This window comes from Arachis hypogaea, chromosome 13 (genome assembly GCF_003086295.3).
Source record: "Arachis hypogaea cultivar Tifrunner chromosome 13, arahy.Tifrunner.gnm2.J5K5, whole genome shotgun sequence".
Lineage (NCBI taxonomy): Eukaryota > Viridiplantae > Streptophyta > Magnoliopsida > Fabales > Fabaceae > Arachis > Arachis hypogaea.
The window spans coordinates 14,741,140-14,813,228 of NC_092048.1; the positions used below are offsets into that span (position 1 = coordinate 14,741,140).

Here is a 72,089-nt window from a genome sequence, read left to right on the forward strand (position 1 = left end):
CTTGTGCTTGTACTGATTCAGGAATCTCCACCAATGTTTGTTAATCCAATGGCCACCAGGATTCCAAACTAGGCGCATAACTCCTTTGCGCAAGTTGAAGCAAGTGATAAGGCTCCAATAGTGTTGATTGTGAGAATGAATTCCAGGGTCCCAAACCTTGCTTTTATACCCGTCTTCTTGTGGATCACCATTGTTCTCACCGGGTGGCAATTGATTTGAATTCTCACAGAGATATCCAAACAACCTTCTAGACCCATTCAATTGAGCTCCACACCAATCCTTGCACTTCAATTTGGAGTATGCAACCATATTGAACCTTGCTTGACAACTCTTACCACTAACCATCTTCCTCTTACTCTTAATGCCACAAAGAGCTCTAAGTTGATCATCCGTCTCCAGTAGCCCATATTCAAGTGGAAAAGTAAGGATTAAGGATAGGAATTTTACCCACTTGAATGTTGTATTGGATGGTGATGGCTTTGGAAGAGGTCTTGCAAGCTCCACTCCCTTGTGTTCTTCTTTGAATTCTTCCACTTCTTTGCAGGCTTCCTCAATTTCAACCTCTTCCTCTTGGTAGCTGTCTTCTAATTCAATCTCTTCTTCATTACTTACCAAGGGTATGGGAGGTTGTGCATCTTCCTCTTCCTCCATGTGTGAGGATGGAAAGTTCTCTAGTTCACTGGAGTATGAACTCTTTTGATTGATTTCCTCACTTTCTTCTATAGGATCTTGTATTATATTTCTTGGGAAGGAATTTTCTTGCTCCTCTTCCTGTGACTTGATAATCGACTGCACATGCTTCTCTATATTTTTGACACTTGTCTTTGTATCCTGTAAGAATTCTTTCATGAGAAGCTCAAGATCTGATGGTATTTGAAATGAATAAGGAGGAGGTAATGGTTCTTGATAAGTGTAAAAAGAGGATGGTTCTTGATATGGATAGAGAGGTGGTGGTTCTTGGTATGGATATGAAGATGGTGGTTCTTGATATGAATATGGAGATGGTGGTTCTTGATAGTTGGAACATGGAGCATTGAAGTTTCTTTGGTTTTGACCTTGCCAACCAAAATTCGGGTAGTTCCCCCATTCATAATGATATGAATTACTACTCGGGTGTGAGTAGTAACCCATATGATCTCTCTCCATTATTTTTTTTCTTAGCACAAAACACAAAAAAAGATTAAACGCACCATGTGGTAAACAGGAAAGCAAAGAAGAAAGAACAGAATTCTAAAAATTAAAATAAAAAAAATTAAAATAAAATTAACTAGGAAACACCAAACTTAATTTCAGAAATTAAAAAAAAATATTAGTGCTATTTATTTATTTAAATTTTTTTATATATATATATTAAAACTAAACAACAAAATAAAAGAAGAAAGAAACAAAACGTAAAGGAAAAAATTGACCTAAAAAAAAAGAAGAAAAAAAGAAAAAAATGAAAAATAAAAGAAAAACAAACAACAACAAAATAAAAAGGGGGAAGGGGTTATGCTAACGAACAAAAAATTTTTTTTTTGAAAAATAATAAAACAATTTTTTTAATAAAATTAAAATTAAAACGCCTAATCTAAACAATCAAACAACTAATAGTTGTTAATCACAGTCAATTTCTGGCAACGGCGCCAAAAATTTGGTGCGGAATTTATAACCCACTAACTTACCGGCAAGTGCACCGGGTTGTACCAAGTAATACCTTACGTGAGTAAGGGTCGATCCCACGAGGATTGATGGATTAAGCAACAATAGTGTTTGATAGGATTAGTTAGACAAACAGAAAATAGTGTTTGGAAGTTCAAAAGCATTAAAAAGTTAAAGAAGAGTTTGAAGACAGGCAGGTGAATAGGTGAGGAATAAAATATGAAGAAACAGTTAAGGTTTTAGAGTTATCTTTTTTTCCGGATTGACTTTTCTTATTATTTTATTTTAATCATGTAAGATCTAATTTATGGCAACTATATGTAACTAGACCCTAATTCCTTAGACCTTTCTAGTCTCCTCTAAAATTCATCAACAGCCAATTCCTTGGTCAATTAATTCCAATTAGGGGGTGAAGTTTAATTCTAGTTATATGCCACAGAAATCCTAATTACCCAAACATAAAAGGATTATATGTCACGTATCCTATTAAATCCAGATAAATTAGAAATTTAGGAGAATATGTTTTCAAGCTGTTGTTCAAGTAAAGAGCTTTTCCGAGTTATACAAGAACGCATTTAGAAAGAGGGTCATACTTCCGTTCCACCCAAATTCATAAAATAAAGAACGAAAACAATTCTTAAATATAAATCAAAACATGAATTAAAATAGAAAAATAATAGTATCAATCCATACAATAGACAAAGCTCCTAACCTTAACAGTGGATGATTAGTTGCTCATGGTAGAATGTTATGGAATATGGAATGTAAATTTGGAATAGGATGGGATCCTCTCCAGGACCTCTCTAAAGGAAGGAAAGCTTCTTCCTTTTATAACTAATCCTAATAAATTTAAAATCTAATATCTAAAACTAAAAATTAAAATAATATCTTTTCCTAATTTAAGATTTGAATTTAAATTTGAATTAATTAACAGATCTTCAGTTGATGGGTGGGGACCACTTGTTCTATCCATTCTGCAGCTTCTAATTTGTGTTTTCTGGGCTGAAAATTGAGTTAAAATAGCTCAGAAATCGCCCCCAGCGTTTTTCTGCATTTTCTGCACGTGGCGCATGTGACGCGTAATTTGTGCAGATTCCAGTCCACGCGTTCGTGTTAGGCACGCGATTGCATCATTGCGATCTCCTCCATTCCGCGCGGTCGCGTGAGCCATGCGTCCGCGTCGGTATTCGCTGGTCATCTCCTTGGTTTCTTCTCTTTCTCTGCAGAAACTTCATCAAATCCATCCGAATGCTACCTAAAATAAATAAAATTGCACAAAACTCAAAATAGCATCCATAGTGGCTAAAATATAATTAATTCTTAATTAAACTCAACAAATTAGATGCAAATTCACTAGGAAAAGATAGAAAAGATGCTCACGCATCAAGTGACACACAAAACAACATCATAGCATAACCAAAGCTAACCAATAAGCAAGTAATCGTCCACCAAAAATTAAAAACACAACCACAAGCCCTGAACCACAGAGCATAAAAAGTAAAAAACAAAAAAAAAACTAAGAACAAAGTCAAGAACAAGCGACTAAGCCACTGACTTTCGAAGACGACGCCGATAGACCGTTGATTGACGGACGACGCTGACCAGACGCCGGTGAGAAGATGAAGACGACGGACGGGCCGAGAGTATGTAACACCCTAATTAGCCTAACCCTTACCTCGCGTCGTAAAGCAAAGGTTATCCAAAGGTTACGACAGTTCTGAGCTTGTAGATACATTATATAGAAGGAATTAATAATATCTAGAAGTCCGATGAAGAATATAACTCAAATACAGGATTTGAAAAGTGCAAAAGTACTAACGAAGCGTCTAACTTAAAGCACAAGGAACAAATGTGATATAAACAAAAATAATAGTATAATAGTGTAATATCATAGGAAACTAGTCACGGCTCGCGGAGTTTAAGCCGGCTAGCCAAATATACAGATAAGAGGAAACTGAAGTTTAAAAATGGCTTATACAAGTTTTGTTCTCTCTCAAATATAAGCCTCTAGGCTAAAATAAAAATACAAGAGTGAGATATATATATATATATATAAACAAAAATAAATCAAAGAGACTCAAGAGGTATCCGGATCCTCCACTTCTGTCACCAACCAAACAACTCACCGAGGTGGGTTGCGACCTGCATCTGAAAAACACAACATAAATATGGTATGAGAACCGGAGGTTCTTCGTATGGTAACAGTGCCTAGTGATGTAGGATATAAGACCCCGGGATGCCAAAGACAATCCTAGACTCCATATCCATCACAAGAATTCAAGCTTAAAGCATTCTAGACCAAATAAGCATAATTATATAAAGCCTTAATGAAACTTAAACCATAGCACCAAAGAGGGTAATCTATCTTAAGGAATTTCTAATCTAATCAAACACCGTTGTCCCACAGCCTTCACCGACTGATCCTCCATGCGATCCCATCGCCACCGCCTTCCGAACCTCCTCAGTCCCAGTAGAAAGCACAAGTATATATACAATACAAGTAAAATACAAGTAGGAACATATCTAGCAATTATTACAAGTAGCGATTAGACATGTTATCCAAATAGGCAAACAATCTCAAGTCGGCACAGCATACAAACAGATAGAAAATGCACATGATGATTGCTTGTCCTACTGGCTGTGATATCACATTGTCGGTTCAACTACCAACCCGACACATCTCCATGGAGATGTTGCCCTTCGGAATCATGGTGTGGGAGTCCCCGAGATATAGTGCTCGGATCACTATCCAGGATTTTGCGCCTGTATGCTCTGATAATCCGAAGGGATGCGAGCGGGATCTATTGCCACCGACCTCACATCTAAGCGCAAGCGGGATGTACCACCGTCCTTACGCCGCCGCCGCTACCTCGACATGCGGGATCCAACCTCGGCTCTTGCTGGGCGCATTGTGTTTCATAAAGTCAATGAAAGTAGTGCAGTGGTTTTTCAAAAATATTTTTAATACAAGATGGATCCATCACTTCATCTGGAGCCCTCAACGCTGTTCAACCACTGTTCCTTAATTCACATCTCATCTATCAACTATTCATCACACATCATCAAGCCTTTCTCAGTACACCAGAAACCTAATACTCCTTTTGCTAACTTTTCCAAATAATAGCGTCTAAAACCCTTCAACCATTTCCCATGTTTGAGTGTCCAAAAATACGTCCAAAAGTCTTAAAAATATGTTATAAAAGCTTACAACCTTGTTGGGGAGGTAGAATAGTTGAAAACAAAGCAAAATTTGAGAAACAGGACGTGTGCATCCGCATAAAGGTGTGCGTGCGCACGCCCAGGAAAATTTTTAAAAATGTGGTACGCACAGGTGTCAAAACTAAAAACAATCTGTTCACTCGCACAACCTGTGCCAGCGCCCCCAACAGACTGGCCTTCCCATCGTGTGCGTGCGCACAGGTCTGTGTGTACGCACAGGTTGCAATTTCCCATTGGTGTGCGCGCGCACAAGCTGTGCCAGCGCTGCAAGCAGACTGCCTGCCTCTGCGTGTGCGGACGCACAGGTTACCATTTTCGCAGAGTGTGCGTGCGCACATACCAGAAAACATAAAATTCTGTAACTTTGCAAAATTTCAGATTTTCAACACCAACTTTAAATGATCATAACTTCCTCTACAAAATTCTAAATTCCACAAACTTTATATCAATTTAAAGGGTTTTCAAAGATATTTAATTCTAAATAAGTTTCAACCAATTTTGAAAACCAAGGCAAAAGTTATGATCAGACAAAGTTCATCAAAAATCAACTTTTACCCAAAATCACAATTTCCTCCATCTTTCATAAAACACAACCAAATCCACCCCAAATTCCATTTTTCACCACCATTAGCACTATATGTCATATTACACCAAGATTACTACATTTTCTTTTACCATTCCTCATCATCAACCTCAACCTCAATATATTACATTAAAGTCAATCCTCATTAACACTCTCCCAACAACATTACCAAATCATCAACATCAATATCATAAATATAAATCAACACAATTTACCTCTTAACTTCACAAGTCATTCATCCTCATGATATCACTATCAATTATCATAATCCAACTCATCAATCAACAATTCATCATAAATCACCACAAACCATTATTCAACAACTCAACAACCATTCAAATTCAAACTTATCCTATGGGTCACTAGCCTAAGTGTCTATAAATATTATATCCTACATAGAAAAAACCGAAACCATACCTTGGCCGATTTCCAATATGAACCAAATGAGCTTCCAACCAAAATCCAACCACCAATGTAGCTCCAACAAGCACCAACAAGCACCAAACTCACAATAATCAAACTATATATGCATAAACCATCACAAATCAACCTAGGGTTCCACTTAATCATAAAATCACAAGGGTTTAGTGGCTTTTACCTTTTCCAACAAATTTGGTAGCAAAAAAATCCAATGCTAAGCAAGGATTAGAGCAAACCTAAACATCCAAAATCATAAAAATTCACTTAATCCAAAACCCTAAAAACCCAAAATTTAGAGGAGAAAAACTGGGAATATTTCGAACTTTTCTTACCAGTTTCTTACATGAATTTTGTAGAACTCTTCACAAAGAACGCGTAGCCGCTGACGGCACGCAAATCGGAGTATTGTAGCTCAAGATATAAGCTTGGGAAGAAGAAGATGAATAGTGGAAATGGAGGTTCTCTTCTTCTCCTTCTCAGCTGTGTGGGTGTGTTTGTTTGTGTGTTATGATGAAATGGGTTCACTTATGAACCTTTTATATGTGGGCTTGGGCCCAACTTGGGTCCGGTCCAACCCGTTAGCGTTTTTAATCCGTTCGACCCAACTTTGGGCCAAACCTTTAACACCAACGCCCAATTTTTCATCTCTAATATTTTTCTAAGGTTTTCGGCTGTTTTCACTGTTTTTCGTGCAGCACCGAGCAGACTTGAATCGGTTCAACCAGTTCAACTGTCGGTTCGTAGTTTTTCACGGTTTTTCACAGAAAACACGTTTTCTGACTCAGAAAGACCTACTGAGTCCAAAAATCATATTTAAATCCCCAAATTCTCATCCTAACTTTTCAGAATTTAATTCGGGTATTTAAATAGTTTTATCCGTGAAAAATTTGGTTCTTACAGAGTTCGCGGATGAAGAGAGCAGGGGTTGGAGACTTGGGGGGCAGTGGCTACACAGACAGACAACGGCAGTGGATCGACAAACCGGCAGCGACAGTAGCTAGGGTTGGAGGAGGGGGAGTGATTCAGAGGTCTACAGCTTGAGTGAGAGAGTGAGATGTGAAGACTAAAGTGAGACGTGCAACTAGGGTTGGATTGTTTAACCGTTTAAGCAAAAAACAACGCTGTTTTTACTGAACCAATAGGTTCCCAGCCAATTGCCGGTTTTCATTTTGACGTTTTTGTATGTTGACTGGACTGTTAATACTGTCAGTTCGTGGTTGGATTGGTCTGACCGGCCAGTCCAATCTAATTTTCAGAACCATACGGTTAATTCATTAGTCCGCTTAAACAAATGACGGGAATTTGTGTAATACCCTACCAAAGGTGGTGGGGCATTACGACACATAAAAGTAAAAATACATACATAACATTCGAAAGATAATAATATAACTAAAAGCTTGTGAAAAAAGGATAAATAAAACAACGACCGTTATCACACTCAAAACGTTAAAGGTAAGAAAATAATAGCCTAATGATATTATGGAATAAAAGCCAATTCTTAATCTGGAGCACCATCAGAATTTTGTTTAAACAATCAATTATTCCTACTTAATTTGAGGAAAAATTCCATTGTTCTAGTACCGTGCAAATGGGCTAGTCGGCTTTCTCCCACTCAGTCTAGTGAGCTGGTTTCGAATTTTTCTCCTGTTCTGTCTAACGTTGGGTTGGCATACTTAGCCCGTCAATTTTTTTTTATTAATAAATTATTGAATATTAAACAATATATATAATTTCACAACTATTTCAATAAATTTATAATTTTTAAAGACATAAAAAATTTATAAAGTCACAAGCATTAAAGTTTTTATAATTTTAAATATATAATAAACATAAGAGTGAACTATCAACTCGGTCCCTGTCCATTTCTCAGAATGACAACGCGATCTCTCACAATAAAAACGATCCACTTCGGTTTCTATCCTTTACTTCCGTGACACAATGCAATCCCTGTGGGTGTTTCTCCATCAACTCTGAACAGAAAATGCTGACGTGTCAGGTTCAGAAATGGATAGAGACCTAATTGTTTCTAAATTCAAATTGGTTATGGATTTATTTGTCCTTATTATTTAAACAATATCTTTTTCAAATTATTTTTTATTATTATATTAATATTCTTTTTCAATATTTTATTGAATATATAGTATAATAAGTACAAACTAATTAATAAATTATTCAAATTTAAAAATATCATTTATTATGAAACTAAACAAAAAAATTCTCAAATATAATTTTCAAATATATAAATAACAAATATTAAAATACGGTTAATACATTAATAATAATAACCCTATGATATAATATTAGTATTATAATCTAAATAATTTTCACAATAAAATAAAAACTAATAAACATATTATTTGATATATAGTAAATTTTTTTTTAGTAATAACAAATTTAATTTTTTCTCTCTTTAAACTAAATTAATAATTTTATTTGATATTTTTACACTAAAATACACTATGAATAGGTTACTAATACTAAATGAAATAAAATATTATATATATATATATATTATGAAGATCATTTATAAACTCAACAAACTTAAAGTATCAATAATATTGTTAATTTATTAATTTAAAAAGATAAAAAAAATAAATTTGTTATTACTCAAAATTTTTTTACTATATATCAAATAATGTGTTTATTAATTTTTATTTTATTGTAAAAATTATCTAGATCATAATATTAATAATATATCATAGGTTTATTATTATTAATGTATTAACCAAAATTTAATATTTATTATTTATATATATTTAAAAATTATATTTGAGAATTATTCATAATAAATGATATTTTTAAATTTGAATAATTTATTAATTGATTTGTATTTATTATACTATATATTCAATAATTTATTAAAAAAAGAATATTAATATAATGAATAATTTTTTTTTGAAAAATATTATTTAAAAAATAAAGACAAATAATCCCCTAACCAATTTGAATTAGGCCCCTATCCATTTCTGAACCTGACACGTCAGTATTTTTCATTCAGAGTTGACGAAAAAACACGCACAGAGACTGCGTTGTCATTCTGAAAAATGAACGGAAATCGAGTTGGTAATTCACTCTAAACATAATTATCAACTAAATTTTTTGAAATAAAATAATAAAACAAACATTGTAAAAAATAAAACAAACATTATCCAAAACATATAATAAAACATTTTTAAGTCTCTAATCAATTAAACATACATCATAATTCAAATTATAATGTACAACATCTTCAATTAAAAAAACGACGAGCTCGTCGAACAAGTTTACCCCGTCCCGCCAAAATCCACAAATCAACGATGCGAATTAGACAAATTTTTTAGTTATGGAAATTTCAAATTTTCAATCCAACCTGTCATTTTTTACAAGTTAAACAGGCCGACCCGATTAATTTTAGTCCGTTTACCACCCTGCGTGTGCTGCATTTGATACCTGAAAGGTTGAGTTACAAAGGTTCAGTTTTCCTTGTCCTTTTAACCATGTTATGCAAACTTAGCTTATCGTCTATTACTTGTTCTTTCCAAGAATGGTAAATTTGGTTTCAACCATTTTTACTCTCTTCTTTTTTTGTTCAAATAATTTTTACTCGTTTTAATGCAGGCTCCAATAATATCACTCGAATCGGATCAGGTATTTAATTCATAACAGTAATGGGAATTAATATATGTTCATGTATTTTCCTTTTTTAAATTTTCTTTAAAACGGTGCCAACATATGTAAAATGAAAATAAAGCTCTATAGAGCAACTTTTTATTTTAATTCAGTTCAATAATTATTGGAAAAAAGTAATAATAGATGGTTTAATAACATAGTTATTCTCCACGTACAAGCGATTTTTTATACAAGTTATTTATATTTACGCGTTTTTCACGTTTTTTTCTGTGCTTTTTTTTTCTTCTTCTTTTTTCTCCGTGCCTCCTTTTTTTCTTCTCCTCCTTCTTCTTCTTTTTCCGTGCCTCTTCTTCTTCTTTTTCGTAATTTTTCTCTCTCGTTATCGTCGTCATCAATACCACCTCTTCCTCCTTTTTTTCATTGAAATTTCATCTCCTCTTTTCGTTTTCTCTTTCTCCTTCATCATCAGTTATCTCGTTGAAAATAATAAATAATTCAGGTTCAGATTGTCAATTTGATTATTGTTTTGAATCCAAGACTAAGGTGTGGTTCAATTTAGAAGAAAAAATATAGCATTAGAGGAAACATTTTTCTGCAGCAAATTTGGGTGTAGTACAAAGATATTTGGATGTAATACGAAGATATTTGGGTGTATTTTAAGAATTTTTTGGTATATTTTTATTCTGATAAGTTTTGTATAGTTCAAAACTCTTCCTCTTCCTCCTTCTCATCTTCTACTGTTCTCTTTTTTTTTTTTTTATCATCATCACCATCTTCTTCTTCTTCTTTTTTTTATTCATCTTTTTTTTACCTTCTCAAGTTTCTTCTTGTTTTACTCTCTTAACAAGAATAAAAATAAAAAAATCAAACAAAGAAGAAGAAGAAATACATAATGCTGCAAAATTACTTGAAAGATGATGAACTTACATTTATTTAACTAAAAGAAAGAAAGAAATAAGGAAAAAAAAGAAGAAGAAAAAAACGTAGCATTAGAGAAAATATTTTTCTATATTTGCAGCAAATTTGGGTGTATCACGAAGATATTTGGGTGTATTTTAAGAATTTTTGGATGTATTTTTATTCTGATAAGTTCTGCATAATTCAAAACTCTTTCTCTTCCTCCTTCTCATCTTCTACTGTTTCTTCTTTTTCTTATCATCATCACAATCTTTTTCTTTTTTTTATTCATTTTTTCTTTTTTATTTTACCTTCTCAAGTTTCTTCTTGTTTTACTCTCTTAACAAAAATAAAAACAAAAAAATCTATAATGCTGCAAAATTACTTGAAAGATGATGAACTTACATTCATTAACTAAAAGAAAGAAAGAAATAAGAAAAAAAATGTAGCATTAGAGAAAATATTTTTCTGTATTTGCAGCAAATTTGGGTATAACACGAAGATATTTTGGTGTAATACGAAGATATTTGGGTGTATTTTAAAAATTTTTAGGTGTATTTTTATTCTGATAAGTTCTGCATAATTCAAAACTCTTCCTCTTCCTCCCTTCATCTTCTACTGCCTCTCCTTTCTCATCTTCTTATTTCGTTTTTTTATAATTCTTCTTAGGAGAAAAAATCAAACAAAGAAGGAAAAAATACATAATATTGCAAAATCAATAGAAAGAGGAGGAGGGAAAAAAAATGCAGTAACAATAACAACAATAGAAAACGACAATGAGGATGAAACACGTGAAGAAGAAGGGGGAGAAACGCAAAGAAGAAGGAGAATAAGAAGGAGAAGTAGAAGGAAGAGGAGGAGGAAAAAGAGGAACGCGAAACACGTCATGGAAATCGTTGAGTAGCGCGTGTGTTAACACGCTGATATAGGTGAGCATATTTTTTTCTGTTAACTTTATCCCAACTTATATGACTTGTAAACCAAAATGACTTGTATGTGTAGTTCTCCTTTTAATAATAATAACGATAACAATAATAATATGCATAGGAACATAATTCCCTCATAAAAAAGAAAATTGTCATACAGTATAAAAAAAATTAAATGGTAGCTGAATATGTGTGAAATTATACGAGTTAAATCTTAAGGTAGTTCGTGAGATTGATCGCTTGTACTAAAAAGGCCTTCATTAATCTAATTGTGCCATACAAATTTTGAAGATGGAAAAAATTGTATCACGTTGATCTTCATTCTTTTTTTATCGAGTTATTCAAAATGAGTGACATGACGCATACCTTTTTAAACTGGACTAGACAAAATAACCGTTATGACCATTAAAGTTAAGGGGTTAAATATTATTCCATTAAATATTTAATTCTAAAGATGAGTGTTAGGGGTCAGCAACTTTTGTTATTTGTAGTCATCAAATAGTCATTAATGATAGTTTTAATGGTGTGAGATTTCATCCAATGGCTCACCTGGCCAGAATTTGGAAAAATTGCTGGCCCTATATTTTTCCAATTCTAAAAACTAAAACGATATTGTTTCATCCAGTCATCATCATAAGAAAAAAAAAATACATCAAGTCACTCACTCACAGCGTGTGGAGTAATTCGACCAAAAATGAGTGAAAGATTAATGAACAATTTTTCAATTTCAATAATGTTTATAGTGTAATTTCAAAAATGAGTGAAAGACTAATGAACAAGCTATCAATTTCAGAGTTTACTTAAGGGAATTGTCTACAATGGGAGAGTAAAAAGTGGACCTTTAAAAAGTAAGCTCATGGATTTCGTACTAGTGGGGAAAAATGATGCCGTACCATTAGTTATGGTATTTGAAAATTGAAAATTTTTCCTAAGAAATATACTGAATTAAAAACATTCAATGCCTGTTTGAAAGTTTAATATATTTTTTTGTTAAATATTTTGCAATAATTATTAATAATATAATTTTTTTGTGACTTATTTAATAATATAATTATGAATAGAATGACTAACATGCATAGAGATATTGTAAATTAAGTTAGACAAATATATTATTATTATTATTATTATTATTATTATTATTATTATTATTATTATTGAATAAATTAAAAAATTTAATTAAAAAATATTGTTAATTTTGCATCTAACTCTATCTATTATGCAAAATCTCTGTTTATATGATTTATTTCTCATTATATCTAGATTAGATCTCATTAATAATTCTTCTTATAGATAAATTTTTTTTATTAATTGCATTTTAAGTTTTCAATTATATGTCAGAACTAATTTTTTTTTATCTAAAGTTAATGTAAAAAAAATATATATTCACATCAAGTTATCTAGACTCTAGAGTTATTATAATAAGGTTTTTGGCCAATAACATGTTATTAATAATCTCTTCTGAAAATTTAAGTTGTATAAATATAATTAGATAATTTTAATAAAAATAATACTACATATTAAAATTTTTCTTAATCAACTTTAATTAAGTTAGTCTACATAATAAAAATAAATTATGACTAGTATTATTCTTAATTTTATTGTTTAATTTGGTTAAACTTGATTCATAAAAAAAGTTGGATATATAGCATTACTTTTTTTAAAATTAATAAAATTATATAATAGTCTTAGATGAACATTAATAAATTTTATTTATGAAATTATATATATATAAATAATATATATAAAAATATGATTATTGAAGTAGATAATTTAGTATTTTTACTTGAATGCTTAAAGAATATTTTATCATTTTGTAGTAAAATTAAAATTTTAGCCTTTTTAAAACTCAAATTAAAATTATAATGTATAATATAATCAAACATGATTAAATATGCATTTGAAGTTGTTGTTCTTTTTGTTTGTTTGACGCTGTTTGCTCCACCTAGTGTGTTGAGCTCTTTAGTTTTCAAAAAAAAAATGAAATAATAATAAATAATAGTGAATAATAAATTAATAATTAATTTTGTTTTGAAACAAAATACTAATTATAAAAAGAAAACTAATCCTTTAAGAATCTTAATTAAAAGCCGTTCTAAATATATTGGTTAAATAGATAAATATATAACAATCAAGGAAATAATAATCATATTCTAATAAAATTAACAACTTTTTTATTAAAAAAATTTAAATACATGTCTTTAAATTACGGCTTAAAATACAGTTTTTTATTTTAATTTTTTAGGATTATTTTTAGAGGAGTATTAGAGGGACAACAGATTTTGTGAGTTGTAGCCATCAATTAGTCATCAATAATGTATTTAATGGCGTGAAATTTCATCTAATGATAAAAAATCACTCATTTTCTTTTGCTGGCTAAGTGCTGGCCGCTGGCCCCTAAATTTTTTCTTATTTTTATTAGGCCTATAATCTGCCCTATTATTATTATTATTATTATTATTGTCAATGTTACAACATTATTAATAATAATAATAATAATAATAATAATAATAGACAAAAAAAAAAAAAGAACAGTATAAAAGGTAAGGTTGCAAGAAGGATATATCCAAATTTGTCCCATTTACTAAATTTTACTATTTGTAAATTGGCCCTTAAATTTTTTACTATTTTCATTTATTCCTTAGTCTATCAAGATTCAAATTATACTTTTTTCACCTAAGAAAGCTCCTTACTTAAGACTTAAGTTGAAATTGTACAAATGTGAATGTGAATTTCCTCTTCCCTGTATATATGCGTGAAAAATAGTAACACCACCGTTTTATTCCATATTCCGATTCCCATGCAAACTCAATAGAGAGTTAGATGTTTTCACTTTAGCATTCAATCATAACTTGTGAGATTCAATACAATAATGTTGAGGGTCCCACTAAAAAATAAAAATCCAAAACGGTGGAGGTGGAAGGGTACCTCGGAAGAGATTTTATTATGTAAAAATGGTCTGAATGAACATCATACATTACATTACCATATATGTATATGATTGCATGTACATAATATTGATGTGTATGCATGGGCTATTAAAAAGTCACATAAACCAACAAGTGTGAATGTGGCAGAGGGCCCCAGAGCCCAGGAGAGTCCGGGCCCTCCCTATGCTACTCTGCGTGTCCCCTTTTTCAAAATTTTTCAACTTATTATAAAATAATTAAATAAATAAATAAATAAAACAAAAAAATATAAAAAAAAGAAAAAAAAAGTGTTTTATTATTTTTGTGTGTATAATCAACAAAGACTTAACTTTCTATTTATACATATATAAAGTTTCTTTTGTAAATTCTATTAAATACATTTTTGTTTGAGAATATTCAATTGCCCATCATAAATGGGCATCCACCTAATTGATCTTATCACAACACTCTCCTTGGATGTCCATTTAGAGATATGCCTCGTTAAAACCTTACTAAAAAAAATCCAATGGAAAAAAAATCTTTAATGAAGGAAAAAGAGTACAATATTTTTTTATGGAGACTGCCTCATTAAAAACCTTGTCAGGAAAAATCCAATAAGAAAAAATCTTACCAAGGAAAAAAGAGTACAGTCTCCCCCTCTTGTCGACATCATTTAATGTCTCGAAATCGACGCATCCCAATCTCATGTACCAATCTTTTAAAGGAGGATTTTGGGAGTAACTTTGTAAATAAATCTGCCAGATTGTCACTTGAGCGGATCTGTTGGACATCAATTGTTCCTTGATTTTGAAGATCATGAGTGAAGAAGAATTTGGGAGAAATATGCTTTGTTCTATCACCTTTGATGTATCCGCCTTTAAGTTGAGCAATGCATGCTGTATTATCTTCAAACAGGACAGTTGGAGCTATCTTATGATCAATCAGTCCACATGATGACAGAATATATTGGATCAAACTCCTGAGCCAAAAACACTCGCGACTAGCTTCATGTATCGCTAGTATTTCAGCATGATTAGAGGATGTTGCTGCAATTGTCTGTTTTGTGGACCTCCATGATATAGCTGTACCACCATATGTGAATAAGTATCCTATTTGAGATCTCCCTTTATGTGGATCAGACAAATATCCTGCTTCTGCATAGCCAACTAATTGTGACTTAGATTCATAGGGATAAAACAATCTCATATCAACCGTTCCATGAAGATTTGCTTGATTCCACTCCAATGTCTTCTGGTTGGAAAGGAACTATACCTTGCTAGTAAATTCAACATGAATGATATGTCAGTCACGTATTATTAGCAAGATACATTAGCGCTCCAATGGCACTAAGATATGGTACTTCAGGACCAATGATATCTTCATTCTCTTCTTTAGGACGGAATTGATCATTTTTCACATCCAAAGATCTTACGATCATTGGAGTACTTAATGGATGCAACTTATCCATATAAAATCTCTTCAAGATCTTCTATGTGTATGTTATTTGATGAATAAAGATCCCATTTTTTATATGCTCGATCTGCAGGCCGAGACAAAATTTAGTCTTTCCAAGATCTTTCATCTCAAACTCTTCTTTTAGAGTTTTTATAATTGTTAGAATCTCTTCAGGAGTTCCAATTATATTTAAATCATCAACGTACACAGCAATTATAATGAATCCAGATGCAGTTTTCTTTATAAAAATACACGGGTAGATATCATCATTCTTGAATCTGTTTTTCGCCAGATACTCAGTAAGACGATTATACCACATTCGTCTAGATTGCTTTAGACCATATAAAGATCTTTGCAATTTAACTGAGTATAATCCCTGTGAATATTCATTGGATGGTTTGGATATCTTTAGTCCTTCAAGGACTTTCATATAAATATCCCGATCTAATGAGCCATATAAGTAGGCTGTTACCACATCCATTAAATGCATATGCAGTTTATGATATGCAAATAAACTGACCAAATAACGCAATGTTATCGCATCCACTACAGGAGAATACGTTTTTTCATAATCTATACCGGGCCTTTGTGAAAAACATTGCACCACAAGTCGGGCTTTATAGCGCAAAACTTCATTTTTCTCATTTCGTTTTCTCACAAATACCCATCGGTATCCAACAGGTTTTACATCTTCAGGTGTACGGACTACAGGTCCAAAGACTTCACGTTTTGCAAGTGAGTCTAATTCAGCCTTCATGGCTTCTTCCCATTTTGGCCAATCATTTCTCTGTCGACATTCTTCGACTGATCTTGGCTCAAGATCCTTACTTTCATGTATGATATTTAATGCCACATTATATGCAAATATTTCATTGACAATTGTCTTATTTCGGTCTCATTTCTCTCCTGTAAAGACATCATTTATCGAGATCTCGTCATTTTCACAATTTTCAGGTACCTGAATGTCTTTTGGCGTTAAAACTATATCAGAATTTTGGACAACTGCAGGTGTCTTTACTATGTCTTTTTTAACAGGAATCATATTTACCTCTTTTCTTTTTCGAGGATTTTTGTCTTTAGAACCAACAGACCTGCAATGCTTCTGGCATGTATTTGCTTTGGTGGCAATTTGTCCAACTGGGACATCAATTCGAATTGGGGCATTTTTCGCTGGTATATACGACTTCGTTATCCTCTTTGTATTGGAAAATGCATCAGACAATTCATTTGCTATTCTTTGCAAATGTATAATCTTTTGAACTTCTAGTTCACATTGCCCTGATTGAGGATCTAAATGCATCAACGATGATGCATTCCAATTAAGTTCCTTTTCAGGAAGCTTATTCTCTCCCCCTAATGTTGGAAATTTTGATTCATCAAAATAACAATCCGTAAACCGGGATTTAAATACATCTCCAGTTTGTATCTCAAGATACGTCACTATAGAGGGAGAATCATATCCAACATATATTCCCAATTTTCTTTGGGGTCCCATTTTGGTGCGATTAGGTGGTGCAATGGGAACATATATCGCACACCCAAATATTCTTAAATGGGAAACATTTGGCTGCTGGCCAAATGCTAATTGCATATGAGAGAACTGATGGTAACTCATTGGTCTCAAACGAATAAGTGTTGCGGCATGTCAAATAGCATGCCCCCAAACCGAGATTGGAATATTTGTTCTCATAAGTAAGGGTTTAGCAATTAATTGGAGACGTTTAATAAGGGATTCTGCTAACCCATTTTGTGTGTGAACATGAGCTACTGGATGTTCAACACTTATAACATTAGCCATAAAATAAGCATCAAAGGCTTGGGAAGTAAATTCACCAGCATTATCAAGACGAATTGCTTTGATTGGACTTTCTGAAAATTGTGCTTTTAATCGAATAATTTGAACCAGTAATCTCGCAAACGCCAGGTTGCGAGAAGACAATAAACACACATGTGACCATCTCGAAGATGCGTCTATTAGGACCATAAAATATCTAAAAGATCCACATGGTGGATGAATAGGTCCACATATATTACCTTGAATCCTTTCTAGAAATTCAGGGGACTCAAATCCAATCTTTACTGGTGATGGCCTTAAAATTAACTTCCCTTGAAAACATGCAACACAACAAAATTCACTAGATTTAAGAATCTTCTGGTTCTTTAGTGAATGTCCATGGGAGTTTTCAATAATTCTTCGTATCATGGTTGTTCCCGGATGACCCAATCTGTCATGCCAAGTTATGAATTCATTTGGGTTAGTAAACTTCTGGTTTACAAAGGCATGTGATTCAATTGCACTAATCTTGGTATAATACAACCCAGATGAAAGTGAGAGTAACTTTTCTAATATAACCTTTTTATTTAAATCATGATTTGTGATACATAAATACTCATGATTTCCCTTATTCATTATTTCAATATGATATCCATTTCGGCGAATATCTTTGAAACTCAACAAGTTTCTCAAAGACTTGGTAGATAATAGTGCATTATTTATTACAAATTTTGTTCCTTCAGGAAACAAAATTATAGCTCTTCTGAAGCCTTCTATCACATTACCCGAGCCAATAATAGTATTAACATACTCCTCTTTTGGCACAAGATGGATAAAATATATAATACTTTTAAGAATGGTGTGCGAACTCGCACTATCCGCAAGGCATACATTTTCATTATATGTCCTTGCCATTTTGCTTCAAAGACAAATAATAATTAAATATGTAGAAATATATGTGCAATAATTTATAAATATTTTATCAAACATTATTCAAATGCATAGAAAATAACACTTAATAAGAAGTTTCTTATATTATTTATTTACATGAATACTTAACAATCTCACGTATTAAATTATTCTATCATTGATCAAATGACTAATATTTCCTTCAGGATTCTCAAAAAAATCAGATACATTATAATGAGTGGTGGAATTCTCAACATCATTTGAAACAAAATTTATTTCCTTTTCTTTGTCGTCTTTTTTCAAAGATACTTGATAAAGATCGACTAGGTGCCTTGTGGTACGACAAGTACGTGACCAATAGCCCTTTCCACCACAATGGAAATATTTATCCTCTGTTTATTTTGCCCAAAGTTTCTTTCTTTGTCCCACTTCTGGTGAGATCCTTTCTTGTGAACATAATTTCTTTTTCTTTCATAATTTTTCTTGCTACTAAAACCTTGCCATTTACCTCTTCTGAGGTTATAATTTGCTGCATTTATTTCAGGAAATGGGGAAGCACCAACTGGGCGCGCTTCATGATTTCTCAAAAGTATCTCATTGTTGCGTTCAGCAACAAGAAGGCAATAAATTAACTCAGAATATTTTTAAATTCTTTTTCTCGATACTGCTGCTACAGGAGCACATTCGATGTATGGAAGGTCGAGAAAATTTTCTCTAACATATCGGACTTGAGGAAGTATCACTGTCTTTTGATTATTGTACATTTCTTCAAGGTCTTTTCACAGATCTACAGGATCTTTTAATGTGAGATATTCATTTTTCAATCATACGTCAAGATGACGACGAAGGAAAATCATGGCTTTGGCTTTATCCTTCTGGGATACATTATTTTCAGCCTTAATGGTATCTCCAAGATCCATTGAATCAAGATGGATTTTAGCATCTACTATCCATGATAAATAATTGTTTTCAGATATATCAAGAGCATTAAATTCAAGATGAGAGAGTTTCGACATAATGAAAATTTGTTACCTGGAGTCTTCCTAAAATTTCGTTAGAGCTTCGTGCTAATAACGTGTTATAAAATAACTAAATAAATAAATAAGGAATAGGCAACAAATATAAAATAAAGAGAGAAAGAGAGAGAAGGGTGTTTTATTACTTTTGTGTGTATAATCAACGGAGGCTTAACCTCCTATTTATACATGTATAAGGTTTCCTTTTTCTAACCCTATTAAATATATTTTTCTTTGAGAATATTCAACTGTCCATTATAAACGGGCATCCACCTAATTAGATCCCGTTTGGGAAGTAGCAGAAGCTACTTTTTTTAACTTTTGGATTATGAAAAGTCATAATCTATGTGTTTGGCACTATTTAAAAAAAAGCTTCTAACTTCCCGAAAAGTTAATTTGCAACTTTTTGGCACTATTTACTTTCCTTCTTGATTCTATGAAAAATACTGACACTTCATCACCATTTTCACACAAGGTCTGCTAGAAGCACTGGCCTTCCACTATCATTCTCACACAATGTTCCAAGTCTCACCATTTTTACGTAATGAAACATCTGATGGAAGTATTGATCCTCCACCACATTTTCAGACAATATTACATCTGAACAACTTACTGCATATATTCCTTCTAAATATTTTTTTATTATTTTATCACTATTTTTTATTATTAAATTTGTATTCAAGTGTGGTATGAAATTTCAGTTTTAATTTTATTTTTTTCATATGTAATTTTATAGCTTATTATTATTTTCATAGTTAATTATAACAAGTTCTTGACCTCAATAAAGGAGAAGAGAGTTCTAATAGGAATAAAAATAAAAAATAAAAAACAGCAATAAAATATACATTGACACACATTTTATTTTTATTTTTTATTTTCACCTACCATATCATACACAATATTAGTGATTAGGTTATGTAAAATCAACATTCAATATTGAAAAGTATTTGTTATCATCGTTATTTTAATATTCATTCTCTTTTGTAAAAAAAAATTTATCTTTTGAGTTATTTATCCAAACGCTACAACTTTAAAATAAGTACTTTTATAACTAAAAATCCAAACACAAAATAACTTATTTATAAGCTGCTATTAATAAAAGTCCTTATGTTTTAAGCTCTTTTTCCAAAAGAACTTATTTAAGTTATTTACCCAAACTGGCCTTAATCTTATCACAACACAACTTAATAACTTTTTGGGAATTTGTGAGGACCGACGAGAGGCTTAGAGCATCTCCAATGGAGAAGCCCAGTTACTATTTAGTTAGAGAAAAAAGGAATTGGACCGTTGGAGGGAACTAAAGTGAGTTCTTTCACTTTTTTCAAGAAGAGAGAGAGAAGAGGGAATCCTTCTGAATGGGGACTCCCATTGACCAATATATAATTGCCAAGTGACAAGTAAAATAAAAAATAAATAATTATATAAAATATTAATTAATTAAATAATTATATTATATAATCAAATAATAAATAATTTAATAATAATTATAATGACTAATTAAATTAAATATTAATATTTTTATTTAATTAATAATTTATATTAATTAATTAACTAATAACTAATTAAGTAATTAAGTTATAATTAATTTATTAATAATTATAATAATTAAATAATTAAATTTTTATTTAATTAATAATTTATATTATTATATTAATTTAACCGTTGCAAAACTAGCTGTTGTAAAAATAGCCGTTAGAAACTAGCCGTTACTATGTTACCGTTATTGTTAAAAAATTAATATTTTGTTACTCTATATATACCACTTGGATACACTTCTATTCTCACACTATCTACTACTCTTCTTTATCTTCTTCCAAGTTTACGAAATCAAAGTTCTGCTACTATTATTTTTTGTTCGAAAAAATGGATCCAAACCAACTCAACTCTTTCTTCAATTACTTACAAAACTTTCCTCAAATTCCAAATACCCAACAATCTCAAATCTCAAACTTTCAAGTTCCAAATCAAAACTTCACACAACCAAATTCATTTCAAAATCCAAATCCACAAAATATTTCTAATTTCAATTTTCAAGCTCTTTATAATAATCAGTTTCCTATATTCCAACCGCAAAATCAAAATTCACAAACACCCCCATTTTCTATTTTCGTCCATATTTAACCCCTCTATCGGAAATATTACTCCAACTTTCTTGCCGTTTCCAACTCGATTCAGTGCATCAAGACATAACTCATCTGGTGTTAAATTACATTATTAAAAAAAATTAATTACATTAATTACAAGTATTTTAATTAATTAATTAAGTGGAACCATAACATGAACTAAAGTTAGTTCCTCCTAATGGAGAAGAGAGAGATGTTTTGAGTTCCTATTTACTGTTTATGACGCAAAAGTTAATGTGGAGTTACTTTTTATGACAGGTGGGCCATAAACAGGAACGGGGATGAGTTCCCTATTGGAGATGGTCTTATGGATCAATTTTCTTTTTTTTTTTTTTTCTCTTATTTATTTAACTTTTTAAAATAATCAATAATATAATAATATTTTTATTTTCAAATGAATTAAACAGTTTTAATTTTAAACAATACAATATTAAAAACTCACATATATTTTACATTTATACATAGAATTAAACAGTTTTAATTTTAAGACAAAGTTTATGGTGTAGACACCATAAATTATCTACATATACATAAACAACTTGTTATAATTTTTTTAGTGTTACAGAGTTTTATTTTTTCTTTTTTCATCTTCATGATAGCAGTTATATCAATAACACACTACAAATTTTAGATTTTTATCTCCTTAAAAATATATCATTAGTAGTACTATTAAATTAGTAATAAAAATTTTTTTAATTTAATATAATGTGCCAACTTTTAAATTAGATCTCATATAATTAAGTCCGTTGTTATAATCTAATTTCTTTTTCATTTTTTTAATAATGCAATATATTTTTATAAGTTACGTAGCATAGTTTTTTTTTGTATTGTTTATTTTTTTTCTTTTACAACATTGCTTCTTTTTTCTTTAACGTTTTTAATTATGGTAAATAAATTACAGAAAATTTTTATGTGATAGATCTTAACATAATTAATATTTATAGCTTTTTGGTCTTTAAATTTTTTGTTGAGTATAGTCTATAGATATTTTTAAATAATTTATTTTTAAATTAAAATTTTATAAAAAATAATTAATATTCATGATTTAAATCATATAAACAATTTTACCAAAATAATATTTTAAGAATACAAATTTAGTATTTATTCATAAATATGTATTTTTTTTCATTTATTTTATATCTTAATAATAGTATATTCAAATAATATTTTAATATTTAGTTACAATTATGTATTTTTCTTTTTTTTTTGTTTATAGTATGTGTATAATAATGTGTTCAAATAATATTTAATAATATAAACAATTTACAATTCTATAAGAGAAGAAATAATTTTTTTGCAAATCTTATATACTTGGGTATTTTTAAATCCAAATAAATATAAAAGAAATCAAATTTCATTATTTGATTTATTATTATAGAATTCTTATTTTGTTTTAAAATGATTTATTAAATTAATATAACTAAAATTAATTATAAATTATTTTATATAACACATGCAGAATCAATTAAATGTTGCTTAAAATTATTTCTAATTATTATTATTATTATTATTATTATTATTATTATTATTATTATTAATTTTCTGCATATTGATGATGATGAGTGTATGAACAAAAAAATGATACGCTTAGTAGTAGGAGTGATGTTTTTCTTTTTTCTTTTGGATAATTATAATAGCAGTGATATTTTTGTATTTTGGGTATTGAGTAGTAATAATATTAATTTATGATATTCTTTCTATATATTTTTCAATCTTACACATAAAAATATTTTTTTGTCCGAAAACTTAGAAAGTCCAAGATACATACTCGTAATCAACTTAACTTAATTAATCATAATAAAATATAATTATCAAACCAAAACATTAACCTCGTGTGAATGTCATTGAACTTTTTCTACCTAAATTTCAAATCTTGTCTCTCCTATAACATTTGTTGTAATTATAGATTGTCTGTAGAATATGGTCTATTGACTTGTACAGGTGTAGATTTGTAGTGGCAGCCTATGATTACAACAAATATCATAGGAAGAGACAAGATCTGAAATTTGGCAAGAACATGTAGAAAAAACTATTCACGTGAGGAGGTTAATGTTTTAGTTTGATAATTATATTTTATTATGATTAATTAAGTTAAGTTGATTACTGGGATCTGTATCTTGGACTTTTTACATTTTCTAGACAAAAAGATGTTTTTGTGTTTAAAGCTGAAAAATATATAAGAAGAATATCATAAATTAATATTATTACTACTCAATACTCAAAAAATAAAAATATCACTACTACTAGAATTATCCCAAAAAAAAAATCACTACTTCTGCAGCGTACCATTTTTTTATTCATACACTCATCATCATCTATATGCAGAAAATTGATATTAAAATAAATAATTATATAATTTTAATAATAATAAAATATAAATAACTAAAAATAATTTTAAACAACATTTAATTAAATCTGTATGTGTTATATAAAATAATTTATAATTAATTTTAATTATATTAATTTAATGAATTATTTTAAATTAAAATAAAAATTCTATAATAGTAAAACAAATAATAAAATTTGATTTCTTTTATATTTATTTGGATCTAAAAACACCCAAATATATGACTTCCAAAAAAAATTGATTTTTCTCTTATAGAATTATAAATTGTTTATATTATTAAATATTATTTAAACACATTATTATACACATAGTATAAGCAAAAGAAAAAAAAAATACATAATTATGAATAAATACTAAAATATTATTTGAACATACTATTATTAAGATAAATATAAATAAAAAATATATATTTATGAATAAATACTAAATTGTATGCTTAAAATATTATTTTGATAAAATTATTTATATGATTTAAATCACAAATATTAATTTTTTTTATAAAATTTTAATTCATAAATAAATTATTTAAAAATATCTATAGCCTATACTCAACAAAAAATTTAAAGACCAAAAAACCATGAATATTAATTATGTTAAGATCTATCACATAAAAATTTTCTGTAATTTATTTACCATCATTAAAAAAGTTAAAGAAGAAAGAAGCAATGTTGTAAAAGAAAAAAATAAATAACGGTAAAAAAAGAAACCATGTTGCGTAACTTATAAAAATATATTGCATTATTTAAAAAATAAAAAAAATTAAATCATAACGACGGGCTTAACTATAATTAAAAAGTTGGCCCAGTATATTAGGTCAAAAATTCCTTGATTACTAATTTAATAATACTACTAATGATACATTTTTAAAGGGACAAAAATATGAAATTTGCAATATTACTGTCATGGAGAAGATAAAAGAAAAAATAGAACTATGTGTCACTAAAAAAATTATAACACGTTTCTATACGTGTAGATAATTTATGGTATCTACACCATAGATTTTGCCTAATTTTAAACAATACAATATTAAAAACTCACATATATTTTACATTTACACATATATTTCACATATATATTTTTTGGGTGAAGTTGATTGTTGTGGAATTGGAGCTTGACTTGCTTGTGGAACTTTTGGTTGAGGTTTGGGTCCATTTTGAGGAGAAAATTCAAAGATTGAAAACTGTCGTCAATAAGGTACGAATTTTTGTTTCAGATAAGCATTATGTAAATTATGTGAAAACATAAGTTAAATGCCCTAGGATAGGATTGAATGAAAATAACTATTGTTGTGAATTATTGATAGTTTAGTATGATTAATTGGTTGGATGATGGTTTGAATAATGATATGTATATATATGAATGAGTTTGGATGCAAATTTGTGGTTTGATTGCCTATTATGACGATTGATATGAAAATTAGTCCGGAAGCCATGATTGGAAGCATTTCAGTAAGTCTATTGATGATTTGTTGAGTGAGATTGTGGCCGAAAGCTTTAATTAGATGAATTATGCGTTGGCATGCTTGATGTTGGGTGATGTATGTTGGCTAGGATATGATTGAGCTAAGTATAGAAAGTGTCAAAGATTGGTTTATGTTGAGTTTTGAAAATGAAATAAATTGGGAATCGGTAAAGTTACACTTAAGCAGAAAATTGTGTAAAAATATATTTTTGACCAACTTCAACGGGTCATAATTTAGTGTTCGGAGTTCGAATTTGGATAAAATTTATCCTAAATTAAATATAACAATGAGAGCTTTAAAACCGTCTAAGAAAAAAAAATGAAATTTTGTAACAAAAGTTATGTGCGTTTGAAAATTGGTGCAAAAAACTGAAATTGCATAGTTTGCAAAAAAAACCAAAAAAATTGGCCTGTGTGCGTGTGTACTACACAGAACAAGTGTTTCAGCTCATGCGTACGCACACCAAGAGACATTGTGCGTATTGTGCGTACGCATAGGTTGGTGCATAGGTATAGGGTGGTGCGTACACACCCGACAAGAATTGCAATCTGATCCATGCGTGTGCATAGGGGTGGTGCGTACACACCCGACAAGAATTGCAATCTGATCCATGCGTGTGCACAGGGGTGTGCGTGCGCATACACCCTGTTTTGTTAAATAACCCTATTTTTGTGGCTGTTCTGCCTTTTCGGCGTGGTTGTAACCCCCTTTAACCTCCATATGGAGTTGAATAACTGATAATTAAGCTTTGAATACACTGGGAAATGATATGACGAATTAAATTAATTTATTTCCGAATAAACACTTAGTTAACCGGAGAAAATTGTTGCGGGGATGGAGGTCTTGTCTCGCCCGCGGTAAGGAAGGTGGTGCTATCCCATTCATGAGAAAACGAATTTTAGTAATTCATACGTAATTGGGGTTAACGAATTTAATAACTTATGAAATTTATTAAAGACAATGATTACGACTAATTGTGGTTTGAATGGTTAATTTGGTAAGGATGGTGGTCTTATCCCTCCTGCGTATTGACCTGCACCGGACAAGGACGGTGGTTCCATCCCGATTGTTTCGTGGTTGTGGTATTATGTGGGGATGGTGGTTTCATCCCGTCCACATTATCTCGGTGTGTGAAATGTGGCGGGCACTATATCCCACGAGTGTGTCGGGCACTATATCCCTAAAGTGTGGCGGGCACTATATCCCAAGAGTGTGTTGGACACTATATCTCAGAAATGTGCCAGGCAATATATCTCAACTAACACAAGAGAGACGATATCTAGGTTAGCTACTGGATGTGTCAGATTCTGGCAGTTTAACCGACATGTGAGCTCACGACTAGTAGAATAGATATACATCATATTACATTTAATTGTCATTGTTTGAATGTGCTTAATTGTCTTTGGTTTGCCTAACTACTTATTCTAATTAACTGTTATTTGTATTACTTGCTTTGCAATTGTGTTTAACTTGCATTGATTACTAAATGTGTTTGATACTACTAAATTGGATACTAAATTACTGAGTTGGTCAATTGTGATATTGGATATTAAAGATGCCAAGAAGTGTTGGAAAGAGTTGTCTTAGTGAATACACCCTATTTGGATTAGAAAGAATCCTAGATTTGAACTTTGTGAGTTTGGAGACTAGGATTGTCTAGTGGGTTCATGTAATTTTTATATAGTCTTTATTTGGAATTATTATCCTACTAGAAACTTTCGAGTTCTCACCCGATGTGAAAATTTTTGTTTTACAAATATAGGAAATGACGCACCTCGCTGAATGTGCAGAATTTCTTTTTGGCAAAGCGAAAAAGACTAAGCTTTTGGAGTTTATTATGTTTTATATAGTACATTTCTCCACTTTTGAATAGTGTATTATATACTCCTCTTAGAAGTTTTATTTTGGAGAAACAAGATGTCTTTTGTACTCTTCTAGTTTGTACTATGTTCTAGCTGGCTTTTTTTTTTTCTTCGCAGGTCGAGACTAGTTCTTATTATGTATCTATTCTGGATCTTTTATATATATATATATATCTTTGGTTTTCTGTATACGTTTTCTTACTTTAACACTTCGAGTGTGATAACGGTCATCGTTTTGTTTATCCTTTTTTCACAGGCTTCTAGTGATATTATTATTTTTCAAATACTATGTATGTATTTTTGCTTTTATGTGTCATAATGTCCTACCACATCTTATTTACGACTTATGATGCATGGACACTGACACGGACACAGGACACGCCGACACGCAAATTTTAAAATCTTATAAGACACGGGACACACATACATATAAAATATAAAAATTTTTTTAGATAAATTGTAATTATATTTTGATATTTTATTGATATTAAAATACAAATTAATTTTTTAATTATTTTTAATATCTTATTTTAATTATATCAAATATTTAAAATAATTTTTTATTTTAATAAATAATAATATATATTATATTTAAATTTATTTCAAGAATATATATTAAGAATAAGATTGGACACGCTGATACATGATGGTATTTAGGTGTGTCCAAGCGTGTCCAGAAAAAATTTTTTTACTTTTTATTAAAATACAGTTGGACACAGTAGACACGCGTGCCGGTAAGTGTCGTATCCAAAATGTGTCTGCCACACAAACACGGCAACTCAACGAAGTGTCTGTACTTCTTAGAATTACGACTATAGCATAAGGCTGTGGTAGGATGTTACTGTTTGAATTCCGCCTTATGCATGCAACAATTCATTGATACCGTTTGAATTCCGCCTTATGCATGCAACAACTTATTGGTTAACGACAAACCCTTAAATAGACTTGTGATCAACAACAGATTAGTTCTTAACCTATCGGACTGGAAAATACCCGTGGGAAGCCAAAAAAGCTAGCTTTGCCTAATGAAATGCTGCTTGAAATTATCCAGTAGGATTTAGGTGACTAAACATCTAGTCTCTTTTCTTTCTCTTTTGTTATCTTAATGTCTATAAAAGATTTCATCATAGAACTTACATTCTTTGCTGGGAGATAAAGCTAATCCACGTTGATATTAGATCAAAATTGAATATATGATGAATAAGACACATACCATTTAGTTATCTTATTTGGATTGCCCCTCCACGCCATGTAGCGGTAAACAGTACCTATTATACCTGTAATCAAGCAACCTTACCTCAACCCTCATTCCAATTTTCCAAATCCAATAATGATCAATGAGTTCGTGTCAACAAATATTAACTCAGAAAATATATTGGGGAAAATAAATATAATCTACAGATTCAATTTATAATCTTCAAGGGGATTGATGCAAAATTCTGAGATATTGCTAACCAATGAACATCTATTTAAGGAAAGCATATATGTGATCAATCACATGCCTTAAAACCCGAAATTGCTCTAGAATGTAAAAAGTCCTCCCCGACCCCATTTTCCCTGTTCCTCATCCTATTTCTCTTCACTTCTCACTTTGCCTACTAACAAAAAAGAAGTAAAATAAAACTGGGGACCTAGCATCCTGCAGATGAAAATAAAGTCAGCAAAAAATGAAGTCTGTGCAGAAGCTCAGGCATCAAAAGTTGATTACTTTAAGATTTCTTAGGCCTCTTTGAAGTGCCTTCTCTCTTATCAGCCTCCGCGGATTTCTTCTTTTCCTTCCTTTCTCTCTTCTTCAGGGAAGTCATGTGAGCCTTCAATATAGTTGCATATGAAGCTTGAAAGCGCTGGTGATCCTTTGCTCCAACCTATTTAATGAATGGTGGGAAATTTTGAATATTGAGTAAAGGAAACAACATCTGTGCACATGAAAATAAGTTGACATAAAAGTTAGCAAAAACCGTTCTTTTTCTCTGGGTGTTTGGGTGGCACATGCTGTTTAAGTGATATCCAACTAAAAGTTCTCCAAAAATTAGCCCTTTTCAGGGTTAGAGAATAGGGCTTAAAAGTCTAACGGAAGACAAAACACCAAGATGAATACCAAATAAAATCCCCCCAAAATCCTCTGTCTAGTATTAGATGCTCAGTTCCTCTGTTCCAGCGCAGTTGAATACCGTAGAAAATTTGCCAAAATAATTCAATAAGCCTCACAAATCCTCACCTTTGCAATCTCATTACCCACTTTCCAGCAGAGTCACTCGTAATGCCCCCACAGGCAGCTGTTCCTGGACACCCTATAGATGCTCCATCAGTGTTTAATTTTAACTAATTACATGGGATTGGGTTCTAGGCAATGTGAAGAGTGTGTGTGCTTGTGCTGTAACTTGAATGAAGTATCTTGTGTTTAGCATTGTTGAATTGGTTGGTTAACAACAACAACAACAACAACAACAACAAAGCCTTATCCCACTAAGTGGAGTCGGTTACATGGATCAAACGACACCATTAAATCTTATAATGTTAGTGTGTAAGTGAGGAGGCCTAGTGTGATTAGCCTACTAACTATAACACAGCATCACTTATAAATATGTTCCTAACTTGATTCTACAGCCATTTCAACATAAAGGAATATAACTTATAATGCTACAAAAATGTTATATGTATGCCAAAAATCAGCCACTATGTATTTGTGTATAAATACATGTATTGTTTAATTCATTTTCAAGGTGTATTTTGTATTCCAATATGCATTTTATATGAGTGACTGATTTGGTGGCTAATTTTTTTTTACACCTAGCATGGTTCATAGTCCTAATATAACTTATAATTCGAAATCATTAGGCATTACAATTTGTAGTTGTTGTTGATGCTTTTATCTCAATATTTCAATTACTATATGATATTCCTGACCTGAGTGCATAAAACTTGGTCCCTGGAATTTCGCAGAGCAACTTGTTTCTAGTTAAAAAAACAAGCAAGCAGTAATGCAATAAATAAAACAAGTTTCAGAACTAAGAAATTTCCGGCACAACAGCACCTCCGACTCATTTTTCCAATTGAAAAAAATAAGTTATTAATAGTGAAAAGAACTGATGGAAGAAACATTGACATATTTATAACAAATGTGTCAGATAATTTTCATAAGTCCATATACAACTGAGTTGGTTTAGATCAATTCATGCTGAATACTATTTTGTTCTTGGGAGTCAATTTGGCATCAAATATTGTTTAGTATCTCTTGAGAGACTTGTTATTTCTATAAATTTACAGGTTTAAAATCAATTACGGTAGATGAAATTTGAGATCTCTGTGACTGTAAATATGATCAAACAAGAATTGGGTTTTAAAATTTGAGTAATTCCTAAAGACACGAGACTGTAAACCATGCCCATCAAGAGATCATGAAAAGAAAGAGTAAAAGAGAATAACTGAATGAAGAAACACTAGTAGTGTGATGCTTCAACTATCTTCCTTTCACTTTCCCCATTTCAGAATCAGTATGATCTAACTGAGAGCCCTTAATCATTACAAGTGGGGGAGACGAATATCATGCCACAACTAGTCACAAGATTATCTATGATATAAGTTTGCACTACCCAAAAATTGCCAATTAACATGAATCTCCTAAAAGCACACTGAGAAATGAGAATTATAAGCTCATAATATATAAGATACACACGTACCGAAGTAGAGATTGTTTTTTTCCCATTGGTGGCACGGATAAGGCATCTATACTCAATTGCTTCACCAGCAGTTGCCATTTTATTCCTAACCGCTTTAGACTTCAAGGATGCTAAAAGGCGCACCAAGAACATAAACAAGAAGACTAAGGAGTTAGAACTCACTTTGCAAAAAAATAAAACCTAAAGCATTTGATCAGGCCATAAAGTCAACACTAATACACACATACACACATCGTTTAAGTGTAACCCAAACAGAGCCCGCCTCAGTGCTTCGCTCGAACATGCTGGTGAGTTCATTGAGAAACGGATCTAGCTGTAGAAGAACCTAGAAAAAACATGCAAAATAGCAGGGCTTAGAATGAAACAACAACACAACACAATAATACCATGCCGATTTTGTAATCAGAATCCTACTTCATACTTTGGAAGAGAAGGTTAAAAATTAAATAAATAATAATAATAATCATAATAGTAACAATTTCAATTACGGTAGTAGTAAAAGTGCACAATTGTGGAATAGGAACAGAAATGGGAATGGTTAACGGATCACAAGGAATGCGTTAAAATCCGAAGAATCGAATTGAATTACCATGGCAGATGGTTGCAAAGTTGCAGTGCAGCTGAGAGCTTCTGATGTGGGAGATGAAAACGCAGTCGCTGCCTTCAGAATCAGAGCAAGTCGTCCTTTTTTATTTTTTTTATTTACGTTAGGATTTATATTGGGCCTAAGGCCCACTAGTTCAAGCAAACAAAAAAAAAGGAAGCGTTAAGGAAGGTGGAAGAGAGAGCATGTGGATATGGTTACTTGATCTGAGCATCACACTCAAACAGCGTCCAACGAACAAAAAGGGGGAAAATGGCGCTACAATCCCAGTTTTTATGTTCCTTCTTCAGCGGCAAAGTTGGAGATGCACACAATGTTCCATTGTTTCCCAGTCCCAGCCAGTACACCTTCAGAATCAGATCGCAGAAAGCTTCTGATTCTGAGGATCCGTCTCCGTCCAGCAAGAAAGGATTCGGGTCATCGAATTCCAATGAGAGTGCCGCAGCAGTATCAACAAGCAGCAGTAAGAAGAAGCAGAAGAAGGGTCGAAGAGAAAGAGCCTCCATAATTCGAAGGACTCCACTGGAAAAGCCGGCGTTTGTGTCTCAAGAGGATAAAGCTGAGGCGAAGGAGCAGAGCAAGAACGAAAGCGCTTTCATCCTAGCCTGGCTTGGTTTTGGTCTTGTCATTCTTGTTGAGGGCATCTCTCTTGCTGCTTCCGGTACCTTTCTTTTTTTTTTTCTTTGTCAATTCTAACTCTAATATGGAATCAGAATCAATATTGTTAGACAATTGAAACATAGTATGTCTAATAATTATGTGATCTCAATGTTGATGTACAGGGTTCCTGCCAGAAGAGTGGGACAAGTTGTTTGTGAAGTATCTTTATCCGTCCTTCACGCCTACGGTTTTCTTGTTTGTTGCGGGAGCAGTTGCATATGGAGTGTTTAAATATCTGCAGAATGAGAATATCACACAACAGAAATAAATGACAAGAAGGAAATTGCAGTAAGAGCCACTCATCTTTGATCCCTATGCAACAATCCAAGCTTCCATCCTCACCAAGTTTTAATGAGGTTTTTGAAAGCCACTCATACTATGTTGTAATTAATTTCATCACCCTTTTTAGCCGCAATTGGTTCCCTTTTTTAACTTGGTGCTGTTTGGATGTTGAATATTCTTAACTTAGATCTCTTCATTTATTAGAATTCTGGTTTGTTTTGCTCCTTATTCTGTATAAAGCAACAACTAGACCATGACTTCCACCATGGCCTAGATTAAATTCATCTTTGCTGCAGTGTTGAATTTTGAGCCATCGGTTTATTCTCTGCAGTAAATTGAGCTGAGAGCTGCAACTCTAACTGACTCAGTCGGCTGTTAGGAATTAATTAAAGTGGTTACAGTTAGTCAGTTAATTTGTTAGGTGCTTGGTTGGTGATGTAAGGAGTTAAGAGTTTGCTGCAAGTTAACTAGATGATGATGGTGTTGGTGTAGTTGGCATCGCTTTTCCTCACTTAAAATATGAACTTTTGGCATCCATTTTTACTTAAATGATCTTTCAGTTCTGATTTATGGTTCCCTAATACGTTGAATCACATGGGTTCACCATGGTTCCTAAACTTCAATATTTGAAATTGTGCTAACTGCTAGATCAAAATATCCATGGCAGATCGACTAAGCCATGGAGTGTTTTTCATTCCCAAGATGGGATTTGAACTTCCAACCTTAAAGGCTTCGTTTGATTTCTATTCCAAGACAGAAATGTTGAAACATAAATAGAAACACAGAGCAGAAAAATGTTTGGAAAGAGAGGGAGAGAATACAACATAAATAAAGAGATGAAAAGTTTTATTAGTCAAGAATGGTGTTGGAAGAATGTAAATGGTGGTTTGATGTAGTCATGTAGATGATAAAAAGAAGATGGAAACAAAAATGACTTTTTAATTTTTTTTCCTTTGTATCTTTAATTTTTGTCAAACAAGTATAGGGCAATTTTTTTTATGTTTCTGTCTCTAATATTTCTCTCTGTCTCCATATTTATGTCTTAGAACAATATTTCATAACAGAGTCCTAAAGAACTAGAGATTGCCATCAGGTAAAAAAAAAAATTTTTTTTGGTTTAAAAACGGGGTAAAGAAACCAAAAAAAAAGGAGAGCCCTAGTTACAAACTAATCTAAATTTTTATGCGCCAGTCAGCACATCTATTGTCTTCTCTGTAAATATTTACAAAAGGAATGTTCCATTCCTTAGTTTTCCAGTTGTAAATGTTTCTGATCAAGACACTTGGGTGATTTTTTTCTGTTTTTTAGGGTTGTTGATGCTCTCTATGACAGTCTTTGAGTCACACTTCACTCTAACTTTCCTCAAATCCATAGTCCAAGCCAATTTGAGGCCTTGATCTATTCCCCACAATTCTGCTTTGAAAGCAGTGCATCTGTCTATGTTGAACAAAAATCTCTTTATTCATTTACTATTCTCATTTCTTAATAAACTCTCGCAGGTAGTCTTTTTGGTGAACCCATTCATGGACCCATCAGTGTTGAGACTTGAGAGTGATCCAATCACAAGGAATGGGGTGCCATCTAATGAGTTGGTCTATTGCCATTTGATAGTAGACGTGCATATTTATCTAGATTGACGGGCTTGTTTGTACTTATTGGTCTTTTCCTCTAGAAGCCCAAGAAATTGGGTTTTACCAAAAACAAAAAGTCAAAGTGCACTTCTTATGTAAGAAATTATAATGTCCCAACCCCCCCCCCCAACCGCACAAAAAAAACACCAAAAAAAAGTACGGTATTAAGAATTCATAAAATATTTATATGAAATTAAAAATGAATTGAAGACCAAAAAAAAATGAATTGTGAAATACTTCAATTCTTACTATTGCAGATAAAGTAGTGTAATTTTTTTGGTGACTCTAAAGTAGTGTAATTTGTTCTAAACTTTGCTCTGTTTATTACATTTACAATTGGTGAATATTATGGTATCTATGATATTGTGCTTAACTTATTAAAAAAAATAAATAAATAATATTTAATAAATTTTAAATATTTTATTTTTATTTTATATATTTTATTTTTTACTTATAAAAATAAATTAAACAATTTAAGTACCATAATAAAAGACACCATAGAACTCAGCTTTACAATTATACTTTGCATGATCTCATGCCTTTCTACATTCGCATTTCAAGTTTCAATTGATTCGTTAATAAGAACAATAAATGGTCAACAGGAATTGACTAACCCAATTAAAGCTATGAAAGAAAGTGAACCAAGAAGTAGTTAATGAGTGACTAATCTGTTGCGCATGTTAGTAACACAGCTGAAGGTTCGTTAGAAACCTCAGAATATGTCTACAAATAATGTTTACAGTTCTTCACATGCAATGCACAGTTTCTCCCCTTTTTTAAAGATGATTAAAGGTACCTGAGGCTAGAGTCTTGGTGTGGCCAACAGAATAGGAAGAACAAACAAGAAGAAAGAAACAAATCGGTTTTGTAAGATGCATCTAGCACGAGGTAGGACATAGGAGATATTGTTGCTTTACCATAACACTTCTATAGTCCTATGGAAGCCCTTTAATTTCTTATAGCCACTAGCTTATGGATTATGGAAGATTCATGTGGTCCACATCCAATATATTTGTCCTTGTTAAGGTTATATGGATAATGCTGCCTGCATATCTCTCATTCCTTAATTATATCATTATATGTTCTTATATATTATACATATAGATTCACACGAAATTTGAGGGAAAAAATAAAAAACAATATGCAATTTGTATAACTTCCAATGTGGGTATCTAGTTTTATTTTATCTTATTATCAAACATTGGTACATTTATCATTTTTTTAATACATCCTCATAAATTGTCGCAATAATTTTTTTTTTTTATGTTTGATTATCGATGACGTAAATATTTTAAATGATTGGTTGATATTCCTTAATCTTCGCCTTCATTGATATCTTAGACCATTTAAGATTGATCAAAATGTTAGAATATATAATAAATTTGTTATTATTTTAATTTTAAATTGCTTTGATTAGTTATGATTAAATTTAGGTTTTATTATTGTATTATTCAATCAGTTATGCTTGAAACTACTTTCAGTTGGAATTGTAACTGATTCATTTGTATAATAAATTCTGATGAAATTCAATCAATTTTTTATTCAAAACGTTTTTATTAACTAGTTAAGATTCATATTATACCCAAGATATAATCATATAATAACTAGTTAATGATATTCATATAATGGAATTAGTTCTTATTTAAGTATTGAGCTAACCATGCTTACAATGAATTTTCAGACCATGTGTGAAGGTGTTATTTAATTTTGTTACTAGTAGAAGTTAAAAAGAATAGGCAAAACATGCTATGATTATTTTGCCTCCTTTTAACATAGGAAATGATAAAGTGCTCATCTTCTGATTTTTGTCCCCGTTCTTCTTTTTTCTTCGCTTTAATCACTGCTATGACAATTGACAATGCATAGTGTACTAAGGTTGTTCTGGATTTGTGTTTTAAAAATGGTGTATGATATCATTATATTGTTTGATTTAATCATTTAGTTCGTGAGATGTCGTGGAAGTCGGTTATGGATTCGTTGGGGACGGCGTTGAACCATTTGATCGCTGACCCAGCTAGGGTTACTGGGAAAGCTCTGCATCAGACTGCATCGGCGGCGCCTTCCAGATTCATCCTGGCCTCAAAGGCCGTTAAGTGCTCCTGGGGATCTTTGGTTCCGTCGTACTTCATGTCCGTGGGTTTATCAAAGCCTTTAGGGAGTTTTGCTTTCAAGATTCTCTCAGTGAAGGGAGTGGCTCCCATTATCAAGTGGTCGTTTCTCGTGCGTTTGGTCTCTCGGTGCCGACGGTCGTCGTCCGTGTGAGCTGGGTCGCGGGAGACGCTGCGGTTGTACCTCTTGCTGTGTCGCCGTTCTGGCGACCTGCCGTATCTTAGGTCACGCGAGATGCTTCGATTGTACCTCTTGGTATGTCGCCGTTCTGGCGACTTGCCGTGGTGATATCTTGATCTGGAAGTTGCATGACTTCCGTTTTCGGCGTTGTATTTTTCCTTGGTAGCAACTCGGCCCTCGAGTTCCTGTACTCGGAGGCAGAGGTCTTGGATTATTTGGGATGCTTTGTCTCCTGGATTTTCGGGATGTCGTGCTTCGACGATAACGGGGCTGTTCTCTTTGTTATGCAATCGAGTAGTTTGGTGAATGGCGCTTGCTATCCTTCCGTGGGGTGTAGCTTCTTGGTGTTCGGGAGTTATCTTGGTGGCTTACGGAATGCTCTTCGAGTTCGTTCGCCATTCCGACTCAATCGGTGTAAGTTCTTCACAGACGGTGCCAATGTACAGGATGTCTCCTAAACAATTTGAGAGATGAGTCGAGAACTTGTGGGTTGAGATGGATGCCGGATTGCTTGATAGGAGCGACGGGGGTGGTACTTGCAAAGACACTCCAACGCTCAAGTTAGGGTAGATCTAAGAGGAGTAAGATGTGTGTGGGATGAATGAATACCTGGAGGGACTTGGGTCCTCTATTTATAGGTAATGGTGAATATCTTATCTTATCTTATTTGGCTAAGATAAGAGAGACGTTTGAATTCGAAAGCTGGTTAAGAGCTCTATTGGGCCGTTTCGGGCCTTTTGGAAGGACAAAGCGGGTCGGACTGGGTAATCGGACCCGGGGACCGTTCCAGGTGTAGGATCCGTGGGCTGGATCCGTAACAATCTACTTATGAAATAAATAATAAGAGATCATACTTTATACTCTAAAATAAAATTTAAAATTTAAAAGATCCAAATCTATTTCTTTTTTCTTACTTCACATAATCACATAGCCAGTTCTCCTTGCTTCTTGCTCTGGTTTTAATGGACGTCCGCCCGAGCAGATTAGGTCACATCTTAAATGGACAGAATTTGAACATGTTGCTTACATAGTCGAGTGGGAGCATGACTAGCCATTGATCTCGACTCTCATCAAGAGATAGCGATCTGAGTCCCATACGTTTCATCTACTATGCGGAGAGATGACTATAACCTTATATGACGTGGTGTACCAGTTAGGACTTAACATTGATGGGGATCCAGTAAGTGGCTGCATAAGTGGGTGAGAGCAGTTCTATCAAGGAGGTCCATTGAGGACTTGTGTCAACAGCTATCAGGTGTGATGATTGATAGTCACAAACTAAGTGGACTGTCAAATTTAGTTGGTTTCAGAATACGATTTGCAGGGAGTTAGAAGAGCACCTGATGGAGGAGCGCCTGCTCTGTTACACCAGGGAATATATTATGCAGATCATTAGGGACATTCTGTTTCCGAATGCCTTTGACTCTCGGGTGCATTTTCGGTGGTTGTCTCTATTAGAGGACATTGACGAATGTGGGAGGTTATCATGGGATTCAGCAGTGTTGGCATGGCTTTACCGCCAGATGTATCGGGCAACGGACTATCGTTAGCAGAATTTGAGTGGATGTAGCAATTTGCTTCTCTCGTGGGCATATCATCATATATCACTGTTGCGTCTGGAAGAATTTGTCACGCGTCGATTTTCCCTGATTGAGAGGTATTATAATTATTTTTTGCTTTTTTTTTGTTATTTACTGAAATAATTTTGTGGCGTCTAAAATATTCGTGATTTTCTAGGTGAGTGGAGTTGCATTCAGATAATACTATAAGTGACAACATGCTTCGACATTACAGGTCAATCGAATCGACATTCTTAACGCAAGTGATAAACATTGATGGTATGATATTTATACAGTAAATAACTCTCGAATTTGTTTATGATGCTTGTTGGTGTGTGCGACCATGTTGACTGGACGTCGTATGCTGAAGCCTCTACTGTAGTAATACGTCCGCTCCTGTGTTTTGCCATCTTCGAGTGGCATCAGATGGACTGTGGGAATATGGTACGACGAACTAGGGATGGCAAAACTCCCCGAGACGCGGAAATTCCTGTGGCAACTGTCCCGAATGGGGATCCAACTGCGAAGAATTTTTTTCGTGGGGATGGAGACGGGAGACAAAATTGCCCCGAGGCAGGTGTGGGATCCGAGCGGGGATCCCCGCCCCGTTCTGCTAATCCCCGAAACCCAAAACATATATATATAGAAACTCAAAACTCCTAATCCTCATTTATATAACCCTTCTTCAATTCAGAGATTCCTAACGCTATCCATACTCCATACTCCATCCAACCTCTCTGCAGCCACCTCCTCGCCACTCTCCCTTCTCACCGCATCGTCACACTTCACCATGCCATCACCCTCATCGCGTCGTGCTTTCTATTTGCGACGTTCCTTTCCATAACTCTGCCGTCGTGTTCATTCTCCCCGCTGTTGTCGCGTCTCCCACCTCATCCACTGCTCTATCCTTTGGCTCACCGTTACGTCCCCCACTGTGTCATGTCGAAAGAAGTTACCATCTTGTCATTTAGACTTTTTGTATAAAATCTTGTTGTTTTTGTATAGAATGGATATATATACTTACAGTTCTATTTATATAAAATTAATAATTAGTTAGAACTATCAGACAGATGAGGAATGGGGTCCTTGCGGAGAATAGGGCCTTGTGGAGAATGGAGATGGAGAGCATTATTCTCCCATGGTGGAAAACGGGAATGAGAACGAAGATGGGAAGTAGGGAGGCATCCCGTGTCCCCACTCTACCCCATTGACATCCATACGACGAACTCTATAAAATTATAAAAATTTACCAGAAGTGCAGCAAACTTTATCAAAATAATAAGATTTGTCGAGAGTGCAGCGAAATCATCCTTAACGCAAAATAAAAAAAAATGCATTTCACACGTTAAAGTCTTATTAATTTTTTTAGAGAAATAATATTTTTTAATTTATAATAAAAAAAATCCGTAAATAAGACTATGTTAGTTAGATAATACTGTAAAAAAAAATTTCTTTAGAAAGCGGGAGTAGTTGATAATTCTTATAACTTGAGGTTGTTCATTTTTTGAACACATACATTTTTTCTTTTATAGAATCTCATATGTTCAAATTAAATAATAAGATTGTCTCTTTAAGAAAATACACATTATTCTATTTCAATAAATAAAGAGTAATGTTATTCATCTATTAAATCTTTTTATAAACTAAATTCAATTAAATTAAACAGTAAAATTTAAAATAAAATTAATTATAATTAATTTTGTTTATATTAAAATAATTTAATTAAATTTAATTAATAAAAAGATTTAAATATATAATATTATTCATAAATAAATAAATGCATGAAAGTGTTATCATCATTCAGCACTATATATATATTTTTTTTATGATAAATGATACTGAATTATTGAGAAAGTAAAAAATATAGTACCTTTTGCATATTAAATTTTAAAATTTAAATTATAAGTTATATATCTTAAATTTAAAATGTAAACTATCGATATCAAATGTAATAAATAAAAATTTAAAATTTATATAATTAACAAAAAATACAATATTATTTATTTAGTAATAAAGAGTATTTTAGGATAAACCTCATTATATAATGATGTGATTGAAGATATTTAAAACAATATTCCTCTTTCCATGAGACTAATTAATAATTTTCGGTGGTTTGTAGTGTTCACCAACTCAACAATAATATAGTACTATTAAAAGACAAAAGAGTAGTGAAAGGAGTAAGGACCATATGACTTTGTTATTGAACTTAGGACCACTCAATCTTAAGTTAGTTTTAATAGCAGCTGGCTAAGATGTCTGAAATTGCCAAAATTCAATAAATGTGAACACAATACATAGCTGTGAATAAGTTTTAGATATGAATTCAACCCATCTTCCATCTTCCATCTTCTCATTATTGCCATATCTTCAATTCCTTCTCTCCTTACTCTAACCCCCTTCTCACGCCAAGAAATTGGCAGTAACTAACTCTCTTTCTCTTAGGTAGCGTTTGGTGGAGAAACAGAGACGAAAAGACTGAGACCGAGAGACAGAGACTAAAAGATAGGGATTGAAATAAATTTTAGTATTCTGTTTGGTGTAAAATGGGAGACAGAAATTGAAACAAAAATGAAACTCTAATTTAATTTGCACAAATAGTAAAATTGGAATTAATTAATTGAAATGAAAGTATTTTAGGTATAAAATGTTATTAAAGTTTCAGTCTCCATCTCTAAAAATTTCAGTCCCCTGTATCCCTACTTTTTGGAGGTACTGAAATACTGAAATTTTAGAGACAGAGACAGAAATTTTAGTACCAGTATCTGAACTAACAAACACAATACTGAATCTCAGTCTCTCAGTCTTTGTCTCAGTACCTCAAAACAAATGCTACCTTAGATCCTATGTCTCTAACTTTAAGTTATTAGTAACCAATTTGGTTAGTCGAGTGGTTAGTTCATTCATTTGTTTACTAAACAAAATGTTAAAAGTTTGATTTTTGTCTTATACATATGATAACTCATTGGATAACAGCAAACTCTTAAATCTGCAAAGCATTATCTTTTTAGGCTATTAAGTTAGTAGTATTATTAGGTTTGGTGACGTTAATTACAGTCACACGGTTTTTCCATGTCCCACATTCTTTAATTTTTAACCTCACGGGTAATCTGTATATATGTGCAACTTCATAATTAATACGTAGCAAACCAAATCAATTAACTGAATAGAATGAATATATCTTGCCTTTCTCTTTATGCTGTTAGTATTCAATAATCCTACGAATTTAATTTATCTAATTCCATATAGTTTGCGTATATGTATATTTGTGTATACGTTGGTAACTTGGTATACTCCTCATCACATGTTCTTTTATGAATCACATATATATGATCATGTTGATTCTGACCCCTATCTTATATTCCCCATCAAAACCTATTGCACATGTTGAATGGCATTGTCTATCACAATTTGCCAAATCATTTTATTTATTTTAGTTACATATTTACCTATTTTTGGTTAGCTTTATTATGCTCACGAATTCACAGAATTTCTAAATTTAAATTTTGAGTACCTTCTTTTTAGTTTTTCTAAAAATACTATATACATATAAAAAAAAATTAATCACTAAATAAATCATCATATATTTATGTACAAATATATATTATTTAACTCATTTTTATATATATTTTATAGTTCATCGTATATTCTATTGAAATAAATTATTTGATGACTGAATTTTTGTACATATTTAGTATACTTATTAATTTTCACACTAATTCGTTATAAATTTAGATGAATTTGATACTAATCATCAGTCTATTAAATACAAAGATATTTTCAAATTTACCTAAGCATTTGCTAAAATACTTTCAAATTACTTATAAAAAAAATGTAAAAACTTAGAACTTTTTAAATTTTTTTTTTTTGGGCATGTTACACTTTTGCCACTACTACTAGCGCTATATAATAATACTAGTGTTAAATAATTTTTGAAAAGATAAAAATCTCTTGGATTTCTAACATTTGGTAGTTGTAGTGGTATATTGTATATATATGAGGCAATGCAATAAGTAGTAGCTAGTGGGGTGGTGTCCACATCAATGAAATTAAATGTGACCCATAAACATTAAACAACTTTGTGGTGAAGTGGGATGGTATGGATGTTCTTTTGCTGGCTTCGACAACGTTGGTGTTTATTGGCTACTCCTAATTCAAGGAACCTTGAAAGACCAAATTGTATTTGCTAAGGTTCAAGAGAAGCAAAATGGGAGCATAATAAGACACAACATACACATGCATGTGATTAATACCCCTTTTTTTCCTTACATTTAATATTTTTTTAACATTATGTTATACGTCCAAAAAGCATGCATGAATATATTGGTTTGCACAAAAATGGTTTGAACCCATGCAACTCAATAATTTAATGTTTATAAACGAATCTCGAACCCATGCCCTAATAATAAGGAGAGGAGAGAGCAACCAGAACTAACAACCAAAATGAGGTAGTGTTAATTGCAATTTGGCATAATTAGTCATATATAAGGCATAATATAATATGTTTTAGGTTCTTAGTGACATATACTTTAAGGGTATATTTTAAAAATATTACAAAAAATATTTTACTAAACATTATTGAATTTTTTTATATTTTAATACATCAAACATATAAAAGATTTAAAATATTTCTATTATTATACTGATAAATTAAAATATATTCTTAAAACACAAGATAATATTTTATAGTTTAAATTATTTTTACAAAAATTTATATCATGAAAATTATTTTGGTAAATCATAATTGAATCAAATTTTGGTACATCAATATTATTTTAGAAAATTCAACTAGAAAGTCAACTTTTTTTACCATTAGTTGTTACTCCTTATTTTATAAGTTTCACCTCGATTAAGGATATCAAACAATTTTTATGAATTTTATAATGTAAGGTAATTTTAATTTTTATAATACCTGACCTGAGCCAGTGTAATTATATAATCTTACAAATTTTATGCACTAAATGCTTGTTATTTAATGTGAGAACGTTTTTAAACGGGAAAAAGAGAATATTACAGGTCTTGTATTATCAATTTATCATTTTACGAAGAAGAAAATATCTCATATCATCAAATGTATTGTCTGTGTAATCTTTACAAATAATCGATGTGAGACCATTTTTACCTTTTAAATTAATTTTTGAAATTGCATTAGATTGATTACCTAATTGTTTTTTTAAAAAATACTATATGCATACTAAATATATATGTATTTTTATCTTATTTATTTTATATTTTAATGTATATAATAATTCTAATATACATCTAATATCAGATTAAACAGGTATGAATATTGTATTTATAGGATAATTTCCATCTTAAAATTTTTTTAATCTTTTTATATAATATCTGTGATTTCTGTCGATTTGTAATCTAATACACAAATTAATTGGTTTTATTAGGTTAGCTAATAATTGCGTATTATCAACAATTTCTACGGAAAGTGGTAAAATGATGTCTTGAGCAGTTACATATCCGGAACCGTTGATACAAATAGATGCATCTCGAGTCCCATACAGATTATTTCTCAATACTGCTTCATCATACATCATCAATACATCGCAAAATTTATTATGACAAGAACTTTTGTTTATAGAACTATATTTTTTATTAGAAATTACAATTCAAAACAAAATGAGAATAATGTATTAGCAAAAATATTTGATTATTCTAATAGTATAATAATTAAATTTGATTATATATTTATATGTCTAACAAATATATTATATGTATATAAAAAGTATTAAATTAATCACATATATTTATACATATTAATAATATATTTCTAATTATAATATATATTTTGTATAGTAAATAATTCTTTTTATGAATATATCATGCATATAATTATATTTATAAATATATAATAATTAATTTAATAATTATTTTTTATGTAAAATAATATCCAATATAATAATTGTTTGTATGATATTTATTATTTTAAATGTACTGATATATTAATATTTTAGTAATTTTAACTATTAATCTTAATTATCAAAGACATATATAATATATAATTATATCAATAATTAAAATTTATTGAAATATCAATATACTAAGATACTTAAAACTATTAAATTTACTGTATACGAATTAAAAGAAGATACATATGTAGCAGCTATAGCTATGTCTAGTGTAGGAGATTAGAATTCTGAAGGTGCATTGGTTGAGTTATCCATATATGGCTGGCTAGTGGCTAGTGTGTGAGGGTCCCAAAGGTTCAAATTAAATCAATGCCTAGCTAGGGGTGTAATGCAATAATGAATACTATATTAGTAATTATTAATTTTAATATCAATCACAAGACAAGAGTATGGAGCTAGTTGCTGATTATTATATTAAATGAAATGACTTGAATGTCAAAAGATGAAGAATCAGGCGCCGCTACCACCACTTTTCCAATTGCTACTGCTGCCTTCAATTAAAGGTCAATGATGATTATTTGTTAAAATATTTCAAAAACATATTGATTTTAATTGAAGAAAATGAAAAGCGGACAATCTTTGATAAATTAAAGATGAATAATCGGTATGGCATACATAATTGTTAAAGTCTTAGCCACATAGGAATTGTTCGAATCTTTTTATTTTATTTTATTTGAAAACCGAATTTAATTAAAATTAAACAAATTAAAGTAACATCATTGACAAAATAAAAAATAATCGAATTATTATTATTATTATTAAAACTAAGATTTATTTCTAAAAACACTGAATAATTATAGAGAAATAATTAAAAAGTTAACTACGATATTCTACCCTTAGATAAAACATAAAGAAATTAAAAGTCGATAAATAAACTCAAGTTGCTAAATATAAAGTGTTTATTTTGATATATATTGAAAATGAAAAAAAAATAAAAAGAGAGAGTAAATATCATATTTTATGAGTTTTTTTTTTTTACTTATTTTATATGTTATGTATTTTTTTGCTCTGTACATGAGTGTGAACCAAATATAATTGCATAAACAATGAAAGATGAAGATTCACAGTTATTTTTATGTGAAGTTAATAGTTGAAAATCGTTAGATGATGTGATTTAGTCAAATTTATTAAATTATCTAATAATTTTTAAATATTAATTTCATCTTAAGATAAACCGTATGTGAGTTTTTTCCACAATAAAAATATATTTGTGCTATTTTGCATTGTGTAGAAATGTGAAGTGTCCCACATAAGACTTTAGTCTTGTATTCTTGTTATTTGTTATTAGGGTTTAGAATTGTCATATTAGAGCACCAATTTTCCTACTCTATTGTACTCTCTTCACAACAAAGAATTTGAGGTCAAATTAAGCAAAGTGAAATCCAGCTGGGTTTCCGGAAAATGCGTGAAATCATGACCAATGGTTTCATAAAACTTTCCTTGCTTTTGGGTCAATCTTCATATATTTAATGCACTCATCACCTATTCAGTACTACATATTACTTGTTGGAGTCAATCAATCAACTGATAAATTAACCTAAAAGCTTCTTCAGCACTTACTTTAATTATGTCCTAGGTGATGATCATATATAGTTAATTAATGTAAAACCATTCTATTAATTTTTATATTATATTAATTAATTATCTTGTTTTACAATGTCAGTGTTAGACTATATTAGCTAATTTCATCAAGATATGAAGGTGCATGTAAAGTAATATGACACAAATATTTCTTAACGGTTATATAAAAATGTGCCATCAAAACCAAGCTATAAGAGCCTAAGACCTAGGTCATATTTAAATGTTTTAAACCTTATGCTCTCAACATGAAGGTATGGCAAACTAAAGTTAAGAATTATTTGTAAGAAAATAGAGCAACATTTGAAGTCTTTCTTTAAAAAAAATTTAAGTCTCTTATTTTAGCTTTTAATAAGTTTTTAAAAAATGTTAGATTAATCTTTTTAGTAAAAAAAAAAAAAATTAGATAGAGTTGTTTACTGTTGAATCTTATATATGCAAGGAAAACATGTTATTAGATCTCCTAACATTTTTGGTTAAACTGATTTTCAACTTTTTATCCTTTTAGACAAATAATTTTCACGTTAAATTCCGGAGGGGCACAAACATAGGATTGTAAAAAATGTTAGAGATTGTTTTTAATAACGATGAAAATTAATTTGGTTAAATTTGTTAATTTCTAATAAACAAATGTTTAAATTAAAAAAAGTAACAAGATTAAAAAACTTTATGGTAATTAATATTTGAGACTACCTTATAATGTACCGATTTCAATCTAGACTACTTTATAAAACTCATTTGGAGAGGGAATAAGGGATTATATCGATTTTATGAATTATCACAATTCACATGAAGTCTCACCGATGTAGGTTTTCCTCTCTAATCTTTATGTTAAAGAAAGAAAAGGAAATATGACTCATGAATTTCTGAATGCAATTAAGAGTGTACACAAACGTGGAGCAATGGGTGCTCTTTTCGGTTAGCACCTTTGTGGTTGGGTTGCTAAGGAGCAAACGGTGTTTTTTTATTTTTTATTTTTTGTCTAGTACGGTTAACAAAACCTGCCCCACTTTTAAGAAGAAAAAATATATCATTTTTCAAGATGATTATTATGTTGTCGAAGTACTTAGTAGTGATAATTTATTTGTTTCGTGAGTAATTATTACATTTTGAATTTAAAATTTAGTTGAGATTAAGTAATAAATAAAAATCCTTAATAATAGTGTGTAAATAACTAAATATAAAAGAGAAAAAATTCTAAACGGCTCTTGACAATTATTTTAAAAGGCAACGGCCAACGAGATCATCAATAAAAAATATTTTTTTCGATCCTTGAACTTTATTTATGTGAGACTAGCTAATCTTTTTGTCAATATTTTTTTTCTGTATTAACGGAATAAACCTATATAGCATGTTAAACAGTTGATTTATCCGTTAAGAGCAAATTAGAATTGACAATTTTTTTTGGGAGTTTTGTTATTTTTAGGAGATAATTGTTAGTTTTTTTTTTTGTTATCTTTTTCAGATACGTTGACTAAATTTACTATACAAAACTACAAAAAATTAGTGATTTTTAAATTATTTTTACTTATAAAAATTAAATAAAAAATATAATAGTGATTAATAGTCACATAAACATATTCTAGAGAGAGATTATTGATAGAAGGGCTAACCAGTCTCACGAAGTTAATTATCAGATGCTGAGATAGGTTTTTTTTCAGAGTCTCATAAACCTTTGAAAAAATTATCAGAAATCGGGATGGGTATTCATCCAATATAAAATGTGTGTAAATTTTTTATATTGTAGTGTTTAAATTGAGGTTAAAAAATTTTAATATGAAAAAAACATGAGATTTTATTGAAAATGTAGTTTTTTTTGTGTATATACAGGTGGGTGGACGTTGTAGATATGACAGGTGTAACACGTAGGTCACGTGCTGACTCAGCACGCATGCAACGTGATTGACACGTGTCCAAAGCAGAAGCAACACGCACTATGCATGTTATCCATGTGGCGCTCCTCCATGCAACACGCATGCACACGTGTCAGACATCCAGACAACACGCACCCTGCGTGTTGCACACGTATCAAGTGCAAGTTGGATGGCTTTGCAACACGTATCCTATAAGGTGAGTCTTCTGCCTATAAAAATTAAAACTCGTTATCATTTTACTTGATTGCGAAAGAGGTGTTTTCCTGCATGGTTGGTGTGATGGAGGGGACTGCAAATATAGTGATTTACCACGACGGTAAGGTTATACGAAATACATATAAAGGACGAGTTTTGCGTGTGAGAATACATTTTCGTTTGTGGTTCCATGCATTATAATGTTCGCAGAACTACAGCACGGGCTCTGTGAGAGCATAGAGAGTGATATTTTAAAGAGGGTGAGCAACATTCTCTAAGGAGTCCGGTTATCGTATTTGGCGGCCTGATACAGTTTAATGTTATACCGATCGTTGACGAAACAAGTATTCAGCGGATGTTTCATATTCACCCGCAAACTCAGGTGCAACACCCAAAGATTGAGTTGTATGTTGAGTTTGGACATATAACTACGGATGAGGTTTAACATGATCCAGATGTGTAAGATAACAGAGCTGAAGCATGTAAAGGAATGAACAATGATAACAACGAGGAGTTCGAAGCTACGTACGAAGCTGGTGATGAGGATGAGAACAGCGATGATGGAGGTGAGGCAGTCCCGAAAACTTTAGTAGTTCTACCCGTAGTTAGTCAACCGATGGACGTTCCACCTTTTATGTAGCTTCAGGGGCGGAGCCAGGTGGTAGGAAAGGGGGGCAATGCCCCCCTCTCCCCAATTTTAATTTTTTACATGTAAATTATATGTAAATTTCAGTTTAGCCCCCCTTAAAATTTTATTTTAGTCTTAGTTTATTGTATAAATATTTTTTGCCCTCTTCTAATATTTTATCTAGCTCCGCCCCTGTGTAGCTTGGATCTTGACGTTATGCATGCACCGGAGTTTTCCGAATATGCGAACATAGGTACGTGAGTAGTGGGTAGTATGTTTACTTAATTTTGTTTTGACAGATTGATGAGCAACAATTTATTTTTTATAGGTGTTGTTGATCTTGAGGACACGGAGTTCAGGATTGGAATGGAATGCAGTTCTAGAAAATTAATCATTGCATTAATTCGGAGTTACACTATTTTCAGAGGAGTTGATTACGTTGTTTATGAATCCGAGCTACAGACGTTCTATGCAAAATACAAGACTTATGGATGTAGGTGCGATTGGCTTATCCAAGCCAGCTTGATATAGAAGAAAGCTCGTTGGGAGATTCAGAGATATAACAAGAGGCACACATGTTCCATGAGAACGATCTCACAGGACCATTCCAAGTTAGACTCGGACACGATTTTCCGAGGCTATGAAGCCATTGGTTGAATCCGAACCATCCATAAAGATGAAATCTATAAATGCAGAAGTCCAGACAAGATTCAAGTACACTATTAGTTACTGAAAGACTTAGTTGGCAAAGCAGAAGTCGATAGCCAAAATTTTTTGTGGATAGAAAGAATCTTACCAAGCTTTGCCGTTGTGGTACTCAGCAATGGTTTAGAAGATGTCTAATTCACAAGTCCAAATAGAAACACGATCCCTATATAATGGGAGTGAAGAGGTAGACAGTGGTAGGATACTTCATCGGGTATTCTGGAGTTTCAATCCATGCATAAGAGCTTTCAAATATTACATGCCGCTGGTTGAGGTTGACGACACCCACCTATATGAAAAATATAAAGGTTGCCTTTTGGTTGCAGTTGCACAAGATGGAAATTGAAATATTATGCCGATTGCTTTTGCCATCGTAGACGGTGAGACCGGTGATGTATGACACTTTTTCCTTATTAATTTACGAAGACATGTTGTGAGATGAGACGGCGTGGTATAATCTCTTATCATCATAAGTCAATCCGGGCAGCAGTAAATCGTAGTGGAGGTGATTGAAAACCTTCGAGAGCATGGTGGATGTTTTGTATTCAGCACATTGGTAGCAACTTAAGAAAATTCAAGGTCTCGTACTTGCAAAAACTTGTGGTCAACATTAGGTATTCAAGGATAGTGGAGGAGTTCAACGGCAACTACAAGAGGTTGCAAGAACGAGGCGAGGCATATGCTTGTTGGTGCGACAACATCGAAAGTCCCCAGTGAACCATTATGGGATGAGATCCTCCTCAAGAGGACCACCACTAGCAAGAAATCGACGGATTAGCACATCATCCACAAACGTATCTACTTGTGGTGAGAATGGAAAAAAGTCTGCCAACTCGAATTCAAGATGGCTCTGCTGGCTGTGATGTGACAAACCCCAATTTGACGGTTTGTTTTGCATTGAATTTAGAGTATTTTGATAACCTTTTGTCACATTTAGCCTAGGAATTAGCATGATTTTGTTATCTCTCCCATATTTGTGCTTAAGTGTAAAAACATGCTTTCTAAGCCTTATTTTGATGAATTCTAGTTCTTCTTTGATTCCATAAGATGCCTTGATGTGTTTGCTAGTAATTCCAGGATTGAAATAGGCTAGGCATGGATCAAAGGAAGCAAGGAAGGAAGCATACAAGTGGAGAGAAGCATAAAAAGTCAAAGAAGCAAAGTCAGCCATGCACGCGCACGCGCACAAGGCGCTCGCGCGCACATCGCAGAACTAGCCAGGGACGCGCACGCGTACCGTGCGCGCACGCGTACCGTGCGCGCACGCGTCGATGAGGGCACATGACCTCACTAATGCAACACGTGCCTGGCAATTTGAGAGGGTTTCTGAACCCATTTTTGGCGCCAAATTGCTAAGGGAAAGGAATAAAAGGATGAAGGATTAAGGGGAAGGCATCATTATCATCACTTTTTGACATATAATCACTTTTAGTTTAGAGTTTTAGAGAGAGAAGCTCTCTCTTCTCTCTAGAATTAGGATTAGGAATTAGGGTTAGATTAGGATCTCATATTAGGATCTCATAGTTCTAGGTTTAATTCAAGTTTCCTTCTACTTCTACCTTCAATTGATGATTGCTACTCTTTGGTTCTTCTCTCTATCCCTATTCTCTTGTTGTAATTTCTCTTATTTTGTTTCTAGGTTTTGTAATCAAGATACTCTTGTTCTCTTTATTTCTTTCAATAATGCAATTTGAGGTAATTCATGATACTTGTGATTTCCTTGATTGTTGTTGTTAATTCTTTACATTCAATTGTAGTTAGAATTCATTCTTGTTGTGATTGACTATACTTTTCTTTTGTGCCTTCCAAGTGTTTGATTAAATGCTTGGAAGAATGTTAGACTAGGATTTTATGTTCTTGGCTTGAGAAGGTAACTTAGGATTTCTTGAGTCACTAGTGTCCAATTGATTGATAGTTGATAGCCATTAACTCTAGCCTTCATTAATCCAATTAGTGGAAAGCTAGGACTTATGGACTAGGATTGATATAACTCACTTGACTTTCCTTTGTTAATCGATTTAAGGATGACTAAGTGGGATTAATCCTTGCAACTACCATACTTGTGGCTAGTGATAATGATGAAGATCCTTGACAACCAAACCTTGCCAAGACCATTTTGTGAATAAAGTTTTCCTACCTTTTACTATTCACATTCCTCATCCAAAACCCCAAAATAAACAAGTCCATAACCAATAACAAGAACACTACCCTGCAAGTCCTTTGAGAGACGACCCGAGGTTTAAATACTTCGGTTTATAGATTTTAGGGGTTTGTACTTGTGACAAACAAATTTTTGCATGAAAGGATTATTGTTGGTTTAGAGACTATACTTCAACGAGATTTTATTTGTGAAATTCTAAACCGTCAAAAAAAACCATTCGTCATGATGCAAGCTGTGGTGTTGGCTATGATGCTGGTTGTGATGCTGACTATAATGCTAGTTGTGATGGTTGAGATAGTTATGGGCTATGATAAGGAAATGGTTGAAACACTACATAAGGCTGGGGTGGCTGCTGAGGAATAAACTCCGACGACCTCAGATACATCTAGAATAAACTAAGAAACCAACTCCGATAATCGCCAGACGGGCTAAACCCAGCGATTGGTTGCAGATGCCTCTCTCGCAATTGACTATTACGGCGGTTCTCTTTTTTTGTATCCATTCGGCATGTATCGTACTCCAGTCATGGCACTTTACTCCCCAAAAAATGTAGCAATGCTGCTCAACTAGGATGGCTTGTGCAGGCAGAGAAGGAGACTGTGCATACCCGCATTGGCGAACGATGCGTTCCGCAGAATGCCATTCGACACACTCGAATGAAACCAATGGCCCTACTGTGTCACACACATCAAGGAGTGTATGTAGCTCGAAAGGTATGATGATGTTGATGTATGGCCGCCAAACAAACTGCAGAATATTGCATGGGCCATTAGATTATTAATACCGTAATTTAATTTTATAAATTAATACCGATACTGACCTCAGTCTATGTCGTACCTAATAGACGCCGCACTCCTTGACATCCACGCCCTGGTACGTGGATGATGACTCCACCTGCAATACACAACATTATAACAGAGTTTAAATAATGTATTGTCAGTTAAACATAAATAAAATACGAGTCAAATTTTAATAAATTATGTACTGTTACCTGCGTACAACCGGTATATCAGCTGGTGCAAACTGCTATCTTGGAATAGGCGCAATAAACAATATTCGCTCCCACACCCAAACAAATAACAAATCAAGCAGACAATCTATCTCCTTGCAATCGTACCGTGATGCACGACACAGTGACCTGTAAAGATGCGCGAGAGTTGTTGACCCCAACTGTAAGTGCCGATTTGCTCAAAATTATGGAGCATTGATAGATACTTTGCGTGGGCATATGTCGTCGACTTATCTACGAAAAGGGTGCTACCCAACAAACAGAAGATGTGACACATAACGTATCGCTGAACAGACTCCCAAGTTTCTAAAAGTTGTGTGTCTCTGATATGGCGAACCTAGGCCAGCTTTATGTAACTTTTAGATGAACTACTCACAATGGGTTCGCTGCCAAAAATCGTCAGGCTTTGGTTGATCAAGAAGTCCTGACTCTATCAGTCCAATTGGTCACAACCTCTCTATCAATTGGTAGGTCAAATATATGTAACACATCCTCGAGTGTCACTGTAATCTCACCGGCTGGCAATACAAAAGAATGAATCTCTGGCCTCTACCTTTCCACAAGAGTAGATAACAATCCGGATGCCCTCTGATCTCTCCAACTCTTGAGATATGGTAGAATCCCATTATTCGTAAGGCTTGGTCAACCACCGAATATCACATCTCCAGCTGATCAAGCTTACGGGATAGAATATTTCTATTAACCTAGTATAGTTCAATCAAAATATCAAAAAAAAAATCTGTTTATTTTTATTTTATTCATTAATTTAATAAATAGCAAAAACAAAATAATAACTCACTGCCATAGAAAATAAAATGAATAATAATTACAAAAAATTTGAATTTATTGTTATTCACTTTTATATTCTTTATTAGGTTCAGTAATTACATCAATTTAGTAATTATAAGATAAAATAAAATAAAAATAATATTAAAACATAAAATAAAATATAATTATACATTATTCAACAGCAAAGTATATTTTTATAATTATATTAATTATTAATTTTAATAAATATTAATTATAATAAAATAATAATATTAAAAAAATAAAATAAATAATAATTACATAAAATTTGAATATTTTATGTACAAATATTTTTATTATCTTTTAGTTTACTAATTAATAAAAATATCATATGTATATTATTTATTAATTTTAATAATTAACAAAAATATAAAATATCATATTATAACAAAAAATAAAAAATAATATTATCAGAATACATACTAACAACAGAAAAATAAAAAAAATAGAATAAGAATATTTTTGAAAAATCAAAAATCATATTAATAGAAATAACAGTATAATTAGATTAATATTAGCCAAATAAATAATAACAAACTATTAAACTAATAATCAAATAAAGACTAACAAATTAACCGAAACTAATAAATTTATATAGTTAGGATGTCTCATTAATAATATGATTTTCTACAAACGTTATAATTATGTACCATTTTATATGTTTTAATCTCACTCTCAACTAAAACTCTCTTACTCACTTTTAACTACATCACAAAACTTACATTTTCATTCTCCACGCATTGAATGAAATGTTCCTCACCCACAAACTATGCATAAAATGAAATGAAAATCTTGAAGCCCACCTCTTCTCTTTTATATACCCGGTAAAAAATTATGAAGCAAACCCTTAACTTTAGTGATGTATCTTTCCGGAACAAAGCTTGTCTCCTACATGGAGACACTAGTCAACATGCACCTTCCGTGTTGCTGCTGTGAAGACACGTGGTTAGACTAGTCAACACGCATCCTGCGTATTGCTGGAGTGATGACACGTAGTGTTCTTGTGTTTGGAGTCACTGATCAACGCACTTCAAGAATCTGGAAAGAATCTTCGCACCCTGCATGTTGCTTGAAATTGTCACTTGGCGAATTTCTGTTAAAAATCTTTGATAAAATTTTCTCAAAAATTTGCGCAGAATTTCTGCTAAAGTAACACGTAGGGTGCGTGTTGCACGAGAAACGACAGGTGGCGAATTTTTACTGAGAATTTCTGATAAAATTGCTTCAATTTTCTAAAAAAATAATACGTAGAGTGCATGTTGTGTGTAAGTATTTCTGGTATTTTCATATTTCTGTAAAACATCTTAAACATCAATATTTAATAAATGCACTAATTTTTTTTCATATATAAAATAATTTTTGTAAAATTGAAACTGATGAATTCTGTTACAGCATGGAAGGATAAGGATGAATGCTCATTTATGGGTGAATCTAATTTCCCATGCTGGAAAGAGCAAATTCTCATATAGCACAATTAATAATGTTTGAAAAGAAGAATTTGTTTGCCTATAAAAGCATGAACGAGGCAATAGAATTGGACACACAATTACAAATATTTTCCTTTTCTCTCTCTTTACAGTAATAAAACAAATGCAATTCTCTCTCTCTTTACTTTTAATACTTATTTCTATCTTTATATATATATATACATTACAACATATAATATTCTTTCTCTTTCGTACTATTCTCTTATATACTTTAATATTATTAAATATATTAATTATATCTACTATATTGATATAGTAATTCCAGTGAATATTACTACTTGAGTTATCTAATTATATTTTCATATTTTATATTTGTTACTTCTTTCTTATTTATTTAGTTATTTTACAACACGTTATCAGCATGAGACTCTGATCAGATTTTTAAGAAGACTCAGGTAACAAATTTTCATTATGTCGAAACTCTCTCATCTTGAATCTAATGCTCTTGATATATCTGGAAATAATTATTTATCATGAATATTAGATGCTGAAATCCATCTTGATTCAATGGATCTTGAAGATACCATTAAGGCTGAAAAATAATGCATCCCAGAAGGATAAAGCCAAGGCCATAATTTTCTTTCATCGTCATCTTGACATATGATTGAAAAATGAATATTCCACATTAAAAGATCTTGCAGATCTGTGGAAAGACTTTGAAGAAAGGTACAATCATGTGATACTTCCTCAAGCCCGATATGTTAGAGAAAATTTTCTCAACCTTCCATGCCTCGAATGTGCTCCTGCAGCAGCAGTATCGAGAAAAAGGATTTAAAAAATATTCTGAGTTAATTTCTTGTCTTCTTGTTGCTGAACGCAACAATAAGTTGCTCTTGAAAAATCATGAAGCGCGCCCAGCTGACGCCGCCCCATTTTCTGAAGTAAATGCGGCAAATTACCCCAGAAGAGGTAAATGGCAAGATTTTAATAACAAAAAAATTATAGAAGAAAAAGGAATTATATTCAAAAGAGAGGATCTCACCAGAAGTGGGATAAAGAAAGAAATATTGGGCAGAATAAATTAACAGAGGATAAGTGTTTCTGTTGTGGTGGAAAGAGCCATTGGTCACGTACTTGTCGTACCCCAAGGCACCTAATTGATCTCTATCAAGCATCCTTGAAAAGGGATGACAAAGGAAAGGAAACAATTTTTGTTTCAAATTATAAAAATTCCACCACTCATTATGATGTATCTGATTTCTTTGAGGATTTTGAAGGAAATATTGGCCATTTGATCAATGACGGAATAGTTTAATATGTGTGTTTGTTAAGTATTCATGTGAATAACTTTTACTGTGCATGTACTTTTACTCATTTTATTATTATCATCATTTGTTTTTTTGAAGAAAAATGGCAAGGACATATTCTGAAGATATTTGCCTTGCGAATAGTGCAAGTTCGCACACAATTCTTAAAAGTACTATATATTTTATCCATCTTGTGCCAAAAGAAGAATATGTTAATACTATTATTGGCTCGGGCAATGTGATAGAAGGCTCCGGAAGAGCTATAATTTTGTTTCCTGGAGGAACAAAATTCATAATAAATAATGCACTATTGTCTACCAAGTCTCGAAGAAACTTGTTGAGTTTTAAAGATATTCGCCGAAATGGATATCATATTGAGACTATGAATGATGGAAATCATGAGTATTTATGTATCACAACTCATGATTTAAATAAAAAAGTTATACTAGAAAAGTTACCCTCACTTTCATCTGGATTGTATTATACCAAGATTAGTGCAATTGAATCACATGCCATTGTAAACCAGAAGTTTACTAGCCCAAATGAATTCATAACTTGGCATGATAGATTGGGTCATCCGGGAACAACCATGATGAGGAGAATTATTGAAAACTCTCATGGACATTCACTAAAGAACCAAAAGATTCTTAAAACTAGTGAATTTTGTTGTGCTGCATGTTCTCAAGAAAAGTTGATTTTAAGGCCATCACCAGTAAAGATTGGATTTGAGTCCCCTAAATTCCTAGAAAGGATTCAAGGTGATATATGTGGACCTATTCATCCACCATGTCGATCTTTTAGATATTTTATGGTTCTGATAGACGTATCTTCGAGATTGTCACATGTGTGCTTATTGTCTTCTTGCAACCTGGCGTTTGTGAGATTACTGGCTCAAATTATTCGATTAAAAGCACAATTTCCAGAAAATTCAATCAAAGCAATTCGTCTTAATAATGCTGGTGAATTTACTTCCCAAGCTTTTGATGCTTATTGTATGGCTAATGGAATAAGTGTTGAACATCTAGTAGCTTATGTTCACACACAAAATGGGTTAGCAGAATCACTTATTAAACGCCTCCAATTAATTGCTAGACCCTTACTTATGAGAACAAATCTCCCAACCTCGATTTAGGGGCATGCTATTTTACATGCCGCAGCACTTATTCGTTTGAGGCCAACGAGTTACCATCAATTCTCTCCTATGCAATTAGCTTTTGGCCAACAGCCAAATATTTCCCATTTAAGAATATTTGGGTGTGCGATATATGTTCCCATTGCACCACCTAATCGCACCAAAATGGGACCCCAAAGAAAATTGGGGATATATGTTGGATATGATTCTCCCTCTATAGTGAGGTATCTTGAGATACAAACCGGAGATGTATTTAAAGCTCGGTTTGCGAATTGTCATTTTGATGAATCAAAATTTCCAACATTAGGGGGAGAGAATAAGCTTCCTGAAAAGGAACTTAATTGGAATGCATCATCCTTGATGCATTTAGATCCTCGATCAGGGCAATGTCAACTAGAAGTTCAAAAGATTATACATTTGCAAAGAATAGCAAATGAATTGCCTGATGCATTTTTCGATACAAAGAGGATAACCAAATCTTATATACCAGCGTAAAATACCCCAATTCGAATTGATGTCCCAGAAGGACAAGTTGTCACTGAAGCAAATTCACGCCAGAAGCATGGCAGGACGAAAAATGTCCCAATTCGAATTGATGTCCCAGTCGGACAAATAGCCACTGAAGCAAATACACGCTAGAAGCGTGGCAGGCCTGTCGGTTCCAAAGACAAAAATCCTCGAAAGAGAAAAGAGGTTAATACTATTCCTGTTGAAAAAGACATAGTAGAGACACCTGCAGTTGTCCAAAATTCTGATATAATTTTAATGCCAGAAGACATTCAGGTACCTGAAAATTGTGAAAATGACGAGATCTCGATAAATTATATCTTTACAGGAGAGAAATGGGACCGAAATAAGACAATTGTCAATGAAATATTTGCATATAATGTGGCATTAAATATCATGCATGAAAGTAAGGATCTTGAGCCAAGATCAGTCGAAGAATGTCGACAAAGGAATGATTGGCCAAAATGGAAAGAAGTCATGAAGGCTGAGTTAGACTCACTTGCAAAACGTGAAGTCTTTGGACCTGTAGTCCGTACACCTGAAGATGTAAAATCTGTTGGATACCGATGGGTATTTGTGAGAAAACAAAATGAGAAAAATGAAGTTGTGCGCTACAAAGCCCGACTTGTGGCACAAGGTTTTTCACAAAGGCCCGGTATAGATTATGAAGAAACGTATTCTCCTGTAGTGGATGCGATAACATTGCGTTATTTGGTCAGTTTATCTGCATATCATAAACTGCATATGCATTTAATAGATGTGGTAACAGCCTATTTATACGGCTCATTAGATCGAGATATCTATATGAAAGTCCCTGAAGGACTAAAGATATCTAAATCATCCAATGAATATTCGCAAGGGTTATACTCAGTTAAATTGCAAAGATCTTTATATGGTCTAAAGCAATCTGGACGAATGTGGTATAATCGTCTTACTGAGTATTTGGCCAAAAATGGATTCAAAAATGATGATATCTGCCCATGTGTTTTCATAAAGAAAACTACATCTGGGTTCATTATAATTGCTGTGTACGTTGATGATTTAAATATCATTGGGATTCCTGAAGAGATTCCAACAATTATAAAAACTCTAAAAGAAGAGTTTGAGATGAAAGATCTTGGAAGAACTAAATTTTGTCTCGGCCTGCAGATCGAGCATATAAAAAGTGGGATCTTTATTCATCAAATAACATACACAGAAAAGATCTTGAAAAGATTTTATATGGACAAGTCACATCCATTAAGTACCCCATTGATCGTAAGATCTTTGGATGTGGAAAAGGATCAATTCCGTCCTAAAGAAGAGAATGAAGATATCCTTGGTCCTGAAGTATCATATCTTAGTGCCATTGGAGCGCTAATGTATCTTGCTAATAATACGCGACCTGACATATCATTCGCGGTGAATTTACTAGCAAGATATAGTTCCTCTCCAACCAGAAGACATTGGAGTGGAATCAAACAAATTTTTCGATATCTTCATGGAACGGTTGATATGGGATTGTTTTATCCCTATGGATCCAAGTCACAACTAGTTGGCTATGCGGATGCTGGATACTTGTCTGATCCACACAAAGGGAGATCTCAAACAAGATATCTGTTCACATATGGTGGTACAACTATATCATGGAGGTCCACGAAACAGACGATAGTAGCAACCTCCTCGAATCATGCTGAAATACTGGCGATTCATGAAGCTAGTCGCGAGTGTTTTTGGCTGAGGAGTCTGATTCAATATATTCTGTCATCATGTGGACTGATTGATCATAAGATAGCTCCAACTGTCCTGTTTGAAGATAATACAGCATGCATTGCTCAACTTAAAGGCGGATACATCAAAGGCGATAGAACAAAACATATTTCTCCCAAATTCTTTTTCACTCATGATCTTCAAAATCAGGGGACAATTGATGTCCAATAGATTCGATCAAGTGACAATCTGGCAGATTTATTCACAAAGTCACTCCCAAAATCCTCCTTTGAAAGATTGGTACATGAGATTGGGATGCGCCGATTTCGAGACATTAAATGATGTCGGCAAAAGGGGGAGACTGTACTCTTTTTCCCTTGGTCAAGTTTTTTTCCTATTGGGTTTTTCTTGACAAGGTTTTTAATGAGGCAGTCCCCATCACAAAGGATATTGTACTCTTTTTCCTTTACTAAAGTTTTTTCCCACTGGATTTTTCTTTAGTAAGGTTTTAATGAGGCATATTTCTAAATGAGCATCCAAGGGGGAGTGTTACAGCATGGAAGGATAAAGATAAATGCTCATTTATGGGTGAATCTAATTTCCCATGTTGAAAGGAGCAAATTCTCATATAGCACAATTAATAATGTTTGAAAAGAAGAATTTGTTTGCCTATAAAAGCATGAACGAGGCAATAGAATTGGACACACAATTACAAATATTTTCCTTTTCTCTCTCTTTACAGTAATAAAACAAATGCAATTCTCTCTCTTTTTACTTTTAATACTTCTTTCTATCGTTATATATATATATATATACATTACAACATATAATATTTTTTCTCTTTCGTACTATTCTCTGATATATTTTAATATTATTAAATATATTAATTATATCTACTATATTGATATAATAATTCCAGTGAATATTACTACTTAAGTTATCTAATTATATTTTCATATTTTATATTTGTTACTTCTTCCTTATTTATTTAGTTATTTTACAACAAATTCATTTAAAAATAAAAATATTATTCTATTATTGATTATTTTAAAAAATAAATAAAGAAAAGAAAAGAAAAGAAAAGTGGGTTGAGTACCTCATAAGCCTCTCCTCACAAATCCCCATAAAGTTATTAAGTTGAAAAATTTTGAGAAAGGGGGCACTGGGCAGAGTAGTGTAGGGCCCCTCCGTGGGCCCTGGGGCCCCCTGCCACATTCACACTTACTTGTTGGTTTATGTGACTTTTTAATAACCCATACACATCAGTATTATGTACATGCAATCATATGCATTTGGTAATGTAATGTATGATGTTCATTCAGACCCTTTTTACATAATAAAATATCTTCTGAGGTACCCTTACACCGTTTTGGATTTTTAGTGGTACCCTCAACATTATTGTATTGAGTCTCACTTTTTAACAAGTTATGATTGAATGCTAAAGTGAAAATATCTATCTCTATTGAATTTGAATGGAATCGGAATATGGAATGAAACGGTGGTGTTACTATTTTTCGAATATATACATGGAAGAGGAAATTCACATTCACCGCTGTACAATTCCAAGTTAAGTGTTAAAGATAAACTCCGAAATTGATAGCTTGTATCGGAAAATTTTCTTAGATTTTAATCACACTATAAATATTATTAAAATTTGAAAAATTACTAATAGTCTTTTATTTATTTTTAGTTGAATTACTCCATACGTAGTGAATGACCGTATATTTTTTTCACGATAACTAGATCAAAGGATATCACTTTAATTTTAGGACTAAATACTTGAAGAAATAATATAATTTAATTTTAATGGTTATAATTTTTTGTGAAGAATAAGATATATTATGGTTATTAAAATTAAATGATTCGTTTCGTCAAGTATTTGACGCCAAAATTAAAGCAATGATCATTTCGTTTAGTCTCGCGTAAAAAAGTATGCATCATGTCACTTATTACTGACGAGTAACTTGACCAAAAAAAAAAAAAAGAGTAAATGCTTTTTTGATCTCTAACTATTTGTTCGATGGACTCTCCACCCTTTAAAAAATTTAAACATTCAAATTGGTTTTTATCTACTTTGATATATGTACATTTCAGTCTCTGGTTAGGAATCGAAAATGACATTTATTTAAAGTAGATAGGGACTAGAACGTATATATATCAAAATAGATAAAGACCAATTTGAGTGTTTAGATTTCTTAAGGGATGAGAAGTCTATCAGACAAATAGTTAGAGATAAAAAAAGACATTTATTCAAAAAATAAAAATCAACGTGGTATAATTTTATCCATTTTTAAATATAATTTTATAGGCTACTTTAAAATTTAACTCATATAATTTTCACACATTCGATTCCTATTGATTTTTTTAATACTGTATGGCAATTTTCTTTTTTATGAGGGGATTATGTTCCTATTATTATTATTAAAATATTATTATTAAACCATCTATTATTATTTTTTCCCAATAATTATTGAACTGAATTAAAATAAAAAGTTGCTGCATATGCTATAGAGCACTTATTTTCATTTTATATATGTTGTCACCGTTTTTAAAAAAAAAAAATAGAAAGGAAAATACATGAACGTATATTAATTCCCTTTACTGTTATGAATTAAATACCGGATCCGATTCGAGTGATATTATTGGAGTCTGCATTAAAACGAGTAAAAATTATTTGAACAAAAAAAGAAAATAGTAAAAATGGTTGAAATCAAATTTACCCTTTCTTGGAAAGAACAAGTAATATAGATGATAAGCTAAGTTTGCATAACATAGTTAAAAGGACAAGCAAACTTGAACTTTTGTGCCTCAACCTTTTCAGGTATCAAATGCATTACACGGTACAAGAACAATGGAATCTTTCCTCAAATTAAGGGTAGATTAGGAACAATTGATTATTTAAATAAAATTCAGATGGTGCTCCAGATTAAGAATTGGCTTCTATATCCCATAATATCATTAGGCTATTATTTGATAGAATACACGCGGCCCTATGTGGTAAAACTTATAGTTGATTACACATTCAATTTTATTTTATTTTAATTTTGGTAGTGTTCATACCCTGGCCCAATAAATAGGACCCAGGATCCAAGCAAAGAAGCCCAACCCAAAGGGGTTGGCCCTCCCCCAGTACCGGCCTTCATCCCCAGAAGTCGGTACTGAACACGACCTACTCCAAAGAAGTCGGATACGAGGGTTAGCTGGCAGATAACACTCATTCGAATGAGTAACCGCCCCTAGAAACTCTCTAACCACTTCATAGAGCCATATCTTAACCTCCCTAAGATATGGGAACGGTTATCCACCTAAAAAGGTGGCACTACTTCAGCGGTGGTTATTGGTTCACCTCCATAAATACCCTGACATCCCTCAGGTATCACTAAGTCCCAATACATTCTCAACTTGCTCACACTCTTGCTAACTTAGGCATTGGAGTGTCATTGCAGGTACCACCCCCCATTCTCCCAGACGCGCAAGTCGAACGGAGGAACACCGAGTTTCAGGTGCACCAGCTGGCCACCTCCCTCACACGTTTGGGTCAACCAACGTCATCCGGCCCACTAATCTCCGGTTACCCATCGTAACATTGGCGCCGTTGTCGGGGACCCGAGAGATTGACCAGTGATGGCGGAAAGATCCCCTGAAGAAGGTCATGTGGAGACAGATTCTGATCAAGAGAATTTGAACACCGGAAACAATGAAGCAGATCAGAACCTCCACCAGGAAGCTAATGATCAAAATAAGGAAGGTACTTCCGGAATAAAAAATCCGAAGGCAAACTCCTCGGAGGGGCGCGAGTCAGAAAAAGAAGGACCCCCTCTCGCTAGTGAGCTTATGGGGCTAATTCACAGCCGCCTCGAGCAGCTAGAGCAGGAGCGGGAACGACAAAGGGAAGCTGAAAAGAACCTAAAAGAGGAGATGGAGCGACGAAAAGAGTTAGAAAGAAAACTCTTAAAGTTAGAATCCTCCCTCAAGGGTCGGAATTCCCAAGGCGATAGAGAAGATTCTCCCATAGGAGAGAAAGATCCATTTAGCGAGGACATAATGAGGGCAAAAGTTCCGAGAAACTTTAGAAGCCCCGATATGGACCTCTACGATGGAACCACCGATCCAAAGCATCATCTGAGCAACTTTAAAAGTCGGATGTATCTGACCGACGCTTCAGACGCTACGCGATGCAAAGCTTTCCCGACAACCTTGTCCAAAGCAGCGATGAAGTGGTTCGACAGTCTCCCTCCGAGGTCAATTACCAGTTTTGAAGACCTCTCAAGAAAATTCTTGATGAGGTTCTCCATCCAGAAGGACAAAGTAAAACATGCACCAAGCCTCCTGGGAATAAAACAGGAGGTCGGGGAGTCCTTACGGGCCTATATGGAAAGATTCAACAAAGCATGTTTGGAGATTCAAGACCTGCCCACCGAAGCGGTCATCATGGGGCTAGTCAATGGTCTTAGAGAAGGTCCCTTCTCACAGTCCATATCAAAAAGACACCCCGCCTCTTTAAATGATGTACAGGAAAGAGCTGAAAAGTACATCAATATGGAAGAAAACGCTAGGCTAAGAGACCCGAGTTTGCGAATCGGACCCCCTCCCTCAACGAAAGAAAGGGAGAGGGAAGCGAAGAAGAAGGAAGAGCTCGGCCTTGATAGGCCAAGAAAATATCACTCTTATACTCCATTGAAAGTTCCTGTAGTAGACGTATACAGAGAAATTTGCAATACTGAAAGGCTGCCTCCCCCCAGACCCATCAAGAATAAAAAAGGGGGGAGCCGCAATGATTACTGCGAGTACCATAAGATATATGGACACTCCACAAACGACTGTTACGACCTTAAAAATGTGATAGAAAAGCTAGCCAGAGAAGGTCGGCTTGACAGATATCTCATAGAAAGGTCGGATGGTCATGGAAAAAGAAAGCGAGAAGATGCGGATAGAAGAGATCCACCACCACAAACTCCGGAGAGACATATCCATATGATCTCAGGAGGATTTGCGGGAGGGGGACTCACAAAATCCTCCCGAAAAAGACACCTCAAGAGAGTCTACCAGGTCGAAGAGGGGTCCCCCGATCTTCCGACCATTTCATTCACAAAGGAAGACGGGCGAGGAGTAATCCCTGGGCACGATGACCCAGTGGTAATTACTATGATCCTGGCAAATGCCCATCTACACAGAACCCTAGTAGACCAAGGAAGCTCAGCAGACATCCTCTTTAAGCCCGCTTTCGACAAGCTAGGTTTAGATGAGAAAGAGTTAAGAGCCTACCCCGACACCTTATACGGATTAGGTGACACGCCGATAAAGCCACTAGGATTTTTACCCCTCCACACCACCTTTGGAAAGGGGGAAAAGTCAAAGACTCTGAGCATAGACTTCATAGTCATCGATGTGAGGTCGGCTTATAATGCTTTAATCGGCAGGGCTACCCTTAACCGACTTGGAGCGGTGGTATCGACGCCCCACCTATGCATGAAGTTCCCGACCTCGTCGGGAATAGCGACGGTGAGGGGAGATCAAAAGCTGGCAAGGAAGTGCTACAATGAAAGCCTAAACCTGAGAGGAAAAGGCAGAGAAGTCCACACAATAGAACTCGGGGGAGCAAGGGTTAAAGAAGAGCTACGACCACAGCCCGGGGGAAAAACTGAGGAAATTCAGGTCGGCGAAGAGGAAGGAAAAAACACTCACATAGGAGCCAACCTAGGGGAAACCCTAAGACAAGGGTTGACTAGGCTCCTAAGAGATAATTCCGATCTCTTCGCCTGGAAGGCCTCCGACATGCCTGGGATAGATCCCGAGCTCATGTCTCACAAGCTCTCGGTCAACTCAGGGTCTCGACCTGTACAGCAAAGAAGACGCAAGCTCGGCCCAGAGCGAGCCCTGGTAGTAGAAGAACAAGTGCAGGCGCTCCTAGAAGCCGGCTTCATCAGAGAAGTCAAATACCCAACATGGCTAGCCAATGTAGTGCTAGTCAAAAAACAAAATGGTAAATGGAGAATGTGCGTCGACTACACCGACTTAAATAAGGCATGTCCCAAGGACCCCTATCCACTACCAAGCATTGACGCCCTAGTGGACTCTAGCTCGGGGTATCAATACCTGTCATTCATGGACGCCTACTCAGGGTATAACCAAATCCCGATGTACGAACCAGACCAGGAAAAAACATCATTCATCACGCCCAGAGCCAACTATTGCTACGTGGTCATGCCATTTGGATTGAAAAATGCAGGGGCCACATACCAGAGGCTGATGAATAAGGTGTTTGCCCCCCACTTAGGGAGCTTAATGGAAGCCTATGTCGACGATATGCTGGTAAAAACCAAGGAAGAAGTGGACCTCCTATCCGACCTCTCACAAGTCTTTGATACCATAAGGTTGCACGGAATGAGACTAAACCCTGCAAAGTGCGCCTTCGCAGTGGAGGCAGGAAAATTTCTAGGATTCATGCTAACACAAAGAGGGATCGAAGCCAATCCCGACAAGTGTAGAGCTATCCTAGAGATGAAAAGCCCGACTTGTTTGAGAGAAGTCCAACAGCTGAATGGCCGACTAGCAGCTCTCTCCAGATTTTTGGCAGGATCAGCATTAAGATCCCTTCCACTATTCTCCCTACTAAAAAAGGGGCACCAGTTTGAGTGGACCCCCGAATGCGAGGAGGCGTTCCAGGAGTTCAAAAAGTTTTTGAGCCAGCCTCCTATCTTGACCCGACCTATAGCCGGAAAAGACCTCATCCTATACCTCTCCGTGGCAGACAGGGCTGTCTCAGCAGCCTTGATAAGAGAAGAGGAGGTCAGGCAACACCCAATCTACTTCATCAGTAAAGTTCTACAGGGCCCTGAGCTAAGGTACCACAAATTAGAAAAGTTTGCCTACTCCTTAGTAATAGCCTCTCGAAGGCTACGGCCTTACTTTCAGGCTCACACAATAAGAGTCCGCACGAACCAACCCATGAAGCAGATCCTCCAAAAAACGGATATTGCAGGAAGAATGGTACAATGGGCAATAGAGCTCTCCGAGTTCGACTTAAAGTATGAAACTCGGACAGCGATTAAAGCCCAGTGCCTCGCCGACTTCGTTGCTGAATATGCAGGGGATCAAGAGAACAAACCGACTACCTGGGAACTCTACGTGGATGGATCCTCCAATAAAACAGGAAGCGGCGCAGGCATAATATTGGTAGATGAAAGGGGAACCCAGATAGAAGTTTCCCTCAAGTTCGAATTCCCAGCTTCAAATAATCAGGCAGAATACGAAGCCTTGATCGCAGGATTGAAGCTGGCTGAAGAAGTCGGTGCTACGAAAGTGATGGTATACAGCGACTCCCAGGTGGTGACCTCTCAAATAAGTGGGGAGTACCAGGCAAAAGACCCAACTATGAAAAGGTACTTGGAGAAAGCCTCGGAGCTCTTGGGGCGCTTTGCAGAAACCGAGGTGAAGCACATAACTCGGGATCTAAACAGCAGAGCAGACGCCCTATCCAAGCTAGCAAGTACCAAGCCCGGAGGAAATAACAGAAGCTTGATTCAAGAGACCCTCCAGGAACCCTCAGTGGTAAAAACAGAAGACACACTAGAAGTCTTTGAAGTGGTCGGATTAAACCTCGGATGGATGAACCCCTTAGTCGAATACCTAAAATTCGACATCCTCCCTAAGGAGGAAAAAGAAGCCCAGAAAATCCGAAGGGAAGCACAACATTATACTTTGGTGAAAAATGTTCTCTACAGAAGGGGGATATCAACACCATTGTTAAAGTGTGTACCGACCTTAAAAACCACCGAGGTGTTGGAGGAGGTACATAGCGGAATCTGCGGGAACCATCTCGGAGCCAGGTCATTGGCCAGGAAAGTAATCCGAGCTGGATTTTACTGGCCAACCTTACAGAAAGATGCCACAGAATTTGTGAAAAAGTGCCAGCCATGCCAAATGCATGCAAATTTCCACGTGGCTCCCCCAGAAGAGCTCATTAGTATCACTTCTCCATGGCCCTTTGCAAAATGGGGAATGGATTTGTTAGGTCCTTTTCCCCAAGCGCCAGGACAAGTTAAATACCTAATAGTGGGAATAGATTACTTCACAAAGTGGATAGAAGCAGAACCACTGGCCACCATCACTGCACAGAGGAGTCGGAGGTTCCTCTACAAAAATATAATCACAAGGTATGGGATACCTTATTCCATTACCACAGATAACGGAACCCAGTTCACCGACTCCACCTTTAGAAGCCTGGTAGCCAGTATGAAAATTAAACACCAGTTCACCTCGGTGGAACACCCACAAGCCAATGGGCAAGCCGAAGCAGCCAACAAAGTCATTCTGGCAGGACTGAAGAAAAGGTTACAAGACGCGAAAGGGGCTTGGGCTGAAGAGCTCCAACAAGTACTATGGGCTTACAGAACAACTCCCCAATCCGCCACTGGAGAAACACCCTTCCGACTAGTCTATGGCGTAGAAGCCATGATCCCAATAGAGGTCAATGAGCAAAGCCCAAGAGTGATTTTCCACGATGAGATCAGGAATATACAGGGACATAAAGAAGAACTCGACTTGCTCCCTGAAGTCCGAGAAGAAGCTCAGATAAGAGAAGCAGCATTGAAACAAAGGATGACTACAAGGTACAACAAAAAAGTCATTCGAAGGAGTTTCACCCCAGATGACTTAGTCTTAATCAGAAACGACATTGGGGTCAACAAATCTGGGGAGGGAAAGCTCGCCGCCAATTGGAAAGGACCATACAAAATCAAGGAGGTCTTAGGAAAAGGCTATTATAAGGTGACCGACTTAGGCGGCACCGAGTTACCAAGGTCATGGCATGCTTGTAATATGAAAAGGTACTACAGTTAAAAGCAAACCCTACTCCCTGATGTACCCTTTTTCCAGCTTCATGATTTTTTCCCAGAATCAAAGGGTTTTTTCTGAAGAAGGGTTTTTAACGAGGCATCACAGTAGGGGCTAAGGGAAATAAATTAGCAAAAGCCCTTAGTAGCAATAAGGTACCTCCTCAATTAATAAAGAACTCTTCCATTTTAAAAATCTCTTTCAAAATTCCCTTTTAAATTTTCTTTCTACGAAACGCGCCGATTTAAGCTCGACAAAACGTAAAAATCCCATGAACCGACCTAGATGGTCGTCAGGAACGGTAGAAGAACTCGGAGCGTCCTTAGAACGAGGAGTTGAAGAGGAAGTCGGAGGAACGGTAGAAGAACTCGGAGCGTCCTTAGAACGAGGAGGGGACTCTACGATCCTCTGCCCCCGAGTCTTTAAATCAGACTCAGATTCCACTATGGGGACAGGAGGATCCACGATGGCACCATCAATAACAACCTTATCAGGGTCCAAAGGAGAAAGGTCCAAGTCAGGAGCAATAACCCCGACCTGTTCCTTGAAAATCCTCCAGGCTTCATCAGCACCATCCGCAATAGAGTCCTCCAACTCGGTGTAGGCCTTCCGAGCGTTCAGTAAGTCGTTCTTTACAGACACAAGATCAGCAAATAAACTATTGTAGCTGGCTTGCGCTGCCTTCCTCAACTCCACCTCCATGTTGCATTGGGCTTGCAACTTCTGCCCCTTCTCTCGGAGGCTGTTCCTCTCCCCCTCCAGTTTGGCGACTTTCCCCTCCAACTCCTTCTCATGCTCCTGATATATACGGAGCCTACCCTCCAGCTCCTCGACCCTCGAGGTCGTCCCTAAAGAGCTGATGGGAGTCTTTTCAAATATATCCAAGAGTTTGCCACAAACCCCCGCCGTCTTGAGACTCTCCTCAACCACAGTAGTGAGGGAGTGCCGAACAGAAACATCATCCATACTCATACGAGCATGAGGATAGATGTTCTTTCGGACAAACGCAAGAGCGTCCGCCTCACCAGAAGCGCCAGACTCTAAGGTCTTGCGCTTCTTTGGCTCTGGTTCGGGAGTAGGTCGGACGGAAGGGGGTGGCAGAGAGGAAGCAGAGGAAGAAATTACGATAGGCTGAGAAGGAGTCCCAACGTTCCGAGGAGGAGGAGGAGGAGAGACAACCATCCTAACACCTCCAGACCTGGCTCGAGACTTTTCCTTGGCTTCCTGAACCCTCTGGTAAGACTCTTGAGCGTTTTTCTTTGCCATCTCTACAAAAAACAAATTGGTAGCCGAAATCAGACAAAGTCGGTAAAAGAAATTGCAAGTCGGAAATAAGCAAGAAACGCAAAAAGCTACCTAATTGTGACTGGACAAAGGACGGCGACCCCTGGAGAAATTTTTTAGTATCCAAGTATGGGGCCCTCCCCCACGCTTCTCGGAGGAACCCCACAATGGCTGCTTCTACCTCAGGTAAATCATCCAGACCATATTTGTCGCAAGGGGAGGCCTCCAGCCAATATAAAGGAAATCGGGGAGAAGAATGATCATCCAGGAAAAAGGGGTGGTGACCCTCTACAGCTTGCACTTTGAAAAAGTAGTTCTTGAAGTCATGAAAGGACTCGTCAAAAAGGGTAAAAAGTCTCCGACCTTGTATGGCTCGGAACGACACCCACTGTTGTTTATTGTTTAGCCCACTGAAGGGTTTTGTCATATGGAAAAGATGGAAGAAAATCTTTAAAGAAGTCGGGAACTCTAAAGCCTGGCTGACAAATTGATAAATTTTCAAAAAACCCCAAGAGTTGGGGTGAAGCTGGGTGGGAGCGACTCGACAGTGACGCAAAACAGATATCTCAAAATTCGAAAAAGGAAGAAAAACACCCAAACGGGTGATCATGCACTCATACATAAAGAAAAAATGAGGGGTCGCCTCATCGACTCTTCCAAAACAAACCCGGTCTTCAGGACCCGGGACTACCAATTCGTATTTTGGTTCGTCATCCTCAGAAGTACAAATTCTGTGATGAGTGCGAAGGTTGGTAATGAACTCAGAATCGACTGAGGGCTCCTCCCCTAAGACCGTGACATCAACCCAGTGAGAGAGAGCATCTACAGAAGCCATTTCTTTTTATAAAAAAGGGGGGTAACAAACCTACAAGGGGAAAAGAAATGTCACCAACACGGTCTCTAAAGGGAGGAGGATGCGAAACTAAAGTCTACAAATCAAATTTATCTACAAAGGCATATTAAAGAACTAACCTTTATCCGGAAATAAGGGTTGGAAGCAAAAAGCCTTTGAAGACGCAAGAACGCAGCACGAACGAAGGCAAGGAAAATTTGAAAGATCGCAGAAACGAAACAACGAAAGAGAGGGAAAATATTTATAAGAACATTAGGGGCATAACGGTAAAATCGGGGCAATCATTAATAAGGATGCACCGTTACCAAGGCTATTAAATCCCTACGCACACCCCTAACGGACACGACGCTTGATTAGACGTAACTGTCAGAACCAAAAGGTCACGAAAAATCACGTCGGTTTTCAAACCATCACATCGGTCCTCTCACAAATCGGCTACGACCCCGAGTTGAATACTCGAACCCAACTCTTAAAAATAAATTGGGCTCGAGTAGGGGCACTGTTCATACCCTGGCCCAATAAATAGGACCCAGGATCCAAGCAAAGAAGCCCAACCCAAAGGGGTTGGCCCTCCCCCAGTACCGGCCTTCATCCCCAGAAGTCAGTACTGAACACGACCTACTCCAAAGAAGTCGGATACGAGGGTTAGCTGGCAGATAACACTCATTCGAATGAGTAACCGCCCCTAGAAACTCTCTAACCACTTCATAGAGCCATATCTTAACCTCCCTAAGATATGGGAACGGTTATCCACCTAAAAAGGTGGCACTACTTCAGCGGTGGTTATTGGTTCACCTCCATAAATACCCTGACATCCCTCAGGTATCACTAAGTCCCAATACATTCTCAACTTGCTCACACTCTTGCTAACTTAGGCATTGGAGTGTCATTGCAGGTACCACCCCCCATTCTCCCAGACGCGCAAGTCGAACGGAGGAACACCGAGTTTCAGGTGCACCAGCTGGCCACCTCCCTCACACGTTTGGGTCAACCAACGTCATCCGGCCCACTAATCTCCGGTTACCCATCGTAACAGGTAGTATAGAAGAATCAGCATTGAATTGTTGTCACACGAGTTCATTCTGTTAATTAATGTGCCATGAATGGAATCTTATGCATAGTTTAAGGATAAGCTAAGATTGTTGGCTTCTTGCCATGTTTTGAAATAATGCATGCAGGCCAACAACACTTTTCAACAAGATTTGACTCTTGTCGACATAATAGGTATTAAAATTAGGGGTGTCCATAGATCGGATCGTATCCGCAGATCTGCAGTAAATATCTGCATCCGATTCGAAAATTGCGGATACGATCCGATCTGCAAATTGATCGGATCAGATCGGATCGGATCCGCACCCTTTACGGATCGGATCGCAGATATTTGCTCTATATCCACAAATCCGCACTATAATAATTAAAAAATAAATATATATATGTTTGGTATTATATTTACTTGTTTGTATGTTTTAATTAGTAATTATTATTTATATATTGTATTATTTTATTTTTGTTATTTAGAGAGAGTTTGATTAAAAATATTTTAGGAATAAATAAGTTTAAAAGCATGAAAGAAATATTTTTATCGAATTTTTTTACATAAAAATATGATTAAAAAGAGAATGTTTAATTATGCGGATATATCCGATATCCGATATCCGATCCGATCGAATCGGATCCGGCACTAAAAAGTGCGGATATCATATCCGATCGATCTAATGGAAATTGTGCGGATCAGATCGAATTTTCGACCATATCCGATCCGATCCGATCCGCAGACACTCCTAATTAAAATTGTTTGTTTTTAAACCATTATTTACTCATTTTAATTTTATCATCAAATGGACAAATATATATACTATTTATATAGAAAAAATAAATGATCAAATGTATATATAATATTAAGAATTATTTTGAAAAAAAAAATAGAATAATAATACACGAACGAATGATAAATGTATGCTGATTGAAGTGAGAAAATAGTACATCAATTATTGTTGTATTCTTTTGATAAAAAAGGATTATCCAGTGATGCTTAATTAAAGTAGTAAAGCAAGATTTACTAATGATTCCAAAACAAGTTTCCCTAATCTCTTTGACACCTGCACAAATTTTCATTTCAAAGATTCCCCGAGTGATTTTAATTAGTGAGGGTCTAATCTAAGAAAAGACATCCATGATGTCCCATTTTACTGTACGAAAATATTTGATAATAAAAAAAATTAACTAAAAATAATAATTAATAAATATTAAATAAAATAAATTTTAACTTTTTTTTTTCTCTTTAACATTATCGTTTATTGTAACGTTTTCAACTAATTACTATATA

The 72,089-nt window shown here is 33.9% G+C and overlaps 2 protein-coding genes across 7 annotated transcripts; one reads left to right on the plus strand and one right to left on the minus strand.

Moving 5' to 3' along the window:
* Positions 1 to 24,542: 24,542 nt before the first annotated feature.
* On the minus strand, positions 24,543 to 32,074 carry LOC112737400 (signal recognition particle 14 kDa protein). 6 transcript variants are annotated; one of them, XR_011869393.1, is made up of 6 exons: positions 31,419 to 32,074; positions 31,061 to 31,154; positions 30,830 to 30,939; positions 28,858 to 29,014; positions 28,363 to 28,426; positions 24,543 to 25,005 (listed from the first exon to the last, which is right to left on the minus strand). XR_011869393.1 is itself a non-coding variant. In XM_025787299.3 (5 exons), exons 1-4 carry the CDS (start codon positions 31,419 to 31,421, stop codon positions 28,859 to 28,861), a joined length of 363 nt encoding a protein of 120 aa, XP_025643084.1. In that variant the 5' UTR covers positions 31,422 to 32,074; the 3' UTR covers positions 28,206 to 28,426; position 28,858. The 6 variants fall into 6 exon arrangements, 5 of the variants coding, with proteins under 5 accessions (XP_025643084.1, XP_072067384.1, XP_025643085.1 ...); XM_025787299.3 differs by lacking the exon at positions 24,543 to 25,005 and having other exon boundaries at positions 28,206 to 28,426; XM_072211283.1 differs by lacking the exons at positions 24,543 to 25,005; positions 28,363 to 28,426 and adding an exon at positions 28,496 to 28,744.
* Positions 31,545 to 32,659, plus strand: LOC112737399 (protein LPA2). Its single transcript, XM_025787296.2, has 2 exons — positions 31,545 to 32,094; positions 32,216 to 32,659. Exons 1-2 carry the CDS (start codon positions 31,686 to 31,688, stop codon positions 32,359 to 32,361), a joined length of 555 nt encoding a protein of 184 aa, XP_025643081.1. The 5' UTR covers positions 31,545 to 31,685; the 3' UTR covers positions 32,362 to 32,659.
* Positions 32,660 to 72,089: the final 39,430 nt, after the last annotated feature.

What these genes read in the sequence shown, in the direction of transcription:
- LOC112737400 (XM_025787299.3), bottom strand. An exon ending in TTGGGTTACACTTAAACGAT is followed by an intron (nt 30,940 to 31,060) that starts GTGTGTATGTGT and finishes TGCGCCTTTTAG; the next exon opens with CATCCTTGAAGTCTAAAGCG. An exon ending in AAAAAACAATCTCTACTTCG is followed by an intron (nt 29,015 to 30,829) that starts GTACGTGTGTAT and finishes TTCATTAAATAG; the next exon opens with GTTGGAGCAAAGGATCACCA.
- LOC112737399 (XM_025787296.2), top strand. Translation starts at nt 31,686, where the DNA reads ATGGCGCTACAATCCCAGTTTTTATGTTCCTTCTTCAGCGGCAAAGTT. An exon ending in CATCTCTCTTGCTGCTTCCG is followed by an intron (nt 32,095 to 32,215) that starts GTACCTTTCTTT and finishes GTTGATGTACAG; the next exon opens with GGTTCCTGCCAGAAGAGTGG.